The sequence below is a fragment of the Hyla sarda genome, chromosome 2 (assembly GCF_029499605.1).
Source record: "Hyla sarda isolate aHylSar1 chromosome 2, aHylSar1.hap1, whole genome shotgun sequence".
Lineage (NCBI taxonomy): Eukaryota > Metazoa > Chordata > Amphibia > Anura > Hylidae > Hyla > Hyla sarda.
This window is the reverse complement of record NC_079190.1, coordinates 185,558,605-185,630,693: the sequence shown is the minus strand read 5'-3', so window position 1 is coordinate 185,630,693 and position 72,089 is coordinate 185,558,605.

Below are 72,089 nucleotides of genomic sequence, written 5' to 3'. Positions count from 1 at the left end.
GTTGCAAAACTTTGAGTTAAGTAAGAAACTCTCAGTGTTTTGCAACCAGTGTGCCTCCAGCTGTTGCAGAACTGCAACCCCCAGCATGCACGGACAGCCATGGGAATGTAGCAGGGTTTACAATAAGTTTCTCACTGAAAGTTTGAGATGCAGCAAATTTTCCGCTACATCACAAATTCCCAGTGGGAAACTTGCTGTGAACCCCCTGCCCATGTGAATATACCCTAAAAACACTACACTGCTAGAGATGTACACTGCTAGAGTTCCCGGCGAATTTAGCATGCTCGCGTTCGCCTTGCCGGGCAGACACATTACAGCCAATCAGCAGCAGTCCCTCCCTTCCAGACCCTCCTACCTCTTGCATGGATGCCATTTTACCCTCATTCGGCATGCTGCAGGCTTAGGAAGTGGAGGGTCAGAGAAGCTGCTCCTGCTGTATAGGGAAAGCGATAGCTAGGTTGCTGCTAGGTGGTGTATTCAGGGTCCAGTTTACTCCTAAAGTACTAGTGTAACATCTGCTTTAAGGACAGCACCCAAAAAAGCCATTTTTAGGGCTCAAATATCAGTCCGTGTGTCTTACAACACCTGCGGGCACCATGGTTGGGAGGGAACCGCTAGCTATAAGGGGTGCTCCATAATAAAACTTAAGTTCCTTCAAGCAACTAACTACTACAGTGTTCAAAGGGCTGAAAGATATCAGTCCGTGTGTCTTGCAACAGCTGGAGGCACCTTGGTTGGGAGGGAACCGCTGGTTAAAATGGGTACTCCAGTATAAAACTTAAGTTCCTTCAAGCAACTAACTATTACAGTATTCAAAGGGCTCAAAAATATCAGTCTGTGTGTTTTGCAACAGCTAGAGGCACCCTGGTTGGGGACCACTGCTTAAAAGGGGAACTCCGCTGGCAAACTTTTTTTCTTTAAAGCAACTAACTACTACAGTATTCAAAGGGCTGAAATATATCAGTCCGTGTGTTTTGCAACAGCTGGAGGCACCCTGGTTGGGGACCACTGCTTAAAAGGGGAACTCTGCTGGCAACCTTTTTTTCTTTAAATCAACTAACTACTACAGTATTCAAAGGGCTGAAATATATCAGTCCGTGTGTTTTGCAACAGCTGGAGGCACCCTGGTTGGGGACCACTGCTTAAAAGGGGAACTCCGCTGGCAAGCTTTTTTTCTTTAAAGCAACTAACTACTACTGTATTCAAAGAGCTAAAAGATATCAGTACGTGTGTTTTGCAACAGCTGGAGGCACCCTGGTTGGGGACCACTGCTTAAAAGGGGAACTCCGCTGGCAAGCTTTTTTTCTTTAAAGCAACTAACTACTACAGTATTCAAAGGGCTGAAATATATCAGTCTGTGTGTTTTGCAACAGCTGGAGGCACCCTGGTTGGGGACCACTGCTTAAAAGGGGAACTCCGCTGGCAAGCTTTTTTTCTTTAAAGCAACTAACTACTACAGTATTCAAAGGGCTGAAATATATCAATCCGTGTGTTTTGCAACAGCTGGAGGCACCCTGGTTGGGGACCACTGCTTAAAAGGGGAACTCCGCTGGCAAGCTTTTTTTTCTTTAAAGCAACTAACTACTACAGTATTCCAAGGGCTGAAATATATCAGTCCGTGTGTTTTGCAACAGCTGGAGGCACCCTGGTTGGGGACCACTGCTTAAAAGGAGAACTCCGCTGGCAAGCTTTTTTTCTTTAAAGCAACTAACTACTACAGTATTCAAAGGGCTGAAATTTATCAGTCCATGTGTTTTGCAACAGCTGGAGGCACCCTGGTTGGGGACCACTGCTTAAAAGGGGAACTCCGCTGGCCAGCTTTTTTGCTCATTGTCACACTAGTGCAAATCATATTTGGTGTGACAGTTGTGCAAATAAAATAAAAAAACCTTTTTTGGCTGTTAAATAAAACCAGTCACTGTCAGTTCACATCACAGTTGCCAGTTTTTTTGCCTGCAGCGCAAATTGTGTCACCCTAGTGCAAATCACATTTGGTGTGACATTTGTGCAAAAAAAAAAATACCTTTTTTGGCTGTGAAATAAAATCAGTCACTTCACTTCACACTTGGGAGTCTTTTGGCCCTTAGGGCTCATTGTCACACTAGTGCAAATCATCTTTGGGGTGACCGACCATACTGTAAATTTGAAAAAAAAAAAAAAAAAACATTTTTGGCTGTGAAATAAAATCAGTCAGTTCACTTCACACTTGGGAGTTTTTGGGCCTGCTGGGCTCATTGTCGCACTAGTGCAAATCATATGTGGTGTGATCGTAGTGTAAATTTGAAAAAAAAAATGTTTTTTTGGCTGTGAAATAAAATCAGTCAGTTCACTTCACACTTGGGAGTTTTTGGGCCTGCTGGGCTCATTGTCACACTAGTGCAAATCATTTTTGGGGTGACCGTAGTGTAAATTTGAAAAAAACAAAACAATTTTTTTGGCTGTGAAATAAAATCAGTCAGTTCACTTCACACTTGGGAGTTTTTGGGCCTGCTGGGCTCATTGTCACACTAGAGCAAATCAATTGTGGTGTGACAGTTGTGTAAATTTAACAAAAAAATATAAAATTTTGACTAATAGATTGAATAGCAGTTAGTTGTCTGCAAGCGTGTGTGTCAGGCCTGCAGCGTCTACTCTACGTCTACGTCTGTCAAGGACATGTTTGAGCATAAGATGCCAATGTCACAAGGTCACCCCTTAGCCTGGCATCTGACAGCTGGCTTGTCTGAACTCATAGCCTGCCAGCTTTTAAAAAATGTAAATTATTTTTTTTTAAATAGCTACAATTTTTTTTTTAGCTATTGGGACACCGCAGTGGAAGGTACCCGGCCAAAATTACTTTGCACAAAAGGCAATCCCCAACCGGTACTCGATTGTGCAACAGGAAGTAATGGCATGTCTGGCACACAGTGTTGGGGCAAGGGTCCATCTGACCACTGATACCTGGTCTGCAAAGCATGGTCAGGGCAGGTATATCACCTACACTGCGCATTGGGTAAACCTGGTGGCGCTGTGCAGGGTTGCCACGGTGGATTTTGAATGAAGACAGGCCTCTTGAAGTTGATCGGTCGCTCGCTGCTGGATGGTATGGGGGCGACCAATCAGGAACGGGCCGTACATGGCTGTGTACAGTTACGCTGTGATTGGAAAAAGTCGGTGAGGGGATGTCATCCAAACATGGGCATGGGGATGGTAGGCTTAACTCTGATTGGCTGTTCGGGATGTCGAGTGAGCCAATCAGAGAGGTGACATATGAGTTCAGGTTGCAAGTCTTTGCCGCTGGTGGCGGCAGGATGTCTTTCAAATCTTTCAGCCAATCGCTGCTGGGCAAGTCTGGGCGGCGACCAATCAGGTTAAAGATGTATAATTCCTCTTTGGGGGATTCCTAGAGGCATCGGCGGCAAATCTTTTTTGAAGAATTCGACCAATCGCTGCTGGGCAGGTCTGGGTGGCGACCAATCAGAGATGAGACGTGTATTTCCTCTTTGGAGGATTCCAAGAGGCATCGCCGGCAACTCTTTTTTGAAGAATCCGACCAATCACGTTCCGTCTGGGTAAGGTGGCGACCAAGGATGACGTGCATGACTTATCCGCCACCAACTATGGTTCAAGCCGCAATGTTTTAGGGCACTTTCTGGCTGGGAAACAAACAGAAATTTTTCTGGCTGCTGCTACAGCAGCGGCTGCAACAATACCAAATTTTTCAGCCATGTGTACATGCCTTATTTTTCTGGTACTCTCTGCAGACATCTCTGTCCATCATGCCAGTGAGGCGCTTGATTTGCGACAGCCCAACACGTTGAAATTCAACACTCCTAATGTTCGACCGCCTGCTCCAACAAGAAAAAGCCGTTAACGAATATTTGTATGACCGGGGTGCTAGGATATCTTCTGCGGAGCTGGGAATTTTTTTGCCACGTTACTGGAGGCTCATGCGCAATGCCTGTAGGCTCATGCGTCCTTTTGAGGAGGTGACAAACCTGGTCAGTCGCACCGAAGGCGCCATCAGTGATATCATACCATTTGTTTTCTTCCTGGAGCGTGCCCTGCGAAGAGTGCTGGATCAGGCAGTAGATGAGCGTGAAGAGGAAGAGTTGTGGTCACCATCACCACCAGAAACAGCCTTATCAGCATCGCTTGCTGGACCTGTGGCAACACTGGAAGAGGATTGTGAGGAAGAGGAGTCAGAGGAGGAATGTGGCTTTGAAGAGGAGGAGGAAGACCAACCACAACAGACATCCCAGGGTGCACATTGTCACCTATCTGGTTCCCGTGGTGTTGTACGTGGCTGGGGGGAAGAAGATGATACTTTCCCTGACATGACTGAGGACGAGGAACGGGACATGAGTAGCTCGGCATCTAGCCTTGAGCAAATGGGGTCTTTCATGCTGTCGTGCCTGTTGAGGGACCCTTTTATTTTGAAAAGGATTTCTTTGTGTTTTTCACTGTCCTGCATTATAGAGTCTTCTGGACTTTATGATAATTTAAACTTGAATTTTCAAGAGTACTAACCATTACATAAAGGAACGCTTGTTTCGTGTGATTTTTTAACTTACATTTTCAAAAGTAAAATACAGAGAGGGAAGAACTCTGTTTCTTTATTTGATGAAAAATGTTATTTATAAAATAATTTCTTTGTGTGTTTCTCCGTCCTGCATTATAGAGTCTTCTGGACTCTTGGATATGCGCTTGTTCTTATATTTCAGCCATGTGTACATGCCTAATTTTTCTGGCCTCTGGTGCTGCACTTTTTCTGCTGCTGCAATTTTTCTGGCCACTGCTACAGCAGCGGCTGCAACAATACCCAATTTTTCATCCATGTGTACATGCCTAATTTTTCTGGTACTCTCTGCTGACATCTCTGTCCATTTTAGCAACCGTGCATATTAGATGTATGCTAAGGGTTAGCACTGCTGCATTGCAGCGCTGGGGCCTTGGGTTCAAATCCCACTATATGCTGCCTAAAGGGGGGCTCTAACTATGTGTGCCTAACATGGGGGAATCTATGTACTGCCCATAGGGGGATCTGACTATGTGCTGCCTAAAGGGGGGGATCTAACTATGTGATGCCCAAAGGGGGGCTCTATGTGCTGCCTAAAGGGGGCTAAAGCATGTTATTCCAAAGAATTTAGGAATGTTAGGTGATTTACGGATTAAAACCAGACTCTGCATCAACTATGTAATTTTCCATGGGAGTTTTGCCATAGATTCCCCTCCAGCACGCCACAGTCCAGTTATTAGTCCCCTTGAAACAACTTTTAAATCACTATTGTGGCCAGAAAGAGTCCCTGTGGGTTTTAAAATTCGCCTGCCCATTAAAGTCAATGGCGGTTTGCCCGGTTCGCGAACATTTCCGGAAGTTCGCGTTCTCCGTTGGCGAACCGAAAATGTTATGTTCGCGACATCACTATACACTGCACAAAAAAAAAGTCAAACACTACATATACACATACCCCTACACATTTACCCTCCTCCCCCCAATAAAAATGAGAAACGTCTGGTATGGCTCGGTTTCAAAAACGGAGCCTCCAGTTGTTGCAAAACAACAACTCCCCGTGTTGCTGGACAGCCCTTGACTGTCCAGGAGTGCTGGGAGTTTTGCAACAGCTGGAGGCACCCTGTTTGGGATACACTGCCGTAGGGTAATTTTGGTATCTGAGGCAAGTCTAATTCTTGCATCGGGGTCCATCCCTATGCAAATCCCGAACTTAAGCCTCAAATGTGCATGGCGCTCTCTCACTTTGGAGCCCTGTCGTATTTCAAGGCAACAGTTTAGGGCCACATATGGGGTATTTCCATACTCGGGAGACATTTTTCTCCTTTTAACCCTTATGAAAAGGTAAAGTTGGGGTCTACTCCAGCATGTTATGGTAAAAAAAAAAAAAATTCACACTAACATGCTGGTGTTTCCCCATACTTTTCATTTTCACAAGAAGAAAAAGGAAAAAAAGACCCCCAAAATATGTAACGCAATTTCCCCTGAGTACGGAAATACCCCATATGTGGACGTAAAATGCTCTGCGGACGCACAAAAAGGCTCAGGAGTTAGAGAGCGCACTATGTACATTTGAGGTGATTTGCAAAGGGGTGGATGATCGCTACAGCGGTACTGACATAAACGCAGAAAAAAAAAAACCCACATGTGATCCCATTTTGGAAACTACACCCCTCAAGGAATGTAACCAGGGGTATAGTGAGCCATAACACCCCACAGGTGTTTGAAGAATTTTCATTAAAGTTGGACAAGAAAATGAAATTTTTGACAATTTTTTTTACTAAAATGCTGGTGGTATCCCAAATTTTTCCTTTTCACAAGGGGTAATAGGAAAAAAGTCCCCCATAATGTGTAACCCATTTCTTCTGAGTAAGGAAATGCCCCATATCTTAATGTAAAGTGCTCTGAGGGTGAACTACAATGCTCAAAAGAGAAGGAGCGCCATTGGGCTTTTGGAGAGAAAATGGAATTGAATTGGAATTGAAGGCCATGTGTGTTTACAAAGCCCCCATGGTGCCAGAACAGTGGATAGGGGGTCCACAAGTGACCCCATTTTGAAAACGACACCCCTCACGGAATGTAACAAGGGTTGCAGTGAGCATTTACACCCAACAGGTGACTGACAGATATTTGTAACAGGGGTCCGTGAAAATGAAAAATACAATTTTTATACGTATGTGATATGCACTTATGAGGGGAGTACATTGCGCTCCACTATGCTTAAAGCAGTTTTTGTCTACAACACCAGCAGGTGTGTACTTTTGCCTGGCCTTTCACAGTAATTAGGCCCTTAAGACTTTAACAGGAACAAAATGGTACACCACGTAGATGTACGTATGTGGTATGCATTTATGAGGGGAGTATAATGCGCCCCAGTATGCTTAAAACAGTATTTGTCTACAACACCAGCAGATGTGCCCTTTTGGCTTGCCTTTCTCAGTAACTAGGCCCTTGAGACTTTAACAGGAACAAAATGGTACACCACTTAGATGTACACACTGGTTACACTTAATAGAGGACAATATTCTTTAAGTGCTCTGCTCACCCTAACTGGCTAGCTACTATTAGCTTTTCAGTTGTTGTATACACCAGTGCTGCAGCACACAGTCACTGTGTACTACACCCAAATCTTTGCACTTTCTCTCTCAATCTCACTCCCTTCCCTATCAGTGCTTCTAGGCAGGATTTGGGTTTGCGGTGAATCACTGCTGTAATACACCCATAATTGTACTTTCTCTCATAATCTCACTCAGGCTGGGTTCACACTACGTTTTGTCCCATACGGGACCGCATACGGCAGGGGGAGCTGAAAACTTGCACTCCCGTATGCCTATTTCAATGAGCTGTCCGGAGTGAAACGCTGACACCGGTCGGCTCATTTTTGCCCCGCATGCTGTTTTCCACCGGACCTAAAATCCTAGTCGACCACGATTTTAGGTGTGGTGGGAAAACCGCATACGGAGCAAAAATGAACTGACCGGAGTCAGCGTTTCATTCCGGTCAGCTCATTGAAATTAATTTCATACGGGACCGCATACGAAGGCATATGGGAGTGCAAGTTTTCAGCTCCCCCTGCCGTATGCGGTCCCGTATGGGACAAAACGTAGTGTGAACACAGCCTCACTTCCCTGTCTGTGCTTTTAGGCTGGATTTGGGCTTGAGGTGAATCACTGCTGTAATACACCCACAATTGCAGTTTCTCTCTCAATCTCTCTTCCTTCCCTTTCTGTGTTTTTAGGCTGGATTTGGGCTTGAGGTGAATTGCTGCTGTAATACACCCACAATTGCAGTTTCTCTCTCAATCTCTCTTCCTTCCCTTTCTGTGTTTCTAGGCTGGATTTGGGCTTGAGGTGAATTGAGGCTGTAATACACCCACAATTGCACTTTCTCTCTCAATCTCTCTCCCTTTCCTATCAGTGCTTCGAGGCTGGATTTGGACTTGAGTTGGATCACTGCTGTAAAAATGCTTTTCTGTGCAACACACTGCTCTCTGTCCCTCTCTCTGCAATAGAACGCAGATGTGACTGGCCGCAACATGGCTGCCGATTATATAGAGCTGTGACATCACAAAGTTGGTGGCTTTATGCTGCATGTAATTCAGTGTAAACCCGACGATCCTTGTTCTCACCTTCCCAGGATTCCTTGCCCCATGTCCTCACATGTGGATCTGCCATTTTAGATGCCCTGGAGCCTGGACCGCACTAAATGGAGTTTAATGAAGTGATTTGCGCAATCAAATATGGTCAATATTCACATTCTTTGCGAAATTCATAACAAATTCGGATTTGTCAGATTCGATTAGCTCATCCCTATACATATTATTAACATGGTCCATAATAAAATATTCTTGTATTGTTATTATCTGCCATTTTGTATTTGTATGTTTTAGTCATATAATTCTGAAAATTCCAGTGCCTCACTGGGATCGTCAAACCTTGAAACAAGAAGGAAATGACCAAGCCAAATGTACTCCTATACTACTTTACTCACAGTGACATGTATAAATGTATAATTCAGTAAAAGAGGTTTCCAAGGAACTAAATCTGACCATACACATTAGATGACAGCTTCCCTGCTCATCAATGTTGGTGATCATTGCCAAGATCAGGTGTCTTGGCAGTAGCTCACTATTCTATCCTCCTAAAATAAATGGTGCTTGACCAATCTAGGCCTGTATGCTTATGGATGAATAAAGGGAAATCATAGGAATTTCATTAACCTATGAACTACAATTGAGAGCCACTAGAAAAAAGTGCTCCCTTTATGCCAAAATAGTTGTGCTGCAATTCACCTGCAGCAGCCACTGTAGAGGAGAATGTGGCTGACCACTAAGCTTGATATAAAGAAGGGATTGGTCAGTTAGTAACAAGTTAGAAAATTAACTTGTGAAAACCAGACTTTGCTTTTGAATTGTGGTGCAACAAAATCATTTTAAAAACAAAATAATGAAACTGGCCTTGACAAAAATTATGGTCCTTGAACTTAAAGGGGTACTCTGCCCCAGGATATTTTATCCCCTATCCAAAGGATAGGGAATAAGATGTCTGATCTCAGGGGTCCAGCTGCTGGGGACCCCCGGGATCTCGGCTGCAGCACCCCGCTTTCATTACTGCACAGAGCAAGCTCGCTCGCGCTAATGATAGGCGATACTGGGGCCAGAGCATCGTGATGTCACGGCTCCGCCCCCTGTGATGTCACAGCCTGCCCCCTTAATGCAAGTCTATGGAAGAGGGCGTGACGGCCACCATGCCCCCTTCCATAGACTTGTATTGAGGGGGCAGGCCGTGACATCATGAGGGGGTGGGCTGTGATGTCACGAGGGGCAGAGCCGTGACATCACGATGATCCGGCTCCTGTATCGCCCATCATTACACACAGAGCGAGCTTGTTCTGTACAGTAATGAAAGCGGGGTGCTGCAGCCAAGATCCAGGGGGTCCCCAGCGGCCGGACCCCTGCGATCTGACATCTTATGCCGTATCCTTTGGATAGGGGATAAGATGTCCTGGGGCGGAGTACCCCTTTAATGTTTTGTTGCACAACCTTTTGAGGCAGTCACTACAGTAAAGTGATTTCTGTAACTGTCAATGAGACTTCTGCACTTGTCTATAGATAGCTAGGCCCCCTCCAGCTGAACAATGTCTTCTCCAGACTACATGTTTTGGCTCCCTCCCCAGATGTTCAATATCAGATGAGGGCTCATAGAAGCCACTCCAGAATAGACCAATGTTTTCCTCTTAGCCATTATTGGGTGTTTTAGCTGTGTGTTTGGGGTCATTATTCTGTTGGAGGACCTCTGATCTGGGATTGAGACCAAATTTGTCTGAGCAGCACTGGGCAGCACATTTCACTCCAGAAGGCCTTGATAGTCTTGAGATTTTATTGTACATTGTACAAATTCAAGGCACTCTGTGACAGATGCTGCAAATCAGTCCCAAAACATAATCGAGCCTCCTTTAGTCCTTTCAGTAAGGAAAGTGTTCTTTTCTTTGTATGCTTCATTTTTGTATCTGGGAAAATATAGCTCATATGACCAAAAAGCTCAAGATTTGTCTTATCTTGGATATGTTTTGGGGCTGCTTTGCTGCCACTGGCACATGGTGTCTTAAATCTGTACAGGCTATAATGAAATCTCAAGACTATCAAGGCATTCTGGAGTGAAATGTGCGTCCCAGTATCAGAAAGCTTGGTCTATGTTGCAGGACATGGGTCCTCCAACAGGATAATGACCTAAACACACAGCTAAAAACACCCAAGAATGGTTAAGAGTAAATATTATCGCCATACATACATATTACCATCATAGGTGTATTGGTGGGGATTTGGGGGGTGGTAGGAGGATTAAGTGGTGGGTAGATAATTTCCCCTCTTCTATTGGGCAAGGACCCCCATTAGGAAGGCAATCCCCCTATAGAAGCCCCCAAGAGGTATAAGCCCCCAGTAGGTCGGTACTGACCCCAGTAGGTAGATAGGTAGGTAATGCCATCAATAATGCTCCCAGGTAGGTAATGCCCACAGTAGGTAGGGAGTAGGTAATTCCTCCAGTAGGTAGTGCCCCTGGTAGGTAGTAGGTAATGCACCCAGTAGTTAGTGCCCCCACTAGGTAAGTAGTAGTTATTGCCCCCAGTAGGTAAGTAGTAGGTAATGCCCCCAGGTAGGTAATACCTCCAGGTAGATAATGCCCCTAGTAGATAGTGCCCCATGTAGGTATTGCCCCAAGTAGGTAGTATCCCGAGTAAGTAGTGGCCCCAAGGTAGGTCATGCCCCCAAGGTAGTTAGTGCCCCCAAGTAGATAATTCCCTTAGGTAGGTAATTCCCCCAATAGGAAGTGCTCCCACATAGTTAATGTCCATGAATATGTCCTCTGAAAAAAAAAATTCCACTCACTATTCCATAGATCCTACCCTGAGGCTGGGCTCTTTGCAGCCTCTGGGACAGTGTGGAACTTTTCTGATGTGATCACATGGCCTGCAGCGTAATTCTATGCTTCTGTATGTACATTACGTACGCCATTTGCAATGTAGGTACAGCAGTCTCCTGCTCCTGTACGTACATTACGTACGTACAGGAGCAGGAGACTGCTGTACCTACATTGCTTATGCTATTTGCATGATTTATGTGCGGGAGCAAGAGACTGCTGTGGCCTGTACATAAATTACGTACAGAATTTGCATATGGTACATACAGAAGCAGGAGACCACAGTTTAAACAGCGGTCTTCTGTTTTTGTACTGGGGCTGCTGCGTGGGGGTGTAATAAATATGCTACACATAGCAACTACATTTCGAGTTTGGTGAAGCAATTTGAATTCATTTGTGTTTATGTCATGGGAAAATTCTTGGCCACCTAAAAACTTTAAAAAGACAAAGAACAGGATTTGTTCAGTGTACCGGCTTAGTCCTAGAAAGTCGACCGGGCTAGCTAGTATGGAACTAAAGGTGCCAAAAACCATGGTATGGTGTTTGTTGCAAAACAATTTATGTTAGCCAAACAGATTATATCTTCAGAACCACAAGCCAGGCGACAAAACAAAAAAAGTGACTTGAATGGACCATTGAAAGAGAATGACTTTTATTTATTTATTTATTTTTTACCGAGGATACTGTCACTGGCTTCTCCTATCTGGACATGTTATTAAAATGGCGTATGCCACGGAAAAAGAAAGATCTGCTATGGGGTTATGGTGCTACGTGAAGTGTATATCCCCCCTCTCCAAGCCACAGGATCTGAATGACCCGAGACAAAATATCACTGAAACAGTGGAGTCCATATCCGAGGATATGTTGGCAAGTGTCTGGACAGAACTTGACTACCACCTACACATCTGCTGTGTCACCAATGGAAATCACTTTGAACATTTGTAGTGTATAGATAAAACTTGGATCAATAATTTGGTTTTCACGTTAATAAATCTGTGTTCTATTCTATTGAAACAATAAGTTTTATTTATAAATATGTAATAAATACTGAAATAATAATTTTAGAGATGGGTTTTGCTGTAATGACTGTTCACTAAAGAAGAATCTAATATTAACAGTTATAGCTATAACATATTCTACAGACATCACTGACCTTTTTATATATATATATATATAGCCTATGCTATTGTATTCATAACATTTGCTGCCTGTGTGTCCTTTGAATCATTAACTATTGTCATTTTACTTCAGTAACTAAAATATATTAACCTTGCTTCCTAACCTTGCTATAGATTTATACGAGCAAGGGCTTAGGTTGCCCTCATGATCATTGTAAGTTTACTGCACTAACAGTAAAGGAAATGAAACTGAAATAAATTATTACTGTTAGGAAGCTGTGAGCAGGTTCACTTAAGGTTCAGCTGTATTTTCTGTTTGTTAGAATTTGGGCTACAAATCAAATAGTGTACACTTGTGTTATAAGGTTCTAACAAGGTGAAGAATAGGAGATGAAGTTGACTAAAATGAAGCAACATAACAGTTAAACATTATGGTGAAACATACACATAATAATTAAAAAAAATAAGCAAACTAACACAAGAACCAACAAGAAAGGAATGAAAACATTTAGAATAAAATATTTGTAATTAGATTGCAATTTTATTTTAACCCTAGTAGAGTACCCGATGCTGCCCAGTCTTCCTACCTAACCCTCGTGAGAGAGCAAAAAAAAATTTTCTTGTCTACATATCACATCCTCATATGCCAACCTCACATCCTGACCTTATATCCTGACCTCATATCCCAACCTCTTATCCAGACCTCATATCATGTACCCATATCCCAACCTGTCATTATATACAATCCTCATTTCCTTGTATCTTGTCCATCATATCCTGAGTTCATATCCCTTCCTTTATATACCATCATCTGCACTAACTATTCTCTACACCTGCCTATCGGACAGTTGACTTAATGTTTAAAAGTCCTGAGCAATCTCGGCAGCCCGATAGCAACACACTAAGGAGATGTACCGAAAGTCCCATAGACTTGCGTGAGACTTCAAAAAGAAATCTCCAGCCTTGCATAAGGGTTAGGGTTAATTAACTCTACTCCAAGTCAGTCACCCATTAAAGTCAGCGGGATATAAGATGCAGGAGTAATAGATTTCACTATTGTTAAGAAAAAATTGAAACACTCCAAGGAACAATATAGAAGTGGTGTAAAGAGGAATGTGGTGCAATAGTAATAGGAGTGAAATTATGGAATGTGATACAGTAGGCCTCCGTAAGAAGATACATTTTAGAGCAGGCAGTGAATATGTAGAATTAATAGGATGATGAGGTGGGGGTTCAGATTATGTAGTGTATTGTATATTTCTGGAAACATAAATAACATGTGGCTGAGTATTTAAACTAGGTGAGTGGGGGGAGGATAATAAAGCAAAGAAAGCAGACAGTGGGATGGATCCACAGTGGGATGGATAGGTTAGAGAGGGGTCAGGACATAATGGTGGGTGGAGAGGAGTCCTGTGGGGGGAGGTTAAGAGCAGTGGATAAGGAGATTCATGCGTTACAAACCAGCTGTAAAAATAAATGTAGCCCGAAAAATTTTAATCCCAATAATTCAAAAAATTCTATTAGCCCCAATAACTCAATAACTACAATAAGCCCCATTAACTAAAAAAATACCGCTAGCCCCAATAACTTAAATAACAACGTTAGACGCAATAACGCAAAAAATCCCATTAGCCCCAATAACTTAAATAATAGCGTTAGACCCAATAACTCAAAAAATCCCATTAGCCCCAATAACTTAAATAGTACAATTAGCCCTTATAACTCAAATAATAACATTAACCCCAATAACTCTGAAAATCCCATTAGTGAGACTATATGTGTAAAACTTAATGGAAATGTAAAGTGTATGTTCACAAATGCCAGAAGCCTAGCAAATAAAATGGGGGAGCTTGAGGCCTTGATACTGGAGGAACATATTGATATAGTTGGGGTCACTGAGACATGGCTGGACTCCTCGCATGACTGGGCCGTTAATCTGCAGGGGTTTACATTGTTTCGCAAGGATAGAATGAACAGAAAAGGTGGTGGAGTCTGTCTGTATGTAAGAAGTGGTATGAAAGTCAGTGTGAACGATGCCATAGTGTGTGATGATTCTGAGGATGTGGAATCACTGTGGGTAGAATTACAAAAGGAGGGAAATACTGAAAAAATAATATTTGGTGTAATCTACAGACCCCCTAATATCACTGAAGAGATAGAAGGTCGGCTGTATAAACAAATAGAGAGGGCCGCCCGGGCAGATACAGTGGTAATAATGGGAGATTTTAACTATCCAGATATAGATTGGGGCCGGGGGCTGGCTAAAACTACAAAGGGGAGAAAATTCCTAAATTTATTGCAGGATAATTTTATGGGCCAGTTTGTGGAGGACCCAACAAGAAGTGATGCTTTGTTGGATCTGATCATTTCCAACAACGCAAAGCTGATTGGTAATGTAACTGTACGGGAAAACCTTGGTAATAGCGACCACAATATAGTTACTTTTGACTTAAAATGTAGAAAACAAAGACAGACGGGGAAAGCAAAAACATATAACTTTAAAAAGGCAAATTTCCCTGGGCTGAGAGCTGCACTACAGGACATAGACTGGGGGAGGTGTTCTCAAATACTGATACAGAAGGTAAATGGGACATCTTTAACCCCTTAAGGACACATGACGTTCTCATACGTCTCCATTTCCGAGTCCTTAAGGACACATGACGTATGAGAACGTCATGTGTTTTACAGGCCCCCCTGCAACCATCTGGAGCGGAGCCGGTCCCCGATGCCTGCTGAAATCGTTCAGCAGGCATCGGGGCATATCGCCCAGGGGGGTCATTATGACCCCCCATGTCGGCGATGGCCGCAGATCGCTGGACAATTCAGTCCAGCGATCTGCAGCGGATTCCGGGTCAATCGGGTCTCCAGTGACCCGGTGACCCGGAATTATTGGCTGATCGGGGCCGTCAGAGACGGCCCCGAACAGCCAGAGCCTGCAGGGGTGAGGTGGCACTGGTGCCACCTCACGATCGCCCTGATTCGTCGGCCGGATTACCGGCCGACCAATCAGGGCGCCTGCTGCGGGTGTCACTCCCGCAACCCGCTCCGCCCCTCTTCCGGAGGACGTGAGCGGGTGCGGGACGTGCACCCCGGGTGCTGGGGACCCCGATCCCCAGCGCCCCTGTTGGGATCGGGGCCCCAGGAGCAGCGGCGGCGGCGGAGACGACGAGGGACTGACCTGTGCGGCGAGGACCGTTGGAGGTGAGTGACAGCCTCCTGCTGTTGCTTAGCAACAGCTCCCAGCATGCAAAAAGGGCATGCTGGGAGCTGTAGTTATGCAACAGCAGGAGGCAGACCACCACAACTCCCAGCATGCCCTTATGGGCATGCTGGGACTTGTAGTTTTGCAACAGCTGGAGGCACATTCTTTCTATGGAAAAGTGTACCTTCAGCTGTTGTGTAACTACAACTCCCAGCTTGCACAATCAGCTAAAGTGCATGCTGGGAGTTGTAGTGGTGCATCTGGTGGTTGCATAACTACAATTCCCAGCATGCCCGTTGGCTGTCGGTGACTGCTGAGAGTTGTAGTTTTGCAACAGCTGAAGGCACACTGAGTTAAGTAGCAAACCAGTGTGTCTCCAGCTGTTGCATAACTACAATCCCCAGCATCCCCAGCCAAAGTAGTATGCCTCCAGCTGTTGCATAACTACAACACCCAGCATGCCCTTCCGCTGTCCGTACATGCTGGGGGTTGTAGCTTTTGCAACAGCTGAAGGCACACTGGTTGCAAAACACTGAGTTTGTTACCAAACTCGGTGTTTCACAACCAGTGTGCCTCCAGCTGTTGCAAAACTACAACTCCCGGCATGCACTGATAGACCGTACATGCTGGGAGTTGTAGTTTTGCAACAGCTGGATGTTCCCCCCCCCAATGTGAACGTACAGGGTACACTCACATGGGCAGAGGATTACAGTAAGTATCCGGCTGCAAGTTTGAGGTGCGGCAAAATTTCTGCCGCAGCTCAAACTGCCAGCGAGAAACTACTGTGAACCCCCCCGCCCGTGTGACTGTACCCTAAAAACACTACACTACACTAACACACAATAAAATTAAAAGTAAAAAACACTACATATACACATACCCCTACACAGTGCCTGGCACCATAGGGGCTTCCTAAATGCGGCATGCCCCAGAGCAAAATTCGCTTTCAAAAAGCCAAATGTGACTCCTTCTCTTCTGAGACCTGTAGTGCGACAGCAGAGCACTTTTCACCCCCATATGGGGTGTTTTCTGAATCGGGAGAAATTGGGCTTCAAATTTTGGGGGGTATTTTCTGCTATTACCCTTTTTAAAATTGTAAACATTTTGGGAAACCAAGCATTTTAGGTAAAAAAAATATATATTTTTTTACATATGCAAAAGTCGTGAAACACCTGTAGGGTATTAAGGTTCAAATTACCCCTTGTTACGTTCCCCGAGGGGTCTAGTTTCCAAAATGGTATGCCATGTGTTTTTTTTTTGCTTTTCTGGCACCATAGGGGCTTCCTAAATGCGGCATGCCCCCAGAGCAAAATTTGCTTTCAAAAAGCCAAATGTTACTCCTTCTCTTCTGAGACCTGTAGTGCGCCAGCAGAGCACTTTTCACCCCCATATGGGGTGTTTTCTGAATCGGGAGAAATTGGGCTTCAAATTTTGGGGGGTATTTTCCACTATTACCCTTTTTAAAAATGTAAACATTTTGGGAAAACAAGCATTTTAGGTAAAAAAAAATATTTTTTTTTACATATGCAAAAGTCGTGAAACACCTGTAGGGCATTAAGGTTCACGTTACCCCTTGTTACGTTCCCCGAGGGGTCTAGTTTCCAAAATGGTATTCCATGTGTTTTTTTTTTGCTGTTCTGGCACCATAGGGGCTTCCTAAATGCGGCATGCCCCCAGAGCAAAATTTGCTTTCAAAAAGCCAAATGTGACTCCTTCTCTTCTGAGACCTGTAGTGCACCAGCAGAGCACTTTTAACCCCCATGCGAGGTGTTTTCTGTATCGGGAGAAATTGGGCTTCAAATTTTGGGGGGTATTTTCTGCTATTAACCTTTTAAAAAATGTAAAATTTTTGGGAAACCAAGCATTTTAGGTAAAAAAAATATATATTTTTTTTACATATGCAAAAGTCGTGAATCACCTGTAGGGTATTAAGGTTCACTTTACCCCTTGTTACGTTCCCTGAGGGGTCTAGTTTCCAAAATGGTATGCCATGTGTTTTTTTTGCTGTCCTGGCACCATAGGGGCTTCCTAAATGCGGCATGCCCCCCAAAAACCATTTGTCGCTCCTTCCCTTCTGAGCCCACTACTGCGCCCGCCGAAAAATTAACATAGACATATGAGGTATGTGCTTACTCGAGAGAAATTGGGTTTCAAATACAAGTAAAAATTTTCTCCTTTTTACCCCTTGCAAAAATTCAAAAATTGGGTCTACAAGAACATGCGAGTGTAAAAAATGAAGATTTTGAATTTTCTCCTTCACTTTGCTGCTATTCCTGTGAAACACCTAAAGGGTTAATACACTTACTGAATGTTTTTTTGAATACTTTAGGGGGTGTAGTTTTTATAATGGGGTCTTTTATGGGGTATTTCTAATATGAAGACCCTTCAAATCCACTTCAAAACTGAACTGGTCCCTGAAAAATAGTGAGTTTGGAAATTTTGTGAAAAATTTCAAAATTGCTACTGAACTTTGAAGCCCTATGGTGTCTTCCAAAAGTAAAAACTCATAAATTTTATGATGCAAACATAAAGTAGACATATTGTATATGTGAACCCAAAAAAAATATATTTTGAATATCCATTTTCCTTACAAGCAGAGAGCTTCAAAGTTAGAAAAATGCAAAATTTTCATTTTTTTCATCAAATTTTGGGATTTTTCACCAAGAAAGGATGCAAGTTACAATAAAATTTTACCACTAAGTTAAAGTAGAATATGTCACGAAAAAACAATCTCGGAATCAGAATGATAACTAAAAGCATTCCAGAGTTATTAATGTTTAAAGTGACAGTGGTCAGAATTGCAAAAAACGCTCCGGTCCTTAAGGTATAAAATGGCCTGGTCCTTAAGGGGTTAAATCAACTCTAAATAACTATACAGCTAAATATATACCAAAGGGGAACAAATATAAACGATTAAAACTAAATCCTACATGGCTGACAAATGAGGTTAAAAGAGCAATAAACAACAAAAAAATAGCCTTCAAAAAATTCAAATCTGATGGGTCAGCTATAACATTTAAACAGTACAAGGAGCTAAATAAAATCTGTAAAAATGTAATAAAAACAGCAAAAATTCAAAATGAGAGACAGGTGGCCAAAGAAAGCAAAACTAATCCTAAATATTTTTTTAGATATATAAATACAAAAAAAACAAGGACAGAGCATGTAGGACCCCTTAATAATGATAATGGGGAGGTTGTCACGGGCGATCAAGAGACGGCGGAGCTACTGAATGGGTTCTTTAGTTCTGCATACACTATGGAAAAAGGAGCTGACATTGGCCAGGTCAGTGCTGGTAACACAGCATGTAATGTACTGAACTGGCTTAATGTAGAGATGGTACAAGATAAGTTAAGTAAAGTAAATGTAAGCAAATCTCCAGGGCTGGATGGACTACACCCAAGAGTTCTTAGAGAGGTAAGTTCAGTAATATCTGTACCCTTGTTCATGATATTTAGAGATTCTCTGGTGTCTGGTATTGTGCCAAGGGACTGACGCAAGGCGAATGTGGTACCAATCTTCAAGAAGGGCTCTAGGTCTTCGCCAGGCAATTATAGACCGGTAAGTCTAACGTGCATTGTGGGTAAATTGTTTGAAGGATTTATGAAGGGATTACATACAGGAATACATAGGGGATAATATTATTATAAGTGATAGCCAGCATGGGTTTACTAAGGATAGAAGTTGTCAAACCAATCTAATTTGCTTTTATGAAGAGGTGAGTAGAAGCCTTGACAGAGGAATGGCTGTGGATATAGTGTTTCTGGATTTTGCCAAAGCATTTGATACTGTCCCTCACAGACGTCTGACAGGTAAGTTAAGGTCCTTGGGCTTGGAAACTTTAGTTTGTAACTGGATTGAACACTGGCTCATGGATCGTACCCAGAGAGTGGTGGTCAATGATTCGTACTCTGATTGGTCCCCGGTTATTAGTGGTATACCCCAAGGTTCAGTACTGGGCCCGCTGCTGTTTAATTTATTTATCAATGATATAGAGGATGGTATTAACTGCTCTGTTTCTATCTTTGCAGATGACACCAAGCTTTGTAGCACGGTACAGTCTATAGAGGATGTGCATAAGTTACAAGATGACTTGGATAGACTAAGTGTCTGGGCATCCACTTGGCAAATGAGGTTCAACGTGGATAAATGTAAAGTTATGCATCTGGGTACTAATAACCTGCATGCGTCGTATGTCTTAGGGGGGATTAAACTGGCAGAGTCACTGGTAGAGAAGGATCTGGGTGTACTTGTAGATCACAGACTACAGAATAGCATGCAATGTCAGGCTGCTGCTTCCAAAGCCGGCAGGATATTGTCATGTATCAAAAGAGGCATGGACTCAAGGGACAGGGACATAATACTCCCCCTTTATAAAGCATTGGTACGGCCTCACCTGGAATATGCTGTTCAGTTTTGGTCGCCTGTTCATAAAAGGGACACTGCGGAGTTGGAAAGGGTGCAGAGACGCGCGACTAAACTAATATGGGGCATGGAACATCTTAGCTATGAGGAGCGATTAAAGGAGTTACAATTGTTTAGTCTTGAGAAGAGACGTTTAAGGGGGGATATGATAAACGTATATAAGTATATAAATGGCCCATACAAAAAATATGGAGAAAAACTGTTCCAGGTTAAACCCCCCCAAAGGACGAGGAGGCACTCCCTCCGTCTGGAGAAGAAAAGGTTTAGTATAAAAGGGCAACACGCCTTCTTTACCGTGAGGACTGTGAATTTATGGAACGGTCTACCTCAGGAACTGGTCACAGCAGGAACAATTAACAGCTTTAAAACAGGGTTAGATACATTCCTGGAACAAAATAACATTAATGCTTATGCAGAATTATAAAACTACATCCCTTTCCCTTATCCCCTTACACCCTTCCCTTCAATTCCCTGGTTGGACTTGATGGACGTATGTCTTTTTTCAACCATACTAACTATGTAATTATGTGAAGGATAGAAGTGAGAAATCAGGTATAGGAGGTGCAGTACTGTGAAGAGTTTTATGTAATAATTTTTTGTTGGATTCTACAGGAGATGGACAACCAATGTAATGACGACACATGGTGGATGCATTATTTTAGTGGTTTGACAGAAAAAATAAGCCTGGATGTAGAGGGGGCATTTTTTACACATGTTATATATAAAAAAAAAAACAATATCCACATTGAGCTGAAACATCATTTTATTCATTTCCTTAAAATCCCATTGAAACAAATATGAATTAAATACAAATATAGATAAGATGAACACCTGTATGTCCCAACGCATTTCCCCATGTATCTTATATGTTATACAGCGGATCATCAGGGGATCACAAATAAAGTGAATACATTTGGTTTGGGGAATTTTCCTATGGGACGATATTACATATTCCACACAGTACAAAAACAGCATATATATAAACAGTACAGAAGCGACAAAAAGGTATGGGCACAAGATACATATGCCCATAACACTTAACGAACAGATCACATAAACTGTAGCTGGACATGTGGCTGGACAAATTGCTGGCAGCATCTAGATGGCTGCCAATCCTCCAGATAATGATATACCAGTATACAATATCAAATAAGGAGTCACAGATAGGTGAAAATCTTTATATAGTCCAACTAGACAGTATTCCTCTAAATGCTCGGGGGTTCCAGATGTATAGGTGCTCCCTCAAAAAAGCATATTTATATATAGATTAGATTAGTTAGGAGTAATACTATATACTATTTGGACCACACATATGAAATGTAGCTCATATTCCCAATATCCAAACTATTAGATGGCCCAGATATCACACATTCCACCTAAAATCGCAATCCTTCCCACCTGACCAGTTCACAAGTCATTTGCATAGCCAATCTGTCACTATTGTACCGAAGTGCTGATCCCCAATCAGATATTTACAAGGATAAGCTGCGCCGCGTCTGCCAGTCCAAGGACTTGTACAAGGAAAATAATTTCTACCAGGCACTGCTGAGTGTGAATTGACTCCAAAGGAAAAGTCTAACGGTAGGACACCTGCTGCAGAATGAGGGATGAAGGGAGGTGCGGCTTCAGCACGGCATGTGCTAACAAACACAGTGTTAACTTCAATGGCAATAGAAGTAAGAAAGAATCACACTCACCACAGCAATGATCCCAAGAATGACGTTCTTTATTCCAAAGAGAAGATAGAGCAGCAGAATATAGGAATAAGGCATTTCCAAAGTGCGGGGAGTGAGAGCAGCCGCTCTCAGGACGCAGGGGCACACATTAGTATTAGCAACTAGTTTCGTGTCAGCCGACGCTTCTTCTGGCCAGGTGTATGCGTCTCCTCCCACAGGTAGTAACCATTTTATAGACAGAAAATACACATCATGTGAACAGTGTCATAAATAAACATAGTGCACAAAAAAGTGAAAAAATTTGATTAAAATAATTAAAACCAAAGTAGAGTTTTAATTACTTAGTGCACAAAAAAAGTGAAACAATGTATATATATATATATATATATATATATATATATATATTTATATATATATATATATATTTATATATATATATATATATATATATATATATATATATATACTGTACATATTATACAAAAAGATTTGACAGTTATTTATTAGACTGAACTAGTAGTTCTTTATATTTTACAATATATATGCATTTTAGTATCCATTTTATCTATTAATATACAAAAAAAATAATCTAGTAGTTATCAATGGTATGCTATGTGCAAAAGTGTGGGACCAGAAAATATTGTTTATGTATCAAAGTCAGTTGTATCATTATACAATTCACAAGTCATTACATATTTTAACCTCTTAAGGACGCAGGGCATACCTGTACACCCTGCGCCCCCGGTCCCGGTGTTTAAAACCCTGCATAACACCGGGTCGGTCCCGCCTGCTATTCATAGCCGTGACCCTGGGCTAATAGCGCGCCACAGATCGTTGTGCCGCGCGCTATTAACGCTTTAGACATGCCGATCAAAGTTGACCGCCATGTCGAAAATGAAAGTAAAAGCTTCCCGGCAGCTCAGTCGGGCTGATTGGGACTATCGCGATAAAATCGCGATGTCCCGATCAGCTAGGACGCGAGCAGAGGCCCCCTTACCTTGCTCCGTCCCGTCTGATCGGCGTTTGATTTCTCCAAGCCTGAGCTACAGGCTTGAGCAATGAACCCCCTATTACGCTGATCCATGCAAAGATATGGCTTTGCAGGGATCAGGGTAAAAGATCAGTGTGTGCAGTGTTATAGCCTCCTATGGTAGCTATAACACTGCAAAAAATAAAAAATAAAAAAACGTTGATAAAAGTAATTTAACCCATTCCCTAATAAAAGTTTGAATCACCCCCCTTTTCCCATAAAAAAACCTGTGTAAATAAAAATAAACATACCGTATGTGGTATTGCCGCATGTGGAAATGTCCAAACTATAAAAATATATCATTAATTAATGGTCAATGGCGTACGCGCAAAAAAATTCTAAAGTCCAAAATACTGTATTTTTGGTCACTTTTTATATCATAAAAAAATGAATAAAAAGAGATCAAAAAGTCTGATCAATGCAAAACTGGTACCAATAAAAACTTCAGATCACGGCACAAAAAAAAACTGCCCCATATGCAGAAAAATAAAAAAGTTATAGGGGTCAGAAGATGACAATTTTAAACGTATACATTTTCCTGCATGTAGTTATGATTTTTTTTCAGAAGTACAACAAAATCAAACCTATATAAGTAGGGTATCATTTTAACCGTATGGACCTTGGTGAGACCTGTGTTCAGATTGTATTATCAGTCTTGTTTAGTTCTTGTTCTCAGTCCACTGTTCAGTGTTTAGAGCCTTGACCGGTATTCCTCAATGTTATGAAGTTTGGCTTTTAAAGTTTTTCTTGGAATCTGTTTAGACTAATCCGGTTCTCAGTCCATTGTTTGGTATGTAGTATTACTGTTCAGAATCTTGGCCAATATTCCTCCGTATTATGGAGTTTGGCTTTTGAAGTTATTCTTGTGTCTGTCTAGTGTGAATTGTGTTCTACTAATCCTGGCCTGTATGGTGTCTGACCATCGGTTAACCTGTTCATCCCCTGCGTATCCTGGACCTGTTTAGCTGTTTATATTTATCCTGTTATCATTCTTTGTCATATTATTATATCTGCCATTTATCTTGTCTCTGGTTCCTGTACTGATTGTCAGCTATATCTTGCCTTGATATTCCTGTTTGCTAGTTATTGTATTAACCCCTTGTGTTCTTGACTTGTACATCGACTTCGTACAGTTCTGTTTATTATTTTGACTCAGATGCCCCAGCACATTAGCTCAGTGTATGGACCATCTTCGTGGTTGTAGATCCGTCACATAGGGCGGATATGAAATAGGAAGGCATAGCTGACTTAGGGAAAATTAGGGCACACTTCTTCCCTGCCCTACATGATATGAACAGGACACTGAATCATGACAAATACTGTCTTTTCTTAATAAGTTTGGAAACATAGGCCTTTTTGGAGTGTTCTATTGCTTGTGTAAAATACATTCTGGATTAACCTCATCAGTATGAGGCTATGTTCATACCTGCAATTTCTGCACAGAAAAATGTTTTTGAAAAAATTAAAAAGACTCACCTTAATTACATTTAAAATAACCCCTTTTTCCATTTTTAAAAAGAAATAAAAAAAAATAAAAAAACATTTGTCAGACCTATTAAGATATTACATTATTTTCCCTTTATGGTAGACAGTTTAAATGAAACAAAACTAAGAAAAAAAAAACACCACAGAAAATAAGCTCTTTAGCAGACCCGTAGACAGTGAAATAAAAAAGTTATAAGAGTCAGAAAAGGGCAATGGGAAGCATAATTATTGTGTTAAAATATTTAACCGTTTTTAAACCCCTCAAGGACAATGGATGCAAATGTACTTTACACAGACTGTAAATGATAACTGCGATCTTGCCATTTTCCATCTTTAACCCCTCATGTACCATGATCAATAGCAATCTTGGTACTTAAAGGGGTACTCCGGTGCTTAGACATCTTATCCACTATCCAAAGGATAGGATGGGGACCCCCGTGATCTTGCATGCGGCACCCTGTTTATAATCAGTCCCCGGATCGTGTTCGCTCTGGCTCTGATTACCGGCGACCACAGGGCCGACGGCGTGTGCCCCGTGTGATGTCACGCTCCGCCCCTCAATGCAAGTCTATGGGAGGTGGCGTGACAGCTATCACGCCCCCCTCCCATAGGCTGGCATTGAGGGGTGGAGCGTGATGTCACAGGGGGGCGGAGGCGTGACGTCACACGCCGTCGGCCCTGTTGTCGCCGGTAATCAGACCCAGAGTGAACACGCTCCTGGGACAGATTATAAACGGGGCGTTCAAGATCACGGGGGTCCCCAGCGGGGATAAGATGTCTAAGCACCGGAGTACCCCTTTAAGCACTGCAATAACATTATCCCTAACTGATTGGCATCTCTATAACATGTATGGGGGAGTACAATCGGTTTGTTCACCTGCCGAAAGTACTTTCACCTGCTTGGTGCGAGTCAAGGTCCAATCTGCTGCTAGAGCCTGCTGAATCAGGCTCTACCAGCAGATCGCCAGAACCACATGCAATAGCATAACATCATTCATAAACAGTGTATGTTAAAGTCCCCTAATAAAAATGTTATCACTCCCTTTTCCCATTTTTCAAATAAATAAGAATAAAAACACATATTTGGTATTATCCAAAGTGGAAATGTCTGAACTTTTAAAAAATAATGGGAGGAATATTAAAAGACTTGTGTTATTTGGGCTCTTTATTTTGTGCCTCAAAGAGTGTTCACTGCACCTAATTTTCAGAAGTGTGTTTCTTCTATTGAAAATTTGGGGCAAATATCACAAATAGCTAAATCATTTAATACCAGGTAAACTTAATATTAACTGTGACACTTTGTGAAGAAAATTTAGTAAACCTTTGAAAATAGGGTACTAATAGAGCAAAAAGTCTAGCCATGCCCCTTTTTTGAAAATTGGTGAACAAGGCGCTAAATCCGGTGCTTAATATCTGAATATGTGGTGCTAATAGTGTGTACCACATTTCAGGAAAATGTAGCACAGCTAAAGCAAATACAAAGTGGCACCTAATTCTTTGAATATCCCCCCCCCATGTTTATGTTCCTGAGTAAACATAAAAATGTAAATTTTTTTCTTTTACTTTTATCATAGATTTTATGGTAAAATGAAATGTGTCATTATTAAGTATAATTGGTGGAACAAAAAGAAGCCCTCATATGGATCTGTAGATTGAAAAATAAGAGAGTTATGACTCATGAAAGGCAAGAAGCAATAGTTGAATACGCAAAAAAAGAAATCAGCTGTGTCCTTAAGGGGTTTAAAAAGGTAAAATAATACACATTTGGCCTCATTTACTAAGAGTTTCGGGTATTTACTATTGGGAAAAGTCGGGAACATTTTCTGACCAGCTTTTTCTAGGTCGATATTTCCAGCCATTTTCTGTGAATTCCATAGTAAATCGGTCGAGTTGTGAAACCACGCCCCCTTTGGCCAACCACACCCACTTTTGCAACAGACCATGCCCCCTTTTCGGGTTTGTCGTATTTTTCCGGCACACACTGGCGCAGACATGTCTCAGACATGTCTCAGACAAAATAACCAGACAAAAACTGGTCGGTTTCAGCTAAGTAAATGAGGCCCATTCTGTGTAAAAAGGGGTATCATTGTAATCGTAATGACTCTCAAATGATGAACAATCAAACACTTGCCCTTTGGTTGAACTGGTTTTTGTATAAAGGGCAGGGTATCAGGCAGGCATTAGGCTGTGCAATACAGCCCTAAGCCAGTCAGTGACCATGGGTCTTCCTCTTGCAGGAATACTCTTGATATTTTTTCTTTCTATACAAAGATCAATATAACAAAAAATATTGATTGAGAGTTTTAATCAACTTAACAAAGTGATCATTGGTCAATTGGGCCTGCATGTAAATTATTTGGATTGAGTAGCCACCTTCCACTAACCTACCTGACATTTGCCAGAAATACCAGATAGTCAGTCTAGTTTTGGTGTCTGGCATAAAGAATACTCCTGCAAATACTCCAGAAATAATGGTCAACAGTGAGCTCTATGCAAATTTTGAATCACCAGAATTTTTGGGGAAAAATGGCTTACAGAATTGTATATGCCACTTGTCAGGCCCAAGGCTTGATTATTAAAATCCTATATGTGTATTATAAATTATAACTGTGTGTGATGGATTGTCCAGGACATGGATGAGAGGTCATTTGGACGGTGTGTCCTTTTGTGTATTGCATTTTATTGGGGCGGGGGGGGGGGGGGGGTGTCTGGCTGTGTGTTTACATCTCCTTTGAAGTCAAAGGCTTTTTTGAAGTCCTGCACTCTGGTCCCATCCTATAATCAAACAGATAAGGGGCCAGGAAGAGAGAAGAGAAGAAGGGGGGAATGGAGTCTCCCTCTAAAGAAAGCAGATATATATTTAAAACAATGCTGGACTAAGTTGTTAAAAGCTGGGCCACAAGCTGACAAGACCATCCTAAGAACAACTCTCTCACTGAAGGACTGATACCATCATGCTGTAAGAACTTCATCTTTTCTGAACTTGCCTTGCTAAACTCTTTTATATATTTTTGTAACTGTATGTCATTTGTTTCTGTATTTTTATATAGTCAGCACTGTGATACCTTTTATTAGATTAAATGTTTAATTAATCAGCTCTGGTCTTTGATCTCTAAATATATGAGCTCACCTTTCTGAAGGAGGCTCTGGTAAACACGTTTATCTAAGGGTTAATTTGGTGACTTGCTGGGACGAGTAGTGGATACCCAGAGGTCTGGCGGCTTTAACCCTTGCACCATCACACTCTCTCTAGTGTCTTGGCTGGACCGATAGGGTGTGATCGTGACACCACTATCTACATGTAACCTGTAAAATTAGAGTTAAACTGGCATAGCTTATATAATTCCTTCTAGCAGTTATATATTTGCTTCATATAATAATTCGAATATTCTTGCCGTCTGTACCACTTAAACTACAATTTATTTTCATTTCAACATTCCTTTTGATGTACGTGGAGATTCTTCAAGGATTTTATTGCCTTTCAGTGGATTCTTTTATATTATGAACACTTTAAAAGTACCCTTAGGGTATGATATGCAATCTTGTTTGCTATTATTGTTATTTTTATTCATATTGATATGTTTTTTCTTTTTTTTATGGATAAAATGTAAAAAATGTCTTTAAATGTAAACTGTCAGATTCAAAAACTTTTCTATGTTGTACATCTTGGCAAAATATCAATCTTCCTAATATACTTCATAAGAATTTTTTTTTCTTTTTATAGAAATCATGGTTTATAAAAACATGGCTTTGTCCAAGCTGAAGAACAGGCATGGACAAAATCAAGTAAGTGAGGGTGGCCTAGCACTCCTCTGTGCTGTCTGATAGGACAGGAGAGAGCACAGAGGAGTACTATCAGACAGGAGAGAGCACAGAGGAGTGCTATCAGACAGGAGAGAGCACAGAGGAGTGCTATAAGACAGGAGAGAGCACAGAGGAGCGCTATCAGACAGGAGAGAGCACAGAGGAGCACTACCAGACAGGAAAGAGTACAGAGGTGTCCTATCAGACAGGATAGAGTACAGAGGTGTCCTATCAGACAGGAGAGAGCACAGAGGAGTGCTATCAGACAAAAGAGAGCACAGAGGAGTCCTATCAGACAGGAGAGAGCACAGAGGAGTACTATCAGACAGGAGAGAGCACAGAGGAGTAATATCAGACAGGAGAAAGTACAGAGGAGTGCTATCAGACTGGAGAGAGCACAGAGGAGTCCTATCAGACAGGAGAGAGCACAGAGGAGTGCTATCAGACAGGAGAGAGCACAAAGGAGTGCTATCAGACAGGAGAGAGCACAGAGGAGTTTGAAATGCAATCTTGTTTTCTATTATTGTTATTCATATTGATATGTGATATGTTTTTTCTTAGTTTTTTGGATTTAAAATGTAAAAAATGTCTTTAAATGGCCACTGTCACATTCAAAAACTTTTTATATGTTGTTTATCTTGGTAAAATTTCAATCTTTCTAATATACTTCATAAGAAAATGTAATTTCCTTTTTATTGAAATCATGGCTTACAAAATCATGGCATTGTCCAAGTTGAAGCACAGGCATGGATAAAGTACAGTAAGTGAGGATAGGCTATCACTTATTTGTGCTGTCTTATAGGACAAAATAGAGCACAGAGGAGTACTATCAGACAGGAGCACCAAGAAGTCCTATCAGACAGAAGAGAGCACAGAGGAGTCCTATCAAACCGGAGAGGGCACAGAAGAGTCCTATCAGACAGGAGAGAGCACAGAGGAGTCCTATCAGACAGGAGAGAGCACAGAGGAGTCCTATCAGACAGGAGAGAACACAGAGGAGTCCTATCAGACAGGAGAGAGCACAGAGGAGTTCTATCAGACAGGAGAGAACACAGAGGAGTCCTATCGGACAGGAGAGAGCACAGAGGAGTGCTATCAGACAGGAGTGCACAGAGGAGTCCTATCAGAAAGGAGAGAGCACAAAGGAGTCCTATCAGACAGGATAGAGCACAGAGGAGTACTTTCAGACAGGAGAGAGCACAGAGGAGTCCTATCAGACAGGATAGAGCACAGAGGAGACATATCATACAGGAGAGAGCACAGAGGAGTCCTATGAAACAGGAGAGAGCACAGAGGAGTCCTATGAAACAGGAGAGAGCACAGAGGAGTGCTATCAGACGAGAGAGAGAGCGCATAGTACTTTCAGACAGGAGAGAGATGCTTCAGCTTGGACAAAGCCATGATTTTATAAGCCATGATTTCTATAAAAAGGACATAACATTTTCTTATGAAGTATATTAGAAAGGTAATGTTTTGCCAAGATGAATGTAATTTTTTTTTTCTTTTTTGTATCTGACAGTGCCCATTTGAAGGGGTACTCCCCTGGAAAAAAAATTTTTTTTTAATCAACTGGTGCTAGAAATTTTAACAGATTTGTAAATTATTTCCATTTAAAAATCTTAATCATTCCAGTACTTATCAGCTGCTATATGCTCCACAGAAAGTTCTTTTTTTTTTTGAATTTCCTTTCTCTCTGACCACAGTGCTCTCTGCTGACACATCTGTCCATTTTGGGAACTGTTCAGAGCAGGATAGGTTTGCTATGGGGATTTGCTCCTACTCTGGACAGTTCCTAAAATGGACAGAGGTGTCAGCAGAGAACACTGTTTTCAGGCAGAAAGGACATTCAAAAAGAAAAGAACTTCCTCTGACACATATAGCAGCTGATAAGTACTGGAAGGGTTAAAGGGGTACTACGGCGCTAAGACATCTTATCCCTATCCAAAGGGGGACCCCCGTGATCTTGCACGCAGCACCCCGTTATCAGTCCCCGCAGCATGCTCGCTCGGGGTCTGATTACTGCCGATCACGGGGCTGGAGCATTGTGATGTTACAGCCCCGCCCCCGTGTGACGTCACGCTCCACCCTCTCAATGCAAGCCTATGGGGGGGGGGCGTGACAGTTGTCCTTTCGATAGGGGATAAGATGTCTTAGCGCCGGCATACCCCTTTAAGATTTTGAAGTAGAAGTAATTTACTAAACTGTTTAACTTTCTGGCACCAGTTGATTAAAAAAATGTCTTCCAGTGGAGTACCCCGTTAAATAAAGTTATACAAAAAAGGGTCACAGAGCCATACAGACCTTTACAAACAATGGTCATGATTTTACCATGTTGTGTAAGAGGTTAAACTGCCAGGATCTGAGTTTTTCCATTCCTGACAGTTAATGCGAGAGCCTGGCTGTACATATTGGGATAAGCAACAGATGTGACCCAAATTTCTAGGTGGCCACTGGCTACAGCTATCACTAGTCTTCTGCACTCCATACAGTTGTTGGAGTGCAGCACAGTGCATGCTACAGTAGTATATATGACCAGTGCCATTTCATAAAAAAAAATTTGAACAAGTGATCTCTTGTGAAGCATTTTTCTACACTTTTTTTGTGTGCTGGTAATGTGTAGGAGCACCAAATTTAGTAAATGGTCACAGAGCATTTGATACATTTTGTGCAGGTCACATTTTCTGAAATTTCTCTCTTCACATACACCAAAAACCTAAACTAAGTCTGGGCTGGTGTAGTTTTAGAGACTTTTCAGTGGCTTTGTGCCATTTTTGCGCCTTTTCATTCAAAAATCCCTTCTAAAATCCCTTCTGTATTGCCAAAATCTGTGGTTTGCAACTCAATATCAGCAGAAATGTGTAAACCAAAAGGCACAAAAAAGGCACAAATAAACCCTGCTTGTGCCTTTTTTGCGCCTTTTGTAGACACAAAAAAACAGTCTAAAGACAATGATAAATGTCGGCCTTTATGTAAAAAATTTCTTTTTTTATTACAAAAAACACACTTCTTAAAATTTAAAAAAACAAAACACTTCTTTACTGTGTGCAGGTTCTTCTTGCTCTTCAATGTTTTGTTGCAACTTCCTGTTGCAACTTTCATGAAGGCAGAATTTAATATCATTTTTTTAAATTTTCAAAATGTAAAAAAATTCCAGTCGCAACTCTTAAAAGGAAAGTTTTGTATACATTTTTAATATACTGCTAAAAAAAAATAAAGGGAACACTAAGATGACACATCCTAGATCTGAATGAACTAATTGTATGAAATACTTTCATCTTTACATAGTTGAATCACACAAAAATCATCAATGGAAATCAAATTTATCAACCCATGGAGGTCTGGATATGGAGTCACACTCAAAATCAAAGTGGAAAACCACACTACAGGCTGATCCAACTTTGATGTAATATCTAGAGATGAGCTAATTTTTTAAAAAATGGATTCAGCCGATTAAAACTGCTATTAAAACTGCTATTTCTGTACTACAGAGAGCCTCAATAGGGGTGTAGAACACTTTGCCTTGCTGTAACATGCATAAGGTATGTGCTGGGTTAATGAAATTATACTGTTAAATAGGTATGACATGCAGATCATAGGTGTCGCTATTAGAATCATTGTCGCAGCCCGGCACAATGACAGTGCATGGAGCTGGCATCAGTATGAGCAGACCATATAGTGGCCGAATGACACATTGTGGAGGTGGCGGCAGCATGAGGAGACCATATAGTGGCTGAATGACACAGTCTTGAGTTTGCGGCAGCATGAGAAGAACATATAGTGGCTGAATGACATAGCCTGGAGGTTGCGGAAGCATGAGGAGACCATATAGTGGCTGAATGACACAGCCTGGAGGTGGCAGACGCTTGAAGAGACCATACAGTGCCTGAATGACACAGCGTGGAGATGGTGGTAGCATGAGGAGACCATATAGTGGCTCAATGACCCAGCGTGGAGGTTGCGGCAGCAGGAGGAGACCATATATTGGCTGAATGACACAGTGTGGAGGTGGCAGCAGCATGAGTAGACCATATAGTGGCTGAATGACACAGCGTGGAGGTGGCGGCAGCATGAAGAGTGTAAATACTCATGGCAGTAGGCAGGACACTCACGGAGATAGTGGATCCGCTGTACCTGTGTGGCAGATGACGTGGGCCGTGCCAGGGAAAGGAGTCTAAGGTGCAGCTGGTTTTCACAAGAGCCTGCCGCAAAGCGGGATGGACTTGTAGTGGCAGGCGGCCCCCAGATCGCTACCCCTGGCACGACCACACAGGTGGCTGAGGAGGTTTGAGGTACAGGAGAAAAAACAGCAACTCGAGGTCTGGATAGCAGTAGGTCAGGGCAGGCAGCACAGGAGCGTAGTCAGGAACCTAGCAGGAGGTAAGTAGGCTGGCAGCAGAGGAGCAGGGTCAGGTTACAAAACAAAGGGTCTGGAATACAGATAAGCAGGAACAGTGGTATGCTTTCTCTTAGGCACTAGGGTAACAAAGATCCGGCAGAGTGGGGGGAGGTGCAGAAACGTAATATTACTCATTAAGGGCGCATGGTCCTTTAAATTTTAGAGCACCGGTGTGCGTGCTAGGGGATGGGTGCACAAGCGCTGCAAGAAGATAGAAGGAACAGAGGAGAGCGGAGGTGAGTGACGGGCTGGGAATCGCATGCGGGCACTACCCGCAGTGCAGATCCCAGCCCCGCCGGCAAATAGGGAAATAGGAAGGGAGCAGATCGTAACAAGGAGTACATATAGTAGCTGAATGACACAGTCTGGAGTTGGCAGCAGCATGAGGAGACCACATAGTGGCTGAATGACACAGCCTGGAGTTGGCAGCAGCATAGAGTGGCTGGATGACACAGACTGGAGTTTGCAGCAGCAAGAGGAGAACATATTGTGTCTGAATGACAAAGCCTGGAGGTGGCGGAAGCATGAGAAGACCATATAGTGCCTGAATTAAACAGTGTGGAGGTGGCAGAAGCATGAGGAGACCATATAGTGGCTGAATGACACAGCCTGGAGTTGGCGGCAGCATGAGGAGACCATATAGTGGCTGAATGACACAGCGTGGAGGTGGCGGCAGCTTGAGCAGAACATATAGTGACTGAATGATGCAGCCTGGAGTTAGCGGCAGCATGAGGAGACCACATAGTGGCTGAATGACACAGCCTGGAGTTGGCAGCAGCATAGAGTGGCTGGATGACACAGACTGAAGTTTGCGGCAGCATGAGGAGAACATATTGTGTCTGAATGGCAAAGCCTGGAGGTGGCGGAAGCATGAGAAGACCATTTAGTGCCTGAATTACACAGTGTGGAGGTGGCAGAAGCATGAGGAGACCAAATAGTGGCTGAATGACACAGCCTGGAGTTGGCGGCAGCATGAGGAGACCATATAGTGGCTGAATGACACAACCTGGAGTTGCCAGCAGCATATAGTGTCTGGATGACACAGCCTGGAGTTTGTGGCAGCATGAGGAGAACATATATTGGCTGAATGACACAGCCTGGAGGTGGCGGAAGCATGAGTGGACCATATAGTGGCTGATTGGCACAGCCTGGAGTTGGAGGCATCATGAGGAGACTATATAGTGGCTTAATGACACAGCATGGAGGTGGCAGAAGCATGAGTAGACCATATAGTGTCTGAATGACACAGTGTGGAGGTGGCAGCAGCATGAGGAGAACATATGGTGGCAGAATGAGACAGCCTGGAGGTGGCAGCAGCAGCATCAGGAGTCCTGAAAGTGACCCACTGACAGAGTGGTGCGGTGGGTGGCAATAACATTACACAGTGACAAAGGTGGGTGAAAAAAGGAAAACTTGGCTTCAGATGTGTGGCATCAGGCGGGTAGCAGGATCAGAATTGTAGCTGAGGCAGGTAGACAGAAGAAAATGGTCTCTTTTGTAAAAGTGTTAGTGTGCAAAAGTAAGCATTGAGGATATGCATTACGTAAAACTTAACTTTTAATAATATGCTTAGGATAAAATATATGGACGCAATTTTTTTTTAAATCAAACAAAAGGAAAGATATGCAAAAAACAGCATGTGCCACCTCACCACCAAGTATTGATGTGATGCAAAGACCTCTAAAAGGTGGAAGGGAACAACGTATAGTCCAGTGTAACCGGTGGGGGTAAAAACTTCCCCTGTAAGGCCCTACTCTGGCAAGTATTACTCGCCCTTAAAAGGGCGGCCGCACATAGGAACCTCTCCCTCTTTCCACCTACTAACATTGCCATTTCCTACGGTGTTTAGTTTTTCTTTTAGGCTTTTCCGTGGACTGACGAGTTCTCCTTGGGGGGGACTTGGCTCCCCACCAAACTAAACACCCACTCTGATGGCACACCACTGGCTGGGCAGGACAGCTTTTCCAGGGCAAACTCTGCTAGTTGAGGCCACAAATCAAGTTTGGCTGCCCAGAAGTCCAGCGGATCTTCAAGGTGTGTTATCATGGTCATGTTCAAGTATGCCACCACCTGCTGGTTCAGGTCCTGCTACAGGTCTACCTCCTGCTGATGAGTTGCTTCACTATGCGGGTGAAGAAAGGTACTCATCATCGACTGTAGACTCAGGCTGATGCTGATGGAGCTGTTAGTGTTCCTGTCCCCCCACCCCTCCCCAGCAGCCATGGCAGTGGAAGGTAAGCACAGAGGGCCCCCTGAGTCAGACGTGCAAGAGGATGGATGATGGAGCAGATAGGCATCGGCCAAATGACTACGTAGGATGTCTCTGTAGTAGGTCAGTTTGTCCTCTCTCTCAGTGGGTGTAAAAAAGGCACCCATTCTGTGCCGGTAGCGAGGGTCTAATAAGGTGGAGAACCAGAAGTCACCCCGCTGCCGAATTGTGACAATTTGGCGGTCACTACTCAAGCAAGTGAGCGTGCATCGTTCCATCTGTGCCAGTGACTCGGAGGAACTCCCTGCCTCCATCTCCACTGCATACTGCCACGATGTGTCTGGGTCCTTTGTCTCACCTTCCCCTTCTCTCCTGTCAGATGACTAGAAAAACCACCCATCTCTGGAAACCTAAACTGTGCTCCACTGTGCCACCTCCCCCTCCTCCAGTTCAGCCCCCACAGGGCTCATGTGGCCATGAGATGTAGGCGCCACGTCTCCAGTGACTTGACCAGCCATTGTTTCCAACACGTATGTAGAAGGGAGGAAATACAATGTGTGGAAACATTGCAAATCAGACTATGTTTGGGGATACTGTTCTGATGCTGCAGCTCAAGGACGGTGTGCTTTGCGGTGTACGAGTGGCTGAAGTGCATGTACAGTTTCCTTCCCATTGTTAGGATGTCTTCTGGATGGTGGGAACACTTCAGGAACTGCTTGACAACCAGATTGAACACGTGTGCCATGCAGGGCGCATGGCTATGGCTGCCTTGTTGTAGTGCAGACAAGATGTTCTTCCCTTTGTCAGTCACCATGGTTCCCATTTCCAGTTTTCGTGGAGTAAGCCAAGATTCAATTTCTTGATGATTGACTTTTAGCAGTTCCTTCCCTGTGTGACTCCATTTTTCAAGGTAAACCATGTGAAGAATAGTATAAGACCGCCGTACCCTGCACACATGGTATGCTGGAGGGGCACTGAGACTTGTCCATGCAGTGGAGGCTGAGGACCCGGTGGAGGATGAGAAGACGGAGTCACACACTGTCACAGGACCAACTGCCTGAGAGCGTGGAGGTGGAAATGGCATGACCTGTCCAAGTTGCTGTTGTGGCTGTGAAGGAACCACATTCAACCAGTGGGCCGTAAAGGTCATGTATTGTCCCTGACCATAGTTACAGCTCCACAAGTCGGTGCTGCCATAAACTTTGGTACACATTGACAGGCTCAAGGACTGGCCCACCTTCGGTTCCACAAAATTGTGCAGGGCTGGTTCAGCATGCTTCACAAATAAATGACGGCTTGGGACTCTCCACCTCGGCTCGGCACAAGCCATCAGTTCTCAGAAAGTTGCAGAGTCAACCACTTGAAAAGGGAGAGACTGCAGCAACAGCAATTTGGACAGGAGCACAATCAGCTTCTGTGCCGTTGGATGAGTGGGCGCATACTATTTTCTTTTGGACATAGCTTCCCCAATGGATTGCTGGCGGAATGACTGACTCCTCCTGCTCCTCCTCGAAGTAGGAGGAGCAGGAGCATCTGGAGCGACAGAAGATGGGAATGACACACAGCTCCCTTCGGCTGAGGTGGTGGAGCTTTGGCTGGCTAAAGCAGGGAGCGGCGTGTCACTGTGTGATGCAGCAGGCTGGACCACCGCATCGGAGCCACAGTTCTCCCAGGCCGCTTTATGGTGACGCTGCATATGTTCACAATAAGCCGTGGTGCCAACATTGAGACCCTGGCCACGCTTCACCTTCAGCCGACACTTCTTGCCTGTCGGCCAGGATGATATCCTCCAGATGCTTGATGAAAAGTTGCCAAACCACTGAGTAGCTGATTTTCCCACCAATAGTCTGCACTGATTGACTGCTACTGCTGCCGACTCCAGGAACCCCTGTTCCACTAACTCCCAGGAAGGTAGGCTGCCGTGAAGCAGGTGGTCTATCCCAGGCAAGTTTAGCTCCAGACTTCACACTTCTGCCACCATGCTGACTGCCAACCATGCTACCACCTTGCTGGCTCAGCTGATGCCTCACGGTCAACCTGCAACCCTCTTCTCCAGATGATGATGAAGCCCCTTCTGCACCTGGCTCCCAAGTGCGATCGGCTTCATCATTATCGAGTTGTGTCTGCACTTCACTGATGTCCTCCTTAGCTCCATCACTTCCCATGCCACTCTCCTCATTACTACTTGGCCGCCTAGCGGAGGAAGCGGTAGATGTCTCCTCCACTTCTTGGCTGGGCAGTAGCTGCTGACTGTCCTCTATTAGATCGTCCTCACTGAATAGTGGAGCTGAACCCACAACATAAGATACTTCTGTGGGGGAGGGAACAGCATAGGACAGAGGCAATGGGAGGACAGGGACTGTTCTAGGGCCATGCCAACTGAGTGTTGTGTCTGAGGAATCCATCAACTGTTGACTGGGGGTGTCAGATGTCATTTGTGATGAAGTGGATGACTGTGTTAACCAATCGATGACGACAGATGGGTTGCTGGTCGAGACATGACTGCTAGTTGATACCGGGATCTCAAGCCCCTCGCTGTGACTCCTGCTGCCACTTGCCCCTAGTCTGCTGTGACCTGATGAATATAGACCTCTGTGCAAATCCTGGCACTTCTCTGCCTGACATAAGTAGTGCGTATATGAGGGAAGTACAATACACTCCACTACGCTTAAAACAGTATTTTTCTACAACACCAGCAGGTGTGTACTTTTGCCTGGCCATTCACAGTATCTAGGCTAAGACTTTAACCCCTTAAGGACCCAGGACGTATGGGGACATCCCCGCACCCTGGGCTTTAAGGACCCAGGACGTCCCGGTACGTCCTAGCATTTTCCGGTCCCTGCCGCGCGCCGGGCAGAGATCGGAAGCGAATGCCTGCTGAAATGCTTCAGCAGGCATCCAGGGCACACACCGAGGGGGGCCATGTCAGACCCCCATTTCGGCGATCGTTGCAAATCGCGAGGGAAATCACCCCTGCGATCTGCGGCGTTACTGGGCTGATCGGGTCTCTGGGACCCAACCGCCTGGTAATTTTGCATGATCCCGGTTGTCACAGACAGCCAGGACCATGCTGAAGTATAAGAGCGAGGTGGCAAGCATGCCACCTCCTCCTATCCCCTGCGATTCCTTGCAGGGGAGGGGGCGGTTACTTCCTCCTGCCCTGCCTGGCCCCTGGAAGTCCGGAGAGAACGTGAGGAAGACCGGAGGACGCGGCGGGGGACAGGTGAGTGCTGGGGCCCGGCCTCGGTACTTACCTTGTCCCTGAAGACCAGGATTCCGGCGGCGGCGGCGATGGCGGTGGTGGCGACAGGTGAGTGGATCTTCGGCGGCGTTGCGGGCCTTTGCAGCAGTCCAGACCGACGTAAAGCGATCTGGACTGCTCCATCTGATCCCCTTACACTACAACTCCCAGCATGCCCAGACAGCCCTTGGCGTCTGGGCATGCTGGGAGTTGCAGTTTTGCAACATCTGGAGGTCCACAGTTTGGAGACCACTGTGCCCTTCCAGATGTTGCAAAACTACACATCCTCAGCATGCCCTTACTGTCCAGGCATGCTGGGAGTTGTAGTTCTGTAACATCTGGCCCTTCAGATGTTGCAGAACTACAACTCCCAGCATGCCTGGACAGTTTTGGCATACTGGGAGTTGTAGTTTTGCAACATCTGGAAGGGCACAGATTGGGAACCACTGTATTAGTGGTCTGCAAACTGTAGTCCTCCAGATGTTGCAAAACTACAACCCCAAGCATGCTGGGAGTTGTAGTTCGGCAACATCTGGCTCTAAAAATGTTGCCGAACTACTACTTCCAGCATGCCTGAGAATGTTTGGGAGTAGGGGTTTTGCAACAATTGGAGGCACACTGGTTGGGAAACATTGTTTGTTTCCTAACTCAGTGTTTCCCAACCCGTGTGCCTCCAGCTGTTGCAAAACTATAACTAGCAGCATGCACTGATAGACTGTGCATGCTGGGAGTTGTAGTTTTGCAACAGCTGGAGGTCCCCCCCCCTCCTGTGAATGTACATTCACATGGGCAGGGGGCTTACATTGAGTATCAGGCTGCAAGTTTGCGATGCAGCAAATTTTGCGCAGCAGCTCAAACTCGCAGCGGGAAACTCGCTGTAATCCCCCGCCCGTGTGACTGTACCCTAAAAACACTACACTACACTAACAAAAAATTAAATAAAAAGTAAAAAACACTACATATACCCCTACACAGCCCCCCTCCCCTCCCCAATAAAAATGAAAAACATCTGGTACGCCACTGTTTCCAAAATGGAGCCTCCAGCTGTTGCAAAACAACAACTCCCAGTATTGCCGGACAGCCGTTGACTGTCCAAGCATGCTGGGAGTTTTTCAACAGCTGGAGGCACCCTGTTTGGGAATCACTGGCTTAGAATACCCCTATGTCCACCCCTATGCAAATCCCTAATTCAGGCCTCAAATGCACATGGCGCTCTCACTTCAGAGCCCTGTCGTATTTCAAGGCAACAGTTTAGGGCCACATATGGGATATCGCCGTACTCAGGAGAAATTGCCTAACAAATTTTGGGGGGCTTTTTCTACTTTCACCCCTTGTGAAAAGGCGAAGTTGGGGTCTACACCAGCATGTTGGTGTAAAAAAATAAATGTTTTACACTAACATGCTGGTGTTGCCCTATACTTTTCATTTTGACAAGAGGTAAAAGGGAAAAAAGTCCCCCAAAATTTGTAATGCAATTTCTCTCGACTACGGAGATACCCCATATGTGGGCGCAAAGTGCTCTGGGGGCACACAACAAGGCCCAGAAGGGAGAGTGCACCATGTACATTTGACGTGATTTGCACAGGGGTGTCTGATTGTTACAGAGGTTTTGACAAACGCAAAAAAAAAAAAAAACACATGTGACCCCATTTCGGAAACTACACTCCTCACGGAATGTAATGAGGGGTGCAGTGAGAATTTACACCCCACTGGTGTCTGACAGATCTTTGGAAAAGTGGGCTGTGCAAATTATAAATTTTATACAGCCCACTGTTCCAAAGATCTGACAGACACCAGTGGGGGTAAATGCTCACTGTACCCCTTGTTACGTTCCTCAAGGGGTCTAGTTTCCAAAATGGTATTCGATGTGGGGGTTATTTTGCTGTTCTGGCACCATAGGGGCTTCCTAAATGCGACATGCCCCCCGAGCAAAATATGATCTCCAAAAGCCAAATATGACTCCTTTTCTTCTGAGCATTGTAGTTCGCCCGTAGTGCACTTCAGGTCAACTTATGGAGTACCTCCATACTCAGAAGAGATGGGGGTTACAAATTTTGGGGGTTATTTTCTGCTATTAACCCTTGCAAAAATGTGAAATTTGGGGGGGAAACACACATTTTAGTGATTTTTTTTTTTTTTTACGTATGCAAAAGTCGTGAAACCCCTGTGGGGTATTAAGGCTCACTTTATTCCTTTTTACGTTCCTCAAGGGGTCTAGTTTCCAAAATGGTATGCCATGTGTTTTTTTTTTTTGCTGTCCTGGCACCATAGGGGCTTCCTAAATGCGACATGCCCCCGAGCAAAATTTGCTCTCAAAAAGCCAAATATGACTCCTTCTCTTCTGAGCATTGTAGTTCACCAGTTCGCCCGTAGTGCACTTCAGGTCAACTTATGGGGTACCTCCATACTCAGAAGATATGGGGTTTCAAATTTTGGGGGATATTTTCTGCTATTAACCCTTGCAAAAATGTGAAATTTGGGGGGAAACACACATTTTAGTGAAATTTTTAAAATAATTTTTTACAAATGCAAAAGTCGTGAAACACCTGTGTTGTATTAAGGCTCACTTAATTCCTTGTTACGTTCCTCAAGGGGTCTAGTTTCCAAAATGGTATGGCATATGTGGGGGGGGGGGTTGCTGTTCTGGCACCATATGGGCTTTCTAAATGCAACATGTCCCCCAAAAACCATTTCAGAAAAATGTATTCTCCAAAATCCCCTTGTCGCTCCTTCGCTTCTGAGCCCTCTACTGTGCCCGCCGAACAATTTACATAGACATATGAGGTATGTGCTTACTCGTGAAAAATTGGGCTACAAATAGTGATGTCGCGAACATAAAATTTTTGGTTCGCGAACGGCGAATGCATATTTCCGCAAATGTTCGCGAACCGGCCAACCCGCCATTGACTTCAATGAGCAGGCGAATTTTAAAACCCACAGGGACTCTTTCTGGCCACAATAGTGATTTAAAAGTTGTTTCAAGGGGAGTTATACCTGGACTGTGGCATGCTGGAGGGGGATCCATGGCAAAACTCCCAAGGAAAATTAAATAGTTGATGCAGAGTCTGGTTTTAATCCATAAAGGGCATAAATCACCTATTATTCCCAAATTCTTTGGAATAACATGTTTTAGCCCCCTTTAGGCAGCACATAGAGCCCCCCTTTAGGCATCACATAGTTAGATCCCCCCTTTAGGCAGCACATAGATTCCACCATATTAGGCAGCACATAGTTAGAGCCCCCCTTTAGGCAGCACATAGGTAGAGCCGCCCTTTAGGCAGCACATAGAGCCCCCTTTAGGCATCACATAGTTAGATCCCCCCTTTAGGCAGCACATAGAGCCCCCCTTTAGGCAGCACATAGATTCCCCCATATTAGGCAGCACATAGTTAGAGCCTCCCTTTAGGCAGCATATAGAGCCCCCTTTAGGCAGCACATATTTAGATCCCCCCTTTATGAAGCACATACATTCCCCCATATTAGGCAGCACATAGTTAGAACCCCCCTTTAGGCATCACTGGTTTTATTTCACAGCCAAAAAAGGTATTTTTTTTAACCCCTTAAGGACGGAGCCCATTTTCACCTCTAGGACGAAGCCCTTTTTTGCAAATCTGATCACTGTCACTTTAAACATTAATAACTCTGGAATGCTTTTAGTTATCATTCTGATTCTGAGATTGTTTTTTCGTGACATATTCTACTTTAACAAAGTGGTAAATTTTTGTGGTAACTTGCATCCTTTCTTGGTGAAAAATACCAAAATTTGATGAAAAAATTTAAAATTTTGCATTTTTCTAACTTTGAAGCTCTCTGCTTGTAAGGAAAATGGATATTCCCAAAAATTTTTTTGGGATTCACATATACAATATGTCTACTTTATGATTGCATCATAAAATTGACGAGTTTTTACTTTTGGAAGACACCAGAGGGCTTCGAAGTTCAGCAGCAATTTTCCAATTTTTCACAAAATTTTCAAACTCGCAATTTTTCAGTGATCAGTTCAGGTTTGAAGTGAATTTGAAGGGTCTTCATATTAGAAATACCCCATAAATGACCCCATTATAAAAACTGTACCCCCCAAAGTATTCAAAATGACATTCAGTAAATGTTTTAACCCTTTAGGTGTTTCACAGGAAAAGCAGCAAAGTGAAGGAGAAAATTCAAAATCTTCATTTTTTACACTCACATGTTCTTGTAGACCCAATTTTTGAATTTTTACAAGGGGTAAAAGGAGAAAATGTATACTTATATTTGTAGCCCAATTTCTCTCGAGTAAGCACATACCTCATATGTCTATGTAAAGTGTTCGGCGGGCGCAGTAGAGGGCTCAGATGCGAAGGAGCGACAAGTGGATTTTAGAGAGTACGTTTTTCTGAAATGGTTTTTGGGGGCATGTCGCATTTAGGAAGCCCCTATGGTGCCAGAACAGCAAAAAAAAAACACATGGCATACCATTTTGGAAACTAGACCCCTTGAGGAACATAACAAGGAATAAAGTGAGCCTTAATACCCCACAGGTGTTTCACGACTTTTGCATATGTAAAAAAAAAAAAAAAAATTCACTAAAATGTTGGTTTTCCCCCAAATTTCACATTTTTTAAATGGTTAATAGCAGAAAAGACCCCCCAAAATTTGTAACCCCATCTCTTCTGAGTATGGAGGTACCCCATAAGTGGACCTGAAGTGCACTGCAGACGAACTACAATGCTCAGAAGAGAAGGAGTCATATTTGGCTTTTTGAGAGCAAATTTTGCTCGGGGGGCATGTCGCATTTAGGAAGCCCCTATGGTGCCAGAACAGCAAAAAAAAACACATGGCATACCATTTTGGAAACTAGACCCCTTGAGAAACGTAATAAGGGATAAAGTGAGCCTTAATACCCCACAGGTGTTTCCCGACTTTTGCATATGTAAAAAAAAAAAAAAAAATTCACTAAAATGTGGGTTTCCCCCCAAATTTCACATTTTTGCAAGGGTTAATAGCAGAAAAGACCCCCCAAAATTTGTAACCCCATCTCTTCTCAGTATGGAGGTACCCCATAAGTGGTCCTGAAGTGCACTGCGGGCGAACTACAATGCTCAGAAGGGAAGGCGTCATATTTGGCTTTTTGAGAGCAAATTTTGCTCGAGAGGCATGTCGCATTTAGGAAGCCCCTATGGTGCCAGAACAGCAAAATAACCCCCACATGGCATACCATTTTGGAAACTAGACCCCTCATAGAATGTAATGAGGGGTACAGTGAGCATTTAGCCCCCACTGGTGTCTCGCAGATCTTTGGAACAGTGGGCTGTGCAAAATTTTTCATTTTCACGGACCACTGTTCCAAAAATCCGTCAGACACCTGTGGGGTGTAAATTCTCACTGTACCCCTTATTACATTCCGTGAGGGGTGTAGTTTTCAAAATGGGGTCACATGTGGGTGTGTTTTTTTTTTTTTGAGTTTGTCAGAACCGCTGTAACAATCAGCCACCTCTGTGCAAATCACCTCAAATGTACATGGCGCACTCTCCCTTCTGGGCCTTGTTGTGCACCCCCAGAGCACTTTGCGCCCCATAAGGGGTATCTCCGTACTCGGGAGAAATTGCGTTACAAATTTTGGGGGGCGTTTTTCCCTTTTACCTCTTGTGAAAATGAAAAGTATAGGGCAACACCAGCATGTTAGTGTAAAATGTTTTATTTTTTTACACTAACATGCTGGTGTAGACCCCAACTGTTCCTTTTCATAAGAGGTAAAAGGAGAAAAAGCCCCCCAAAATTTGTTAGGCAATACCCCATATGTGACCCTATTCTGTTGCCTTGAAATACGACAGGGCTCCAAAGTGAGAGCGCCATGCGCATTTGAGGCCTGAATTAGGGACTTGCATAGGGGTGGACATAGGGGTATTCTATGCCAGTGATTCCCAAACAGGGTGCCTCCAGCTGTTGCTAAACTCCCAGCATGCTTGGACAGTCAATTGCTGTCCAGAAATGCTGGGAGTTTTGTTTTGCAACAGCTGTAGGCTCCATCTTAGAAACACTGACATACAATACGTTTTTCATTTTTATTGGGGAGGGGGGTGGTGGGGGGGGGGCAGTGTATGTGTGTATATGTAGTGTTTTACTCTTTATTTTATGTTAGTGTAGTGTAGTGTTTTTAGGTTACATTCACACTGACGGCAGATTACACTGAGTCTCCCTCTAGGAGTTTGAACTGTGACGGAAAATTTGCCGCAGCTCAAATTTGTAGCAGGGAACTCACTGTAATCTGCCGCCAGTGTGAATGTAGCCTGTACATTCACACGGGAGGGGGGTCAAAACTACAACTCCCAGCATGCACTGACAGACCATGCATGCTGGGAGTTGTAGTTTTGCAACAGCTGGAGGCACACTGGCTGGAAAACCTTGAGTTAGGTTCTATGACCTAACTCAGTATTTTCCAACCAGTGTGCCTCCAGCTGTTGCAAAACTGCAACTCCCAGCATGTACTGATTGCGGAAGGGCATGCTGGGAGATGTAGTTATGCAATGGCTGGAGGCACGCAAGTACAACTCCCAGCATGCCAAGACAGCCTTATGCTGTTCCTGAATGCTGGGAGTTTTAGTTTTGCAAGATTTAGAGGGGTTCAAGTTGTAAATCACTGTCCAGTGGTCTCAAAACTGTGGCCCTCCAGATGTTGCAAAACTACAACTCGCAGCATGCCCAGACAGCAAACTGCTGTCTGGGCATGCTGAGAGTTGTAGTTTTGCAACATCTGGAGGGCCACGGTTTAGAGACCACTGTAAACTGTGGCCCTCCGGATGTTGCTAGGCAACAACTCACCTAGCAGGACCCGGAAGCCGCCGCCGTCGCACATGGGGGATCCCCGCATGAAGGATCGCGCTCCGGGATCCGGGATCCAGGTAGGGTCCTTCGGCGCCGACCTTCCCTGGACGGTTCCCCCGTTTTGCCCGGACACCGATAGGTGGGCAAAGCGGGGGAACCGAACTTTAACCCCCCCTCCCCCGGTCTGCTATCGGTCGGTCGCTCGGCCGACCAATAGCAGGGATAGGAGGGGTGGCACCCCTGCCACCAAACTCCTATCCCTTTAGGGGGATCGAGGGTGTCTCAGACACCTATGATCCCTCTTATTTTCCGGGTCACCGGGTCACCAGTGACCCGTATGACCCGGAATCGCGCAGATCGCAGGTCTGAATTGACCTGCGATTTGCGCGCATCGTGGTCATGGGGGGGTCTCTGGACCCCCCTCGGCGATGTGCCGGGATGCCTGCTGTTAGATAACAGTAGTCATCCCGGCCCGATCACCGCTACCGGTGACGCGCCGCTCCCGGAACCCCGCGACGTACATGTACGTCGCCGCGCGCCAAGTGACACTTCGCGGTGCCGTACATGTACGTCACTCGTCGTGAAGGGGTTAAAGTTGAACAACTGTCACACTAAATGTGATTTGCACTAGTGTGACAATGAGCAAAAAAGGTTGACAGCGGAGTTCCCCTTTTAAGCAGAGGTCCCAAACCAGGGTGCCTCCAGCAGTTGCAAGACACACGGACTGAACTTAAAGCCCTTTTAATACTGTAGTTAGTTGCTTGAAGGAAATTAAGTTTTACACTGGAGTACCCCTTTTAACCAGCGGTTCTCTCCAAACCAGGGTGCCTCCAGCTGTTGCAAGACACACAGACTGATATTTGAGCCCTAAAAAGGGCTTTTTTGTGTGCTGGCCTTAAAGCAGATGTTAGACTAGTGCTTTTGGAGTAAAGTGGACCCTGAATACACCACCTAGCAGCAACCTATCTATCGCTTTCCCTATTACAGCAGGAGCAGCTTCTCTGTCCCTCCACTTTCTAAGCCTGCAGCATGCCGAATGAAGGTAAAATGGCATCCGTGCAGGAGGTAGGAGGGTCTGGAAGGGAGGGACTGCTGCTGATTGGCTGTAATGTGTCTGCTGACTCTGACTCACAGGGTCAAAGTTTACCGCAATGTTAAAGTATAGGGGGCGAATCAAACTTCACCTATGTTCGCTCGGTGATGCAAACGCGAACATGCTAAGTTCGCTGGGAACTGTTCGCCGGCGAACAATTTGCGACATCTCTAGCTACAAATATAAGTATACATGAATTTTCTCCTTCACTTTGCTGCTATTCCTGTGAAACACCTAAAGGGTTAAAACGCTGACTGAATGTCATTTTGAATACTTTGGGGGGTGCAGTTTTTATAATGGGGTTATTTGGTGGGTATTTCTAAGATGAAGACCCTTCAAATCCACTTCAAACCTGAACTGGTCCCTGAAAAATAATGAGTTTGGAAATTTGGTGAAAAATTGGAAAATCGCTGCTGAACTTTGAAGCCCTTTGATGTCTTCCAAAAGTAAAAACACATGAATTTTATGATGCAAACATAAAGTGGACATATTGTATATGTGAATAAAAAAAATATTTGGAATATCCATTTTCCTTACAAGCAGAGAGCTTCAAAGTTAGAAAAATGCAAAATTTTCAAATTTTTCATAAAATTTTGGGATTTTTCACCAAGAAAGGATGCAAGTTGCCACAACATTTTGCCACTATGTTAAAGTAGAATATGTCATGAAAAAACAATCTCGGAATCAGAATGATCACTAAAAGCATTCCAGAGTTATTAATGTTTAAAGTGACAGTGAAAATGGCCGGGTCCTAAGGTTTAAAATGGCTGGGTCCTTAAGGGGTTAACATGAATAAAATGGTACACCACATAGATGTACGTATGTGGTATGCACTTATGAGAGGAGGATGCTTAAAACAGTATTCGTCTACAACACCAGCCATTGTGTACTTTTGCCTGGCCTTTCACAGTATCTAGGCCCTAAAGACTTTAACAGGAACAAAATAGTACACCACTTAGATGTACGTATGTGGAATGCACTTATGAGGGGAGGACAATGCACTCCAGTATGCTTAAAACAGTATTTGTCTACAACACCAGCAGGTATGTACTTTTGCCTGGCCTTTCACAGTATCTAGGTCCTTAAGACTTTAACAGGAACAAAATGATACACCACATATATGTATGCACAGATTACACTTTTTTTTTTTCAAATAGTTTTTATTAAACTTTTTAAATTGTACAAATGGTCATCACAGGACTTTCAAGTGATAATAACATGGACATTGTCGTAAACAGTAACATAAAATATAGCCAAGAGGATAGTCCCACAGAGTTCCATGACTTGAGTAACCGTGACCAAAACGTGGTCGAACACAAACAAAAGGACTCCATAAGAGCGACATTATACAAGCAAAAGGAAAAACATTAGTCCTGGATACGCAAGAGATACACCTCTATATGTCCTAGTATGAGCTGCCTGATTATGCATAATGCTGTTGTAATTAGTAACACAGTCTATACAGTCAGTGAAAGGGATCAATCTTCTTATTTAGGGTGAATATTATTACTCTCTCTCTCTTTGTGGTGAGAGGATGAAGACCACTGGTGCCACCTGTTGGAGAATACGGTTACTCTGTCGGCTCCTCTTGCTATGATTTGCTCATAGGCAAAAGTGGTATGAATTTTTTGTAGTAGAGTCTTAATAGTGGGGACTACTTTAGATTTTCAATTACTTACTATCGAAGCTGCAATCTCTTGGAACTTGCACTTCTCACCTTGAGAATAAGATGGGGGAGCTAACGTCTGCGCAGAATACAGTCGTGAACAGCGTTAATACCATGCAGGACGACATTACTGCCCTCAAGGCCAAGCTTGCCAATATCGAGGATCATTCCAGGAGGAACAACCTTAGAATCCGGGGGGTTCCTGAATAGGTTAAGACAGAGGATTTACAAGGTTTTGTCACAACTACTTTGCTGCCCTGCTACCCTCGGCTTCTATGCATGATCTACTTCTGGACAGGGTGCATCGCCTCCCTAAACCGAAAACCATACCTGCTTCATCGCCGAGGGATGTTATCCTACAGGTTCACTTCTATCACATCAAAGAAAAGCTGGCCCTGGCTGCCCGTCAAGCAGGTTACTTACCTGATCAGTTCTCCCGCCTGTCTATTTTTGCTCTCGCCTGTCTCCTGCAACTCTAGAGAGATGGCGAGAATTCTCCAAAGGATCAGCCATTCTCAGGGCCAACAACGTCCCATATAAATGGGGCTTTCCCACCAAGCTCATTGTCATGCATAACGGCTCCAAGCATGTCGCTGCTACACCGGAGGACCTGCTCGATCTCTGTCACCGCTGAAAATTAGGTCCCCACTCGTCCCCCATGAAAACTCTCCAACGACTGGACTGTAGTGCAGTACGGCAAACGCCATTCTACTTAATACAGTTTCTATATGCAGGTATTATCTGTTTTTGATGGATAGGCACATGTTAAGATATGGTTATGTTTTTCTACCCATATCTCCCCGACGGTGATTCTCTCCCTGGACCACTTTGGTACTGGTGTTTCTGCACTGCCCTGTTAGTTGGCACCCTATGGGTGCAAGTTTCTTCTCAGGTTTTATATGTTTGTTCCCTTTGTCCACCCATTATGCTCCTCTCAAATATGCATATCCTCTGTGCCTTCACGGATTTTGTTCTGTTCCATTTGACATTGTGTGGTCACCGCGGTCCTTCTATCTGCCACCATGGTCATAAATGTTACGTCTTTAAATGTTAGGGGGTTAAATTCCCCGTTTAAGTGTTCCCTGGTTTTGGCAGAGGCTCAGCGCCTTCCTGCTGACCTTTTATGTCTCCACGAAATGCATTTATCAGAACGGGACTCAGTCTGCTTACACAATAAAAAAATTTCACATATTTTCTTTGCGTATGCTTCTCATAAAAAGCGCAGGGTTGCGCTAGCCATTAAAAACACTATTGCTGTAGCTGACATGGTGGTAGAGGCGGATGAGGACGGTAGATTCCTTATAGCCAAATGTTCCCTTAATGCTGTACGGTATACTATTGTAGTGCTCTATGCTCCAAATAGGAAGCAGCACGCATTTCTGAAGTATGTCTTGTCTCATCTTGTCTCCATTATGCCTACCCAATCCTCTAGCTCTGATTTTCTAGCCTCTGTGTCCTTACCTACTCTTCCCTCGGCTGCTCTTGACTCTCTCTCTCTGCCCTCTTTTCTACCTCTGAGGTGTTTGGCGCGATCAGGACGTTGAAAGGGAGCAAGTCACCAGGTCCCGATGGCCTAGTTAATGAACTGTATAAACTTCACGCAGCTCAACTAGCTTCTCAGTTGACTGCCCTTTTTAACGACATATCTAACACCGGACATCTACCGGCTGAAATGCTGGAAGCTGTCATAGTCACACTCCCTAAGCCGGGTAAACTGCCTACGAACCCTCCAGTTTTTGCCCCATTTCATTGCTGAACACAGACATTAAATTGTGCTCCAAATTATGGGCCATCAGAATAGCTGCTGTCCTCCCGTGTCTAGTTCATGGTGACCAGGTGGGGTTCTTCAAAGGCCGTCCTCTGACGGCACTAGACGCTTCATCAACATCCTAGCTGTAGCCCAAAAGAGTCGGACGCCTTCTCTGCTCCTTTCCCTGGACACAGAGAAGGCATTCGACCGGGTGCATTGGGGTTACTTAACAGTTGTCCTTTTCAAGTTCAGGTTCCCCCCCCCAGTGGTAACCGCCCTTCTAGCACTCTACTCCTCCTCATCTGCTAAAGTTTTTACGTCAGGGGCATTAACTTCTCCATTCACTATCTCTTATGGCATGCGACAAGGCTGCCCCCTGCCCCCCCCTCCCCCCCCCCGTGCTTTTTACGCTTCTCATGGAGCCTTTCGCGGAACGCCTTAGAATCAATCCATAAATTCTGGTGTTATAGTGCAGTGAGGAACACAAGATTGGACTTTACGCAGATGACGTCCTGATCAAGCTGACCTCCCCATTCCATTCTCTTCCCCATGTTCTCCACCTTATTGATCTTTTTAGTGCTGCTAGTCTTTATAAACTCAACCTTTCCAAAACTACTGTCCTTCCCCTGTGCTTAGACTCCGCTGATGTCTCTACCCTCCATGCTCTGTATCCTTTTAAATGGGCAGACACGGATGATACATATTTGGGGATTTTTCTCATCGCCTCCCCGTCCCTTTTAGTGTCCTCTAATGTTTCTCAACTATCCACTAACATTACTGAGGAAATAAAAAAATATGCCCATCTACCCTTATCCTGGTTTGGCTGTTTTACGGTCTCCAAAATTTTTCTCCTGCCCGTCATATTATATATGTTCTGTAATCTACCAGTCAAAATTCCACACACAGCTATTAAGAGGCTATGGTCTCAACTCATGAGGTTCATGTGGCAGGGAAAAATGGCTAGGGTGTCAGCCAGAGCTCTTTTCCTACCTACTAAGATGGGTTGTTTGGGATGCCCCGACTTACTTGCCTATTATAGGGCATCACATTTGGTGAGTCTCAAGCAGTGGTGGAGAGCAGACTCTGATGCTAGGTGGCTCCCCATGGAAATGGCGATAGCTGGGGTGCCTTCTTTACACCATTTACTATGGACAGTGGCCATTACCAAATCTCCCATTCCCACGTGCAGCCCTACTATTTCTGCTAGCCTGGATATGTGGCTCTTTGCTCGCTCCTCGAATCTTCTTTCTCCTGTCTCCTTTGCTTCTACCCCTCTGACTGTCCTTCACCTTCTACTGCCTCATGTCTCCTTCTCCAAGTGGATAGCACTGGGTATCAGTTTCCTGTGGGACATATGTGAGGATGGGCAGCTGTTGCCCTTTGGGACCCTTAGTACCACCTTCTCGATCCCGCCACATGACTTTTACAAATTTCTTCCGCTCAGGCATCTTCTCTCTTACCACACATGGCCCGAGAACTCAGGGGATATACTATACACTGCCTATTTTACTAATAGAGTGGGGATTAAGGGGGGGGGGATAGCAATCTCCTATTGTTCTTTGCAACACTTTGCAGCGGTTTCTGGTACGCTTCTTTTTAAACTATTTTGGGAAAGGGACTTAGGTTTACCGATACAAGATGACCAGTGGTCGCATATTTTCTCTGCACCGTTTATATTTTCTAAATGTACAAATCATGTAGAGTCAACTAGGAAACTTTTATATAGATGGTATTACACACCTGAACGTTTGTCAAAATTGTTTCCGGATGGGAATCCATCTTGCTGGAGGTGCGGGGATGGAGTGGGGACCTTTCTGCATGTATGGTGGTCCTGTACTACCCTTGCCCCCTTCTGGAGTGCGGTGCTTTCTCTCATCACAAAAGTACTAGGATCTTCTGTACCTTGGGGGCCTGGCATGGCTTTGCTCTCTCTACACCTACAAGATATACCTGCTGACAGACAAACTGTCACCTTCCATGTGCTCACATATCCTCATTGCCTCCTTATGGAAATCTAGGGACATCCCATGTATCCCTGCTTTGATTGCTGAAGTAAACTACTCCTGCACGATGGAGAAGCTTATGGCACGACGCAGCAATAAGCAGCCAAGCTTTCTTTGGAACTGGGGCCCTTGGCTGAATTCTGGATTGCATGCAATGATTCGGCCGTTGCCGCCACTCACCTCCTCTTAACTGTAGACTTCATTAGGATTTTTTATCCTATGAGATGCTTTATATTTTTTCTGGTGGACTTGATTGCTTCCTTGCCTGTGCCTTATTTTGGGACTCTCTCTTTTTCAGTTGTCTCCAGGGGACTTCTTCAGTTGAGCATAGTGTCTATTTTTTGTTTGGCTGTATTGTGTGTTTTATATTTGCCTGCTCCCCACCCCTCCCTCCCTACTCTTTCACCTCTTCCCTCTCCCCACCTTCCCTTTTTCCTGTCCCCCCCCCTTCCCCCTCCTCCCCCTCCCCCCTCTGCTTTCCTTTTGATTAGACATGGCCCCTTATGGAGCTGTTCCCCATTTTGTACTTATCATATTTCACTTGTCCCATTTGTTGGGAGCATTACACTGCCTCTCTTGTATGTCTCTTTGTATTATAAACTTGAATAAATAAAGTTTTGAAAAAAAAGTTCTCTCAACTCTAATTATAGTCAAGCAAGGTTCAGTTTCCAGTTTTCTCCAGACTTTTTTCCTTTTTTTAGTACAAGGGGCGGGGGATTCATCAGTACTGAATAATGAGATCATCTGAAATTGTCACAAATTTGTGACTCTCTTCATCAATATTTTAGCAATTATGTAAGGTTTGCTACTTTTGCAAAAAGTTGACTCCTACCATGAGCATACTGAAGCTAACATATCTGTAAACCATTTATAGCTATCACATTATACAGAGAATCATTTCAAATTCAAATTTATTACACATTGTGCTCTACTCTGAAAAATTTGTCCCATGTACTAAAGCCATAAATGGTTCTTATCTAAGAACAACAGGATATACGCTTGGAATGATCAACTAGCCCATAAATTATTTATTTACAGTTAAAGCAGATATCAATTGGGTCTTGTATTGCAAAATTGGTAAGAAATTAAAAGAACCATATTTCCTTCAATTAAAAACATTTACTCTAATTCTACTCCAAATTCCTCTAATTCACCCATTCATAGATATGTTAAATGTGTATACACTGTGAAATGCTTGAGGCTGCCATCAAAGGAAAGACTTGTTTTAACACTTTCTTAGAAACTGCTTTAAAAAAAAAAAGGAATTAGGACAGATATGTAGCTAAGGGTTCTGTAAAGGGGGGTTGAGGGTGAAGCAAATCACATCTGAGGGCTAAGTGTGCCCATTCAGTGACCCACAGGTGACATATCTGCTTGCAGTCACTCACATTCCATGGCTTTCTCCATCTGGCCCAGAATGCCATGATGACTTCTTGCAGCCACAACTCATATCTGCAGTTTGCTGCCCCTCGGTCTTCCAGCACCCTCCTTACCTATTCTCCAGCCCCTACACAGTCCTTCCATCTTTCCCCTTTAACAGTAGCATCTTGCTACTTTCCCCCAATGCTATGCCTGCTGCTGGTGCCATCCATAGGGTTAGCCACCAAACAAAAGTGCCAAACAAACAGTGTCCCAAATGGTAAAAGTACATAAAGCATTAACATTACTGCTCCTTTATGTAAGAAAGTGCAAAGACTTAATTTCATCCCAGCGGTTGACATTGAGTCTTGTAGGCATCTGGCTTGAAGTGAATGCAGTGTTGAGAGTTTATGGTGGGGCAGGGAGCTGATGGCTCCTTATTTCACCATAGTATTCAACTACATCTGTGTTCTGGAGACATGCATGTAGTTAAAATAGCACAAGGGGTACTTCTTTGTGCACAATAATTAGGCCCCAGCCCCATTATGTAAGTGGACCAGGAGCTGCTGCCCCCTTGCTATCTATACCTGTAATAGTACCTGGCCTAGGGTATTATTGTATTGTGATAACACACGTTCTGTTTATATGAATGCATTCCTTTTCAAGTACCTGACAGCCATGCAAACCCATTTGTTTTATGTAGGATCTGTTCATGGATAGGCATGCATTCTTTTAGGGGGTGGAAGAGGGATATTTATTTGTTTCTCTTTTTTATTGTTATCTTTTTTAATTCCAATTTATATATTAGCTTCTTTTTTTCCTTTATTTTTTGTCACATCTGGGGTTGAGATTAGTATGGGACACTTATCTGTATGTTTCCATTCTTCTTACACACAGATTAATGAGAAGTGATAGAATGGTAACAGTTTTCATTGATCTGTGTACAGGGATATGCAGTGAAGATTCAGATCACATCTTCTCTGCATGCTTGAAACCCTGTGGCACAGGGAATCCCCATTAATGACATCAGGAGGTTTCCCAGTAACTGCTAGGGATATGAGGACTACAGGTACTGTAACTGATCAGTTCAGCTCACTGTTACTGCAGAGGATCAGGTTGTGACATCCTGACCTGCCAATGTCACCATGTGTAAAAATGTGCAGAATCAAAGAGAAGACATAAATGGCAAGGCTTCTGGGGCAAAAACCATGTCATTAGCCTATTAGTTCATGTGAAGCAGGCAGAAAGGGGTTAAGAACGCAAAATACAACTCTATCCAATAAATGTCATTGACAGGCCGAGTAGACCCTGCATACAAATGAACTCGAGCTTGTAATAAAATTGAGCCACTAGACTTTAAAAGTGATAAATCCAACATTGTATTGATCTGAAGTGACTTTCTTGAGTATTGATAGTTAATGTGATATTGATTGTTGTAAACATATTTTACATATGACAACTATTTCCTCTTATATTACGGTGAACTTTTCCTTCTTCAGAATAATCAAAGCCATCATTGCTGTTGTAAAATATCTAAGTCTCTGTATACACTACTGTTCCTGGGTATTGTAACACACAGGCCGTGTTCACATACTTAGCTTTTCCCTCTTTTTCTACAAAAAAGAAAAAAAAATGGCCATCATTTTCCATTTATTGAGTTTAATGGAACTCACGGGAAAAATGGCTGGTATTTTTTGTGAAAATACAGATGAGACCGGACACTACATAATATGGACTGCTATTTGTAATCACGGAAATACTGCACTCATCAGTGCTTTTCTTGCTGTCTAATATACTGGACACTCTAAAGGCTCATTTAACCTCCTCCCACTCCATGGGGGAGATTTATCAAAACCTGTGCAGAGGAAAAGTTGACCAGTTGCCCATAGCAACCAATCAGATCACTTTTATTTTTCAGAGGATTTTTTTTTTAAAGGAATAGGTTGCTATGGGCAACTAGTCAGCTTTTTTTTTTTTATCTGCACAGGTTTTGATAACTCTCTCCCTATGTGTCTGGCTTCTATATCTGGTTTACAAATCCCTTTATTCTGCTGCTCACTCAATATGACATCCACTCTTCTGGAAGGGGTTTGTCCAGGGTATTCAGAGTCCACTCTCACTTACCATGCATTCACTTCCTCCCTTAGTCTGCTGTGCTGTGCTGGATCTCTTCATCCAATCACTGCAGGCTATTCTGTAATGCACTGCAGGCTGTTTTGAAGGACAGAAGTGAGCACATAGGAGTGCTAGTCCTGCCCTCTCTTCCTGGATTTTTTTGTCTCAGCCTGTGCTTCAGCTGGGACAAAGACAAAGCCACAGCTGGACAGAATTATGATCTGGATTGTATGGAGATGCCAAGTGGTCTTTTTTTTAATTTGTAAGCAATGATTTCAATGAGAGATCTAACCAGATTTAAACATTTTTTAACCCCTTTAGGACCTGGGGTTTTTCCGTTTTTACCTTTTCCTTTCTCCCCCCTTACCTTTAAAAAATCATAACTCATTCAATTTTGCACCTAAAAATCCATATGATGGCTTATTTCTTGCGCCAACAATTCTACTTTGTAATGAAATTCAGTCATTTTACCCAAAAATCTATGGCGAAACGGAAAAAAATCATTGTGAGACTAAATTGAGCAAAAAAAAAAAAAAACACCATTTTGTAACTTTTGGGGGCTTCCATTTCTACACAGTAAATTTTTCGGTAAAAATGACACCTTATCTTTATTCTTTAGGTCCATACGGTTAAAATGATACCCTACTTATGTAGGTTTGATTTTGTCGTACTTCTGGAAAAAAATCATAACTACATGCAGGAAAATTTATACGTTTTAAATTGTCCTCTTCTGACCCCTATAACTTTTTTATTTTTCCGTGTATGGGGCGGTATGAGGGCTCATTTTTTGTGCCGTGATCTGAAGTTTTTAGCGGTACCATTTTTCATTGATGGGACTTATTGACCGCTTTTTGTTCATTTTTTCATGATATAAAAAGTGACCAAAAATTCACTATTTTGGAATTTGGAATTTTTTTGCGCGTACGCCATTGACCGCGCGGTTTAATTAACGATGTATTTTTATAGTTCGGACATTTCCGCACGCAGCCATACCACATATGTTTATTTTTATTTACACAGGTTTTTTTTATGGGAAAAGGGGGGTGATTCAAACTTTTATTAGGGACCTTTAACACTGCACGCACTGATCTTTTACATTGATCAGTGGTTCTTCCACTTGATTGATTACATTGATCAGTGATCAGATTACATTGATTACATTGATCAGATTACATTGATCAGTGGTTCTGCCACTTGAATGATTCTGCCACTTGACTGCTCATGCCTGGATCTCAGGCACTGAGCAGTCATTCGGCGATCGGACAACATGGAGGCAGGTAAGGACCCTCTGGCTGTCTTGTAAGCTGTTCGGGAAGCCGCAATTTCGCCGCGGTGATCCCGAACAGCTCCCTGAGCTAACCGACATGGTTTTACTTTCACTTTAGAAGCGGCGTTCAACTTTGAACGGCGCGTCTAAAGGGTTAATAGCGCGGGTCCCTGCCTCTAATAACACCGTGGACCCGCGTTATAGATCGGGAGCGGACTCATGACGTCCTGGTACGTCATGGGTCCTTAAGAGGTTAAAGTACTTAAAGAGGTACTCCACTGGAAAACATTTTTTTTTTAATCAACTGGTGCCAGAAAGTTAAAGAGATTTGTAAATTACTTATATTTAAAAATTTTAATCCTTCCAGTACTTATCAGCTGCTGTATGTTCCACAGGAAGTTATTCCTTTCCGGTCTGACCACAGTGCTTTCTTCTGACACCTCTGTCCATTTTAGGAACTGTCCAGAGTAGGAGCAAATCCTCATACCAAACCTCTCCTGCTCTGGACAGTTACTAAAATGGTGTCAGCAGAGAGCAGACTGAAAGGAAATTCAAAAAGAAAAGAACTTCCTGTGGAGCATATAGCAGCTAACAAGTACTGGAAGGATTAAGACTTTTAAATAGAAGTAATTTACAAATCTGTTTATCTTTCAGGCACCCGTTTATAAAAAAAAATGTTTTCCAGGGGAGTACCCCTTTAATAAAGGTTAATGTTGTGCCAAAATGTACAACATATAAAAAGTTTTTGATTCTGACAGTGCCCAAAGTAAATCCGGGTTACAGATGGTAGATTTAAATGAACAAGCATTCCCTCGTGACCTAGAGTCATCTGTTAACCTTATTTGATCCTCTGTCATCTTCTCTACTTATTGCCTTGCGGATTATTACTGCATTACTTCACTGCTCCAGGGATGCCTTGCATACATATGAGTTATTATACAGGATAAAATGAAGCCACAGAAGACAAACCATTTTCATTGCAAATACGCGTCCTGCTGTTTTTAAACCTCACTCATTTTATTTTATTGCCCAGTCAGTGCTTCATGTAGCAGTTTTAAGGTTGATGTACCCCTCTGGGTCTACAAGATCAACTTTCCCCAGTCATGCATATTATATAGATAGATTTTGTCCAGTAAGCATGGCATGACCTGCTAATTCTACCAATTACTTTGGTGAACACATGAATGATCCTCTACCAGCACTACCCTGAACGCATTGCTAGCCAAACTTCAACAACTAGTGGCCTCATTTCTGACTGGCAAATTCAGCTGGCTCCTTCCTTTCAACACAGTATGTAAAATTATAATGCTAGTTATATTAATCTAGGAAGATGCAATGGACGGAATACAATATTGTAGCCTACATTAAAGGAAATCTGTCAGTAGTATCACCCGCACTAAACCTGTTACACGGGCTTGTAGTGCGGGTGATGCTGATTAAAATGGTGCTCTCATTGTCCAGATTCGCCCAGCCGTTCAGCTGCAAATCATGTTTATCTTTTTATGCTAATGATGGCCTTGGGGCATGGGTGGAGCTCTGATCCGAGCTTGAGGCACACTGAGGTCATCTTCGCTGGGCGGCTGCTCCGTCCAGCTCATTAATATTCATAACCACCCTCCCTGCTCCTTTGCCCATGGTACTGTACGGCGCATGCGTCGCTTACTCTGCACTCTCGGAAGTGGCGTTCCCCCCGGCTTCTTACTTATCAAATCTGGCTGTGGCAGTGAAGCCAAGGGGAACGCCTCTTCCGGGAATACACAGTAAGCGGAACATGCGCCGTACACTAACACGGACAATTGAGCAGAGAAGAGGGTTGTGAATATTGATAAGCCGGGCTCAGTGGCCGCCCGGCGAAGATGACGTCAGCATGCCCCAAGCTTGGATCGGAGCTCCGCCCATGCCCCAAGGCCCTCATTAGCATAAATAAAAAAATGCAATTTGAAGCGGAACAGCTGGGCGAATCTGGACAATGTGAGTACCATTTTAATCAGCATCACCCGCACTAGAAGCCTGTGTGACAGATTTAGTATGGGTGATACTACTGACAGATTTCCTTTAATTATGTGGAAACAGCGAAAAACCTATCTAGTCAGCTGTGGAAACATATAATCGGAATTCACTGAATTTTACATCCAGTATGTTTAGACATAGTGGGAATACAGTACACAGCAATTTACATTATATGGACAAGTTTGTTACTGATTCAAGAGTAAGGCTGGGTCCACAAAACGTAAAATTCAGAATGTGTTGTAAAAAATGTGCTGCTCATCATCGCAGATAAAACTTTTCCCATTTGTGAACCCTACTTAAAGTGGTACTCCGGTGTATAACTTTTTTTTTTTAAATCAACTGGTGCCAGAAAGTTAAACAGATTTGTAAATTACATCTATTAAAAAATCTTAATTCTTCTAGTACTTATTAGCTGCTGAATACTACAAAGTAAATTATTTTCTTTTTGGAACACAGAGCTCTCTGCTGACGTCATGACCACAGTGCTCTCTGTGACATCTCTGTCCATTTTAGGAACTGTCCAGAGCGGCATATGTTTGCTATGGGAATTTTCTCCTACTCTGGACAGTTCTTAAAATGGACAAAGATGTCAGCAGAGAACACTGTGCTCATGATGTCAGCAAAGAGCTCTGTGTTCAAGAAAGAAAATAATTTCCTTTGTAGTATTCAGCCGCTAATAAGTACTGGAAGGATTAAGATTTTTTAATAGAAGCAATTTACAAATCTGTTCAGAGTACCCCTTTAACCCTTTAAAGGGGGTACTCCCGTGGAAAACTTTATTATTTTTTTTTTTTTTTAAATCAACTGGTGCCAGAAAGTTAAACAGATTTGTAAATGACTTCTATTAAAAAAATCTTAATCCTTCCAGTACGTTTTAGGGGCTATATACTACAGAGGAAATGCTTTACTTTTTAGATTTCTTAGATTTCTCTGATGTCATGACCACAGTGCTCTCTGCTGACCCCTGCTGTCCATTTTAGGAACTGTAGAGAGCAGCATCCGTTTGCAATGGGGATTTTCTCCTGCTCTGGACACTTAAAATGAACAGCAGAGGTCAGGAGAGAGCACTGTGGTCATGACATCAGAGAAATATAAAAAGTAAAGCATTTCCTCTGTAGTATATAGCCCCCTAAAAAGTACGGGAAGGATTAAGATTTTTTAATAGAAGTAATTTACAAATCTGTTTAACTTTCTGGAACCAGTTGATATGATAAGGACCTAGCCAATTTTCAGTGTAGGACCCGGCCATTTTTTTGCACATCTGACCACTGTCAGTTTAAGCATTAATAACTCTGGGATGCTTTTACCTTTCATTCTGATTCCGAGAGTGTTTTTTCGTTACATATTTTACTTTATGTTGGTGGAAACATTTAGTTGTTACTTGCATCATTTCTTGGTGAAAAATTCCAAAACTTGATGAAAAATTGAAAATGTTGCATTTTTTTTTTAATTTGAAGCTTTCTGCTTATAAGGAAAATGAATATTCCAAATAAATTATATATTGATTCACATATACAATATGTCTACTTTATGTTTCCATCATAAAGTTGACATGTTTTTACTTTTGGAAGACATCAGAGGGCTTCAAAGTATAGCAGCAATTTTCCAATTTTTCAAAAACTAAATTTTTCAGGGACCAGTTCAATTTTTAAGTGGATTTGAAGGGCCTTCTTATTAGAAATGTCCCATAAATGACCTCATTATAGAAACTACACCCCTCAAAGTATTCAAAATGACATTCAAAAGGTTTGTTAATCCTTTAGGTGTTTCACAGGAATAGCAGCAAATTGAAGGAGAAAATTCAAAATCTTCAGTTTTTACATTTGCATGTTCTTGTAGAACCAGTTTTTTTTATTTTTACAAGGGGTAAAAGGAGAGATATCTTCCTAAAATGTGTAATCAATTTTCTCTTGAGTAAGGAAATACCTCATATGTGTATGTCAGGTGCTCTGTGGGTGCACTTGAGGGCTCAGAATGGAAGGAACGACAGTCGGGTTTTGGAGAGTGAGTTTTCCTGAAATGGTTTTTGGGGGGCATGTCACATTTAAGAAGCTCCTATGGTGCAAGAACAGCAAAAAAAAAAAAAAACACATGGCATACTATTTTGGAAACTACACCCCTCAAGGAATGTAACAAGGGGTACAGTGAGCCTTAACACCCCACAGGTGTTTGACGACTTTTCGTTAAAGTTGGATGTGTCAATGATTTTCTTTTTTCACAAAAATGCAAGTTTTTCCCCAAATTTTACATTTTTACAAGGGGTAATAGGAGAAAATGCCCCCCCAAAATTTGTAACTTCATCTATTCTGAGTATGGAAATACCCCATGTGTGGACGTCAAGTGCTCTGCTGGCGCACTACAATGTTCAGAACAGAAGGAGTCACATTTGGCTTTTGGAAAGCAAATTTTTCTTAAATGGTTTTTGGGGGGCATGTCACAATTAGGAAGCCCCTATGGTGCCAGAACAGCAAAAAGAAAAAAAAACACATGGCAAAAAACACAGCAAAAAAAAAGCATTTTTTCCCCCCAAATTTTACATTTTTACAAGGAGTAATAGGAGAAACTGAGTATGGAAATACCCTATGTGTGGACATCATGTGCTCAGAAGAGGAGGAGCGACATTGAGCTTTTGGAGAGAGAATTTGTTTGGAATGAAAGTCGGGGGCCATGTGATTCTACAAAGCCCCCCATGGTGCCAGAACAGTGAACCCCCCTAACTGTGACCCCATTTTGAAAACTACACCCCTCACAGAATTTAATAAGGGGTGCAGTGAGTATTTACACCCCACTGGCATTTGACAGATCTGTGAAACAGTGTGCTGTGCAAATGAAAAATTCAATTTTTCATTTTCCCAGACCACTGTTCCAAAAATCTGTCAGACACCTGTGGGGTGTAAATGCTCACTGTAGCATCGGCGGCATGGGGGGGGGGGGGTCTGATGACCCCCCTGGGAATTTGCACGTGGTGCCTACTGATTGATATAAGCAGTCACCCCGGTCCGGTCCCCGCCCGGCCCGCGGCTGGGGCCGAAATGCCCACGGGCGTACAGGTACGTCCTTGGTCCTTAACCCCTTAAGGACGCAGGACGTAAATGTACGTCCTGGTGCGGTGGTACTTAACGCACCAGGACGTACATTTACGTCCTAAGCATGACCGCGGGCATCGGAGCGATGCCCGTGTCATGCGCGGCTGATCCCGGCTGCTGATCGCAGCCAGAGACCCGCCGGCAATGGCCGACGCCCGCGATCTCGCGGGCGTCCGCCATTAACCCCTCAGGTGCCGGGATCAATACAGATCCCGGCATCTGCGGCAGTGCGCGATTTGAATGAATGATTGGATCGCCCGCAGCGCTGCTGCGGGGATCCGATCATTCATAACTCCGCACGGAGGTCCCCTCTCCTTCCTCCGTGCGGCTCCCGGTGTCTCCTGCTCTGGTCTGTGATCGAGCAGACCAGAGCAGAAGATGACCGATAACACTGATCTGTTCTATGTCCTATACATAGAACAGATCAGTATTAGCAATCATGGTATTGCTATGAATAGTCCCCTATGGGGACTATTCAAGTGTAAAAAAAAATGTAAAAAAATGTAAAAGTAAAAGTAAAAAAAAAGTGAAAAATCCCCTCCCCCAATAAAAAAGTAAAACGTCCGTTTTTTCCTATTTTACCCCCAAAAAGCGTAAAAAAAATTTTTATAGACATATTTGGTATCGCCGCGTGCGTAAATGTCTGAACTATTAAAATAAAATGTTAATGATCCTGTACGGTTAACGGCGTGAACGAAAAAAAAAAAAGTCCAAAATTGCTACTTTTTTAATACATTTTATTTAAAAAAAATTATAAAAAATGTATTAAAAGTCTTTTATATGCAAATGTGGTATCAAAAAAAGTACAGATCATGGCACAAAAAATGAGCCCCCATACCGCTGCTTATATGGAAAAATAAAAAAGTTATAGGTCATCAAAATAAAGGGATTATAAACGTACTAATTTGGTTAAAAAGTTTGTGATTTTTTTTAAGCGCAACAATAATATAAAAGTATGTAATAATGGGTATAATTTTAATTTTATTGACCTTCAGAATAAAGAACACACGTCATTTTTACCATAAATTGTACGGCGTGAAAACGAAACCTTCCAAAATTAGCAAAATTGCGTTTTTCGTTTTAATTTCCCCACAAAAATAGTGTTTTTTGGTTGCGCCATACATTTTATGATATAATGAGTTATGTAATTACAAAGGACAACTGGTCGCGCAAAAAACAAGCCCTCACACTAGTCTGTGGATGAAAATATAAAAGAGTTATGATTTTTAGAAGGCGAGGAGGAAAAAATGAAAACATAAAAATTAAATTGTCTGAGTCCTTAAGGCCAAAATGGGCTGAGTCCTTAAGGGGTTAAGTACCAGGGTGTCCGGACATACCCGTACGCCCTGGGTCCTTATTAGGTTAACCTCTTGGGGACGAAGTGCGTACAGGTACGCCCTTGCTCCCTGGTACTTAAGGACCAAGGGCATACCTGTATGCCCGTGGGAATTTCGGTCCCCGCCGTCTGAGAACCTCCCATGTCGACAATCGCCACAAATCGCCGGTGAATTGCGGCTATTCCCGGTGACCCAGAAAATAAGGGGGTTTGGGGTTGTCCAAGACACCCATGATCCTCCTGAAAGGATAGGAGTGAGGTGGCAGGGGTGCCACCCCTCCTATCCCTGCTATTGGACGTCTAGATGCGACGACCAATAGCAGATCGAGGGTGGGGGGATTAACTTTCAGTTACCTTGCTCACAAAAGGCGGGGCAGAACGGGGAAACCGACAAGGACTGGCGCCAAAGGTCCACTTACCAATCGACGGCGGCAACAGGCGACGATCGGCGGTGGCAGCGGGTGACGATCAGATGAGGACGGGGATGCGGCTCCTTGGATCCTATGGATGCCGGTGAGTTGCCCAGCAACATCTGGAGGGCTACAGTCTGAGACCACCATACAGTGGTCTCTAAACTGTAGCCCTCCAGATGTTGCAAAACTACAATTCCCAGCATTCCCAGACAGCTGTTTGCTGTTTGGGCTTGCTGGGATTTGCAGTTTTGCAACAGTTGGAGGGTCACAGTTTGGAGATCACTGTGCAGTGATCTCTAAACTGTGGTCCTCCAGATGTTGCAAAACTGCAAATCCCAAATTTTTCATTTTCACAAGGGAAATTTGTAACCCCATTCCTTCAGAGTATATAAATACCCTATACGTGGATGTAAAGTGCTCTGTAGGTGCACTACAATGCTCAGAGGAGGAGCGCCATTGGGCTTTTGGAGAGAGAATGTATCCGGAATTGGAGGCCATGTGTGTTTACAAAGCCCCCATAGTGCCAGAACAATGCCCCCCCCCCACATGTGACCCCATTTTGGAAACTACACCCCTCACATAATGTAATAAGGGGTACAGTGAGAATTTACGCCCCACAGGTGTCTCACAGATTTTTGGAACAGTGGTCCGTGAAAATGAAAAATTAAATTTTTCATTAGCACAGCCCACTGTTCCAAAGATCTGTCAAACGCCAGTGGGGTGTAAATACTTACTGCACCCGTTATTAAATTCTGTGAGGGGTGTAGTTTCCACTGTTCTGGGAGTCCACTGTTCTGGCACCACGGGAGGCTATGTAAACGCACATGGCCCCTTAATTCCATTCCAAACAAATTCTCTCTCTAAAAGCTCAATGGCGCTCCTCCTCTTCTGAGCATTGTAGTGTGCCAGCAGAGCATTTGACATCCACACATGGGGTATTTCCATACTCAGAAGAAATGGGGTTACAAATTTTGGGGGTCATTTTCTCCTATTACCCCTTGTAAAAATTTAACATTTGGGGAAAAAACTGCACTTTAGTGAAAATTATTTTTTACATAATTTATACATCCAACTTTAACAAAAAGTTGTCAAAAACCTGTGAGGCGTTAAGGCTCACTGTACCCCTTGTTACGTTCCTTGAGGGGTGTAGTTTTCAAAATTGTCTGCCATGTGGTTTTTTTTTTTTTTTTTTTGCTGTTCTGGCACCATAGGGGCTTCCTAAATGCGACATGCCCCCCAAAAACCATTTCAGCAAAATCTGCTTTCCAAACGACAAATGTGACTCCTTCTCTTCTGAGCATTGTAGTTCGCCCGCAGAACATTTTACATCCTATCATGGGGTATTTCCATACTCAGAAGAGATGGTGTTACGAATTTTGGGGGGCATTTTCTCCCATTACCCTTTGTAAAAATTGTACACTTGGGAAAAAAACTGCACTTTAGTGAAATTTTTTTTTTTCATTTACACATCCGACTTTAATGAAAATTCGTCAAATACCTGTGGCTCACTGGGCCCCTTGTTACGTGCCTTGAGGGGTGTAGTTTCCAAAATGGTATGCCATTTGGTGGGTTTTCTGCTGTCCTGGCAATGTAGGGGCTTCCTAAATGTGACATGCCCCTCCAAAAACCATTTCAGCAAAATTCACTCTCCAAAATCCCTATGTCACTACTTCCCTTCTGAGCCCTCCAGCGCACCAGCAGACCACTTTACATCCACATATGATATATTTCCTTACTCGAGAGAAATGGAATTTATAATTTTGGGGGACATTTTCACCTATTACCCCTTGTGAAAATGATAAATTTGGGGTAACATCAACATTTTAGTAAAAAAAAAAATGTTTTTCATGACTTCAACGCAAAGTCATCTAACACCTGTGGGGTGTTAAGGCTCACTGTACCCCTTGTTACGTTCCTTGAGGGGTGCATTTTCCCAAATAGTGAGGTGCTTTTCGCTGTTCTGGCACCATAGGGGCTACCTAAATACGACAGACCCCCAAAAAACATTTCAGCAAAATTCGCTCTCCAAAATCCCATTGTCTCTCCCTCTCTTCTAAACCCTCTAGTGCACCCACAGAACACTTTACATCCACATATGAGGTATTCCCTTACTCGAGAGAAATTGTGTTACATATTTTGGCGGGCTTTTTCTCCTTTTACCCCTTGTAAAGATTAAAAAATATGGGTCTACAAGAACATGTTAGTGTAAAAAATGAAGATTTATGAATTTTAGCCTCCACTTTGCTGCTATTCCTTTGAAACACTTAAAGGGTTAACAAACTTTCTGAATGTCATCTTGAATACGTTGATGGGTGCAGTTTTCATAATGGAGTCCATTATCGGTTATTTATAACATAAAGACCCTCAAATTCACTTCAAAACTGGAAAAATTGCAAACATAAAGTAGACATATTATTTATGTGAATCAATATATTATTTATTCGGTATGTCTATTTTCCTTATAAGCAGAGAGCTTCAAAGTTATAAAAATGCAACATTTTCAAATTTTTCAATAATGTTTGGAATGATGTAAGTAAATTTACATTTAACATAAAGAAGAATATGTCACGAAAAAACAATCTCTCAATCAAATTCATAAGTACAAGCATCCCAGAGTTATTAATGCTTAAAGTGACAGTGGTCAGAATTGCAAAAAAATGCTCTGGTCCTTAGGGTTAAAATGGGCTCGGTCCCCAAGGGGTTAAGGCTAGGCTGAAACTGTTTTTGTCAGATGTAGAGATGAGCGAACTTACAGTAAATTCGATTGGTCACGAACTTCTCGGCTCGGCAGTTGATGACTTTTCCTGCATAAATTAGTTCAGCTTTCCGGTGCTTCGGTGGGCTGGAAAAGGTGGATACAGTCCTAGGAGACTCTTTCCTAGGAATGTATCCACCTTTTCCAACCCACCGGAGCACCTGAAGGCTGAACTAATTTATGCAGGAAAAGTCATCAACTGCCGAGCCGAGAAGTTCGTGACCAATCGAATTTACTGTAAGTTCGCTCATCTATAGTCAGATGTATTTTGTTTGTAAGGCTATGTTCACATGGAGTTCTGCATGAAAATTCTGCATTTATTTATATCCAATACACTTTAATGGGATTCCACTGTCCCATTCACAAAGAATTTCTGCTGCAGAATTTCCATGGCAGGAATTCCATGAAGTGAATTGGCTATAAATTCCTGCAGAATTTTGTGCAGAAATGTTGCCGTTTGAACATAACCTTGAAGCCTTGAAGAATTGCAGACAAATTGTGGTCTCAATGTAAGTCTATGGCATATGACAAGTTGTGACACTTATTTACATAGCTGTCCATAGTTTTACAGTGCGTGCAGTCAACGACTTTCTCATAGACTTACATAGAGAAGCAATCACTTTCTCATAGACTTACATAGAGAAGCAACCACTTTCCCATACACTTACATAGAGAACATTAATGTTAAAAATGCAGGACAATTTTAAACATTACGTGAACCTGGCCTCAGCTGTATAGATTAATAAACAGTCAATGTAACATTATCAGAACAACCAGATAATACAAAAAAGTCTCATCAATTTGTTTTGGGAACATTAAAATACAGTATTCTAAAGATAAGTTACCGTATATACAGTACTCGAGTATAAGCTGTTCCGAATATAAGCCGATGCCACTAATTTCCCCCCAAAAACCTAGGAAAAGTTATTTACTCGACTATAAGCCTAGGGTGGGAAATACATCCTTCCCCCCTGTCATCATCCCCCCCCTGTCATCATCCAGACCCCCGTCATTAACACCCCCATCATCACCCCCATGATTATCACCCTCGTCATCATCATCCTGTCATTATCACCCTCGTCATCATCCCCCCCTTCATCATCACTGCCTGTCAATCCCTTCGTCATCATCCAGACCCCCCTTTTGTTTTCTACTCACCTCCCCAGTTGTTGCTTTCTCGGTGGGAAGGAAGGGTGAGCGGACTAGTGATGTTAAATTGATGACTGCGCGCAGGGACGTCCGTGCGCAGCAGATGTCCGTGACGTCCGGGGCATCCCTGCGCATGAATGTCCCTGCGTGGTGGCGTCAATGCAGCGTCATTAGTTTGGGGCCAGCCAGTAGCGGAGAAGAGGGCCTCCCGGTGAAGATGGACAGCCCGAAACGGCTAACCCTCCCCACTGGACGGTCCCTGCAGCATAGATGGCCGAAGATGAATGGCCTGGCCAATCCCCTCACAGCTATACCAGAAAAAATGTGCTGAAAAACTCGGCTTATACTCGAGTATATACGGTAGCTAAGTTATTGGGCTCTTGTAAAAGTATTTGCTGGGCCTTTCCCTTTAAACAACATTATCTGCTCTTGTGCTCTGGCAGCTCAGTGTTATTATAGGGACATTGGACATCATAAATACCAATGAAAAAAAATTTAATTTTCTTACCAAAGGTAGTAAATTTGAATCTGGATTCTGATCATTCATTGTTATTTAAGAAGATCAAAAGTGGTGCAAGTGAAAGGCTGAGAAGCTGCACATGGCAACCAGATTTTACCTCTCATGTTTCATAAGCCATTTGGAAAATGAAGGCAGTAAATCAGTTAGTTGCCATCAATGACTATTTTACATTTATTTTGCTTGGGTTTTGATAAATGTTCTTGAAATTATCTTTCCACAGGCAAGATGTTAACCCATTAAGGACACAGGGCGTACAGGTACTCCCTGACATCCTGGTACTTTAATTTCAGTCCCAACCATGTGCCAGGCGTGAACTGGACCGGGATGCCGGCGACTTGTGGCAATTCCGGGTCAACCCGGTGACCCGGAAAAAAAGGGTGATAGGTTCCATCCGACACGGCACCTATCACCCTTTAGCATCAGGAGTGAGGTGGCACCGATTTGTCGTCCTGATTCGTCGGCCTTTATCGGGAGACAAATCAGGATGCCTGGGGGTGTCCGTAATGGCAACCGCTCCATCCCTACTCCAGAGGGCGAGAGCGGGTGCCGGGAGTGTGAACCTGTAGTCGGGGCCCCCGATCCCTGGCATTGGCGGCGGGATCGGGGCCCCCAGAACGGAGACAGGTTCACTGCACCCCTTGTTAGCTTCCTTGAGGGGTGAAGTTTCCAAAATGGGGTCACATGTGGAGGACGATCCACTGTTCTGGCACCACGGGGGCTTTGTAAACGCACATGGCCTTCAATTCCAGACACATTCTCTCTCCAAAAGCCCAATGGCGCTCATTCTCTTCTGAACATTGTAGTGCGACGCAGAGCACTTTACGTCCACATATGGGGTATTTCTATACTCAGAAGAAATGGTGTTAAAAATTTTGGGAGGCTTTTTCTCCAATTATCCCTTGTGAAAATGAAAAATGTGGGGTAACACCAGCATTTTAGTGAAAAAAAATTAAATTTTTCATTTTCACGTCCAACTTTAGCGGCAATTTGTCAAACACCAGTGGGGTGTTAAGTAGGGATGTCCCGATACTAGTATCGGTATCGGGGCCGATACTCGGCATTTGCATGGTATCGGGGACTCGTTTAATGTCCCCGACACCATGCCCGATACCTGGTGCTGTGCGGCGCTGTCCCGTTCTCCACTGTCCCATTCTCCAGATCGCAATGATTGTATCCTATGGAGGAGCATGTGACACACTCGTCACTACTCCTCCCCTGCGCCCAGCGTAACGCTACAGAGTAAGCAGAGTGACGTGTAGGTCACATGCTCCTCTGTAGGACGCAATGTAGCGATCAGGAGAACGGGACAGCGAAGCGACAACACCCGAGGACAACCGCAGGGGAGTGCTGTCTATATAAGGGGGGGCTGCTGTCTATAAAGGGGGGGAGCTGCTGTCTATAAGGGGGGCTGCTGTCTATAAGGGGGGGCTGCTGTCTATAAGGGGGGGACTGCTGTCTATAAGGGGGGGGGGTGGCCTGCTCCCTACAAGGGGGGACACTGCTCCCTGTCTACAAGGAGGGGGGGAGCCCGCTGTCTACAAGTGGGACACGGGGGGGGGGGGGGCGCTGTCTACAAGGGGGTGCCTGTTGTCTACAAGGGGGGCAAGAGGGGGTGCTGTCTACAAGGGGGGGCTGTTGTCTACAAGGGGGACACGGGGGGCACTGTCTACAGGGGGGACAAGAGGGGGTGCTATCTACAAGGGGGGGCCCTGTCTACAAGGGGGGGCTACGGTCTACAGGGGGGCTGCTACTAATGTCTGCAACTATCCATAGTACTTACACGCGTATACTACCTACTATTAAAGGCAATCTTACAGCAGAGTCAACTGCACTAACTTGAATTTATAGGTAGATAGTGCAGGTGACCCGGTTTCTACTGCTGCTCACCATGTGAATGTCAGCCCAATCACTCCGGAGACATTTGTTTTGCCACCAATGCAAATTCCCTATTCTGTCCAATGGAGAAGAGAGAAATCTTGGCTCAAACTACAGCAGCCGCCTCCATTGTACACAACAAGGAACCTACATATCAGCACAGTAAGCAGCGCCAGAAACCGGGTCACCCTTCAGATTCCCTTTAAAATAAAAGTACTCGTACTTGGTATCGGCGAGAATCGGTACTCATACTCGTTCTTAAAAAAACGGGACATCCCTAGTGTTAAGGCTCACTGTACCCTTTGTTACATTGCTTGAGGGGTGTTATTTCCAAAATAGTATGCCATAGGGGCTTCCTAAATGCAACATGCCCCTCAAAAACCATTTCAGCAAAATTTGCTTTCCAAAAGCCAAATGTGACTCTTTCTTTTCTGAGCATGGTAATGCACCTGCAGTGCGCTTGATGTCTACACATGGGGTATTTCCATACTCAGACGATATTGGGTTGCAAATCTTGGGGGACATTTTCTCCTATTACCCCTTGTAAAAATGTAAAATTTGGGGGAAAACCAGCATTTTAGTGAAAAAAAATCATTTACACATCTGACTTTAATGAAAAGTCGTCAAACACCCGTGGGGTTTTAAGTCTCACTGGACCCCTTGTTACGTTCCTTGAGGGGTGTAATTTCCAAAATAGTATGCCATCTGTTTTTTCTTTGCTGTTCTGGCACCGTAGGGGCTTCCTAAATGTAACATGCCCCCCAAAAACCATTACAGAAAAACACTCTCCAAAATCCCATTGTCGCTCCTTCCCTTCTGAGCCTTGTAGTGCACACGCAGAGCACTTGACATCCACATATGAGGTACTTCCTTACTTGATAGAAATTGTGTTACAAATTTTAGGGTGATTTCTCTCCTTTTACACCTTGTAAAAATTAAAAAAAACTGGGTCTACAAGAACATGCGAGTATGAAAAATGAAGATTTTGAGTTTTCTCCTTCACTTTGTTGCTATTGCTGTGAAACACCTAAAGGGTTAACACAGTTTCTGAATGTCAATTTGAATACTTTGAGGGGTGTAGTTTTTATAATGGGGTCATTTATGGGGTATTTCTAATATGAAGGCCCCTTAAATCCACTTCAAAACTTAACTGGTCCCTGAAAAATTCAGATTTTGAAATTTTTTTGAAAAATTTGAAAATGATGTCTGATGTCTTCCAAAATTAAAAACATGGCAACTTTATGATGCAAACATAAAGTAGACATATTGTATATGTAAATCAATATATCATTTATTTGGTATGTTTATTTTCCTTATAAGCAGAGAGTTTCAAAGTTAAAAGTATCGACGAAAAGTTACTATTGACAAAGTAGAATATGTCAGGAAAAACAATCTCAGAATTAGAATGAAAAGTAAAAGCATGCCAGAGTTATTAATGCCTAACCCCTTAAGGACGCCGGGCGTATCCATACACCCTTGTTTTAAAGTCCTTAAGGACTGGGGGCGTATGGGTACGCCCGTGGGAATTTCGGTCCTCGTGGCTAGCTGGTCGGGGACCGGACCGGGATGCTTGCTGAAATCATTCAGGGCACATCGTCCAGTGGGGTCCTGAGACGTTTCCGGGTAATTCGGGTCTCCGGTGACCTGGAAAATAAGGGGAATCGGGCTTGTGCAAGACACCCCCGGTCCCCCTGAAGGGATAGGAATTAGGTGGCAGGGGTGCCACCCCTCCTATCCCTGCTATTGGTCGGTCAGAAGCGACGACCAAAAGCAGATCGGGGGCGGGGATTAAAGTTCGGTTCCCATGTTCTGCCCACCCACAGTAGTCCGGGCAGAATGGGGGAACCGACGGTGACCGGTTCCGGAGGTCCACTTACCATCGGCGGCAGCGATGATCAGCGGCGGTGATCGGCGGGCGGCGATGATGTGCTGCTGGCTCCCTGGAGCGGCGTGCTCAAGACTACGGAAGCTGGTGAGTTGCCTAGCAACTTCTGGAGGGCTACAGTTTGCAGACCACTATACAGTGGTCTCTAAACTGTAGGCCCTCTAGATCTTGCAAAACTACAACTCCCAGCATTCCTACACAGCTGTTTGCTGTCTGGGCATACTGGGATTTGTAGTTTTTCAACATCTGGAGGGCCACAGTTTGGAGATCACTGTGCAGTGGTTTCTATACCGTGGCCCTCAAAATCTTGCAAAACTACAACTCCCAGCATGCAAAAACAGTAAACGGCTGTCTCCCCATGCTGGGAATTGTAGTTGCGTACCACCAGCTGTTTTATAACTACATCTCCCAGCAAGCCCTTCAGCGATCAGTACATGCCCTTCAGCGATCAGCAGCTGGTTGGAAAATACTGAGTTAGGTAACAGAACCTAACTGAAGGTTTTCCAACCAGTGTGCCTCCAGCTGTTGTAAAAGTACATTTCCCAGCATGCACGGTCTGTCAGTGCATGCTGGGAGTTGGAGTTTTGCAACAGCTGGAGGTTTGCCCTGCCACCAGGGTACATTCACACGGTCGGGTTTACATTGAGTGTACTGCTTCAAGTTTGAGCTGCGACGGAGGCAGGTGAGGGGACCTCTGCTCGTGTTCTAGCTGATCGGGACATCGCTATTTCACCACAATGGTCCCGATCAGCCCAACTGAGCTGCCGGGAAGCTTTTACTTTCATTATAGACGCGGTGATCAACTTTGAACGCAGCATCTAAAGGGTTAATAGTGCACGGCACAACGATCGGTGCCACACGCTATTAGCCTAGGGTCCCGGCTGTCATTAGTCGCCGGGACCGACCCGGTATGACGTGGGATCACGGCATCACCCCGCGTTTTATACCGGGACCGGGCACAGGGCGTACAGGTACACCCTGCATCCTTAAGAGGTAAACAGATTTTTAAATTACTTCTATTTAAAAAGCTTAATTTTTTCAGCATTTATCAGCTGCTAAATGGTCCACAGGAATTTCCTTTCTGCCTGACCACTGTGCTCTCTGCTGACACCTCTGTCCATTTTTGGAACTGTAAAGAGTAGAAGCAAATCCCCATAGCAAACCTCTCCTGCTCTGGACAGTTTCTGACATGGACAGAGGTGTCAGCAGAGAGCACTGTGGTCAGTCAGAAAATAAATTCAAAAGGAACATAACTTTCTCTGTAGTATACAGCAGCTGATAAGTACTGGAAGGATTAAGATTTTTTTTAACAGAAGTAATCTACATATCTATTTAACTTTCCGGCACCAGTTGATTTAAAAGAAAATGTTTTCCAGTCGAGTACCCCTTTAAGTACTGTGCACCAATTTTTATGAGATGTCACCTAAATGCTTGGGAAGGTTTACTGTATTCTGTGCTATACCGACTATACCAAGATTTGCAATGTATCACTGGCAAAGCATGACGACCATT